Here is a 72,089-nt window from a genome sequence, read left to right on the forward strand (position 1 = left end):
TCTAGGATAATGTGTTTTAAGCTCCAAGTAGTCAAGCAATTATTTTTAAGAGTTTTGTTTGGAGAATGGGAGAAGAAGGGGTTGATATTTACACATTCACACACATGAACACACACATATTCTTCTAGGAGTCTTCCTTTAGGACTTTAGGAACCAAGGGCAGTTGTCTTTTGGAGAGATATTCAGGTTGTCTTGAGGAATGCATGATTTACTGGTAGAATTTCCTGAAAGTCATACAGGTCTCTTATGACCACCGAAAGTTCCAGATCACCATGTTTTGGGGAGGGAAGCAAGTTAATGTCTAGTTCCACAGAGAAAACACAGTCCCTGGAGTGTATATGGTATATACAAAATGGTATTGACAATTGTGCAGGAGTACCAAGCATGGCCTAATATAACCAGGGGAAGTTGACAATGCCTCCAGTGTGGTTCTCCAAACAGATGGTCAACCTCACAACTCCCATTTCAGTTAAAATGTTTGAGTGTAGTCCCTGGTTTTGGAATGACTCCCTGGGGGCTTTCATTCAGCCTTTCTTATTATTTCCATTGAGAGCTAGGATTTATGTCCCTTCCCTTGAAACTGGGTAGGCTTCTGTTTCAACCAACAGAGTGTGATGGAAGGGAGCCAGTGATTTCCAAGGCTAGGTCATAAAAAGCGACTCAACTTCTGCCTTTCTTGCTGGTACACTTTCATTTCTACTACCTTCAGCTGCCATGCTAGCAATCTGATTGCCCGGAGACCACATAGAGAGAGATGACCTGGGGAAGCTCTGAGACCCATGGATCTGGAGAGAGAGAGAGAGAGAGAGAGAGAGAGATCTAGTCCTCAACTATTCCATCTCCACTGGTACAGCTCCAGTCACAGCTGACTGCAGCCAAATGAGGGACTCTGGGCCAGAATCATCAAGCTGAAAATTTCCAGAATTTTTGTCCCAATGAAAGTATAAAAGAAAATAAAATTATTGCTTCAATTTTAAGTTTAAATTTAACTAAATTTTGGGGTGATTCATTTCCAAGAAATGAATTACCAGAATTTTGAGTTTTCACTGTGTGAGGCTAGCCCCACAAGATGGCCAAATATCTACTGTCTTTTTATTTCCTTACAGTTTGTCTACTCAGGTGAATAGAAACAGTTTGTACCAGATCTGGAAAATGGAGGAAAAAAATAACTGGCAATCATTAGCTCATTTCAAAGGACTTTTCTTTCTCTGAAATTTTAACTCATTAAGTCCTTGTTGCTTCAGTCTCCGCTGTCTTTACAAACACATTTTTTTTGCAATTTATTTTCTTTTCCAGTTACTGTAGTAAAATTCTTGGTCTGCCGAGACCAAATCCATCCTACTCATACCCCCGTTTAAAGGTTAATTCTGCCTGTACTTCCCATACTCATTTCCAGCTTAGTTTTTTCATCATCTGTCACTATTCAGAACAAAGCATACTTCACACAGACACACACACACAGACACACACACACACACAAAATATACATTTTTTTCACTTTGTTGTAGTACCTAGAAAATTGATTAATAAAGACTCTAACATATTCTCACTCCAAAATAAAGTTATAAATATTCTGTTTCTTATCTTTTTTTTTTTTTTTTTTGAGACGGAGTCTCACATTTTTGCCCAGGCTGGAGTGCAGTGGCGCCATTTCGGCTCACTGCAAGCTCCGCCTCCCGGGTTCACGCCATTCTCCTGCCTCAGCCTCCCTAGTAGCTGGGACTACAGGCGCCGCCACCACGCCCGGCTGATTTTTTGTATTGTTAGTAGATACGGGGTTTCACCCTGTTAGCCAGGTTGGTCTCAATCTCTTGACCTTGTGATCTGCCCACCTCGGCCTCCGAAAGTGCTGGTATTACAAGCGTGAGCCACCGTGCCTGGCCTCTGTTTCTTATCTTAAATGATGGTTTATTTCCTCAAGTTTTATCTATTTAGAGTGTTATGAAAGTAGATGACAAAAACCTTCATATCCAGAGCAAACAGATAACTTCAAAAAAAAACAAAAACTATTGCAATTCTTAATAGCCACATTGGACCACACACCCTTACGTGACCAACCGCTATAATGCACCCTGGGATCTAGTAATTAGTATAAGCCAAGGCCCACTCCTGGATTTGACAGTAGGGCAGTCACTAAGAATTTGTGGGTTCTAAAAGAATGGGGATGGAAATGTAGCAGTTAGCATTCTTAATACCGAACCGCATAAAACACTTTGCTATTAAGTTGGTGCAAACGTAATTGCAGTTTTTGCCCTTGGCAAAAATGTTTGCACCAACCTAATAATTTCTGCTAAAAATATTATTGGAAAGCTGTTAAAAGTCCTATAGAACTTATTATCTAGGTAAACAGTTATAGAAATGGTGTAAGGCACAAATAAAAGAACCACCATACATCCAAGATCTGTCATTTTTTAAAGATATTTTCGAGATAGTAAAAAATAACACTTTCAAAATATTATTATTTCTATCTTTTATTAATGTACATGTAAGTCTTTTCTTAATGTACATATAAGCCTTAGACATTTCCTAAATTGCACATTTAAAATAATAATAATCCTAAAAATCTAAATGCAGTTGGTATAAAGTAAACATGATTTTTCTTCATATTATGAGTATGGAGGATGACAAATAATTCATATTGATTGTCAACCTTGACTTGGCTTAGGTTTCCTACTTCGCAATCTGTTGAGAAGAATTATATTATTCAATTTCAAGCTCTTAAGTGCTTTAAATTAATATAACTGATATCTAGGTATCAAAATCACACAATTTACATATCTCTCAAAGCACAACAAATGTATCCCATTGTGTATATTTATTTTACATGTCAGTAGCAATGAAATTACCTACTGTATTAAAATCTAAAGACTTTTGACTTATATAGGCTTATCTGACTTCAATAAATATAAAAGTTTTACTTTTGTCTAACACTGTCTACTTTCCACAGACTCAGGAGCATGTTTCCGATTAATAGTAAAGAGAATTTAGTTGACAACTGGCTACAGCTGTTTCAATCAGCTTAGTCTCAACATTTAGGCTAGGGGTAAATGTTCCTTTATTACTAAGAAACAAAATACAAATTAGACCTTTATTCATCTCCTTAAGTTTGGAGACTATTAAGGAGCTTCATACTTGTACTCTTCACCAAAGGAATGTAAGTGCACAGTAGACATTTTATTTAGTCAAGTTCTATCAATATTTTTTGAGTAATTATCAGTGTTGAGTTGACAGTATGATTCAACTCATGTACCAACACATAAGGGATGATAAGTGGAGTATAGTGTTGAAAAGGACTCTAAGGCTTAACCTGGGTTCAGTATCAAGGGTGCTATGTTAACTAGTGACACTGCCTGGTGGTGTGCAAGACTGAGAAAGGGGCTTGAATGCCACATATCTGCCATCACGTAAAGGCAATGAACAAGTAATAGATGAATGTCCATCCCCAATACCAATATTTCTCAATCTTTAGAGTATAAGAATCATCTTGTGAGCTGTGAGAAATTCAAATTGCTGGTGTCCACTTGTAGCTATTATTATTTAGTATATTTAGGCCAGGGTTTATTAACTGGCTTTTGTTTCAAGAACCCATATGAGCTTGGTGACAGTGGAATGATAACCATGCTTTGAAAGCACTGCTCTTTATAGCATACTTTCTGTTCTCACTAAAGCTCTGAAAATGCCAATCAAATAGATATTTTATTGAAATGGTATAAGGTCAAAAGTAGTGAAAATGTGAGGAGTTGGCCTAACACCTAATCCTTTATATGTACTCTTGCTATAAATAAACAAAGTTCATTCCATAAAGATAATTATCTAGATTGCTTACATAACCCCAAACACTCATGATGTCCCAGGGTACCACTGATGATTTTAAGTGTCAAGCTAATGTATCAGTAGCTAAACTCAGTTGTCATTTGAGACAAGTCCAAGTAATACTAATCGCTTTTTCACAAGTGGTCTTCATACATATTTTTTCTTTTCTAAGTAAACCTCTTTCTTTAATAGGTCCCTGCATTTGTAGTTTAAGACCTTTTTCCATCTGAGTTGCTTAGCAGTTTGCTAATAACATTCACAGTGATGTTTGCCCAGGCTTAAACATGGTTTTCCATGTGCTTCTAGTCATATGCAGTTAGTTTGACCCACTTTCCTCATCTAGTCATTTCATACCCATTAATGTCATGATTCAGCAAAGTCCTGAAGAGATTTTGGTATAGTTGAGTGGGTTAATACATAGACTTGGCTTGAAGGAGAAATGGGTTTTACTTTTGGCTTTGTTACTTATATGTCTGAAATTGAGCAAGATTGTTACATATGGATGGATAGTAAATAATTTTTCAGGAAATGTGTTTAATTCGTTTTACTTTTAGAAAACATGCCAAAAATTCATAGCAAATTTATTAATAACTCCTGAATGAAAAATTTGGTTATGTTTTAGTTTCCTCTGGACCTGGACATAAAATTAAAATAAAAAATAAGATGTAAGTATAATTATGATGGGTAAGTTACTAGCTGCACAGGGAATAAAATTACATGACCAGATCCTTATCATCCCAAATTGAACTACTCACATTAGCACAGCAAACATGGTCTTTTCTACAGCTAATATTTCCTCTGCCAAAATGTCCTATTTGCTTGGATTATATCAACAAATTGGCAGACCTGCCCAGCTACTGCCTTCGCCTGTCTATACATATCTTGGCCATCAGAGGCCTTGAACTCCATGCCAAATAAGCTAATCTCCTTTACCCCATTCCACAAACATTTTTCTTTTATCATTTACTCTGATTTACCTAATTATTGTCCTTAATCCTTGTGGCAGAAACTGCCATTTGCCTATATTTTATCCATTCTTGTCTTTTTCCTTAACAACAGAAAGCTGATTTTATTGGAAATGAAACGCACTGGCAAAGAAAACTGCAATTTCTTGCCCCCTAGACAAGTGGGACTAGCCTTGTAACTGGTTATTTCTGGCTAAAGAGCTTTAACAGTAGTTTTAGGTCATGAAACTGGAATCTTAAAGGGAAGTAGGGTGAGGAGTCAACTAGCATATGCCATTTTGTCTTTTTTTTTTTTTTTCTACCTGAAAGGCAAATGGGATGGTAGGCATCCTAGTGGCTATCTCATAACCATGAGGTCACCTCAAGTATGGTAGCCTAAGGATGGCAGAACACATATATGGAAACAAGAGGGAAATCAATGTGATTGAGTGGCTACTTTGGGTCTGGACTTCCCAATGTACATCTCATTATTTAAAACAAGTATGAGTTCCTAACTTATTTTAAGAATTATTGACTGATTTCTGTTACTTATAGACTACCACATTGATTCATTACTCTGATAGAGGCAACTCAGATAAAAATGATTTTTAATGGGTGTAGCACACCAACATGGCACATGTATACATATGTAACAAACCTGCATGTTGTGCACATGTACCCTAAAACTTAAAGTATAATAATAATACAATTTAAAAAATGATTTTGACAATGGCTTTATAGAATCTGGTAATTTTCCAATAAAACCCTTTCCTATATGTAAACTTTGTTTTTCTTTTATTTCAACTAAAACGGGGGCAATTATGGCAGAAGGTATTGCCAGTTATTTGAATTACCAAAAAGTTAGAAGAAATTTAATCTAAATTCATAAGTTTTCTACTTGCTTGTGATACATAGTTTGAGGAACACAGTAAGCCATGATATACGGTAAAATATTGTTTGTACAATTCTTAACTGATGAAATAGTCATATCCCTTAAAATATGTTAGAAAAAAGACCCTTACCAGTATTGAGGTATTACTGGAACTTTAAGTGGAACAATAACTTCGAGTTAGGAGTTGCCCTGTTTCTGGCAAAAGTTTAACATTTCTGGATCCCACCCACCCAACACTGTATTCTATGCATTTATTGTGTGGGTCAAAAATGCCTCCTGGGGAGACACTGCCTCTCTGCCCCTCCTCTTATACTTCTTTCTCTTCTATCAACCCCCATTGAAAAACTGCTGGATCAAGAAGAATCTGAGACAATTCTGCCTTAAGAACATATCCATTTATTCCTCTATTTTATCTGTTCTACATTTAAGTCTCTATCTCTATTGATTTAAAATATTGAAGATATATAACCTCTATTATTCTCTAATAATAAAATTATGTCCATTCGAACCCCTTTTATCTCTCATTTTCATGAAATATGTCAGAAGATGGCAATCAACACAAATTTTTAGAAGTATGTGTAAATGAAATTATTATGAATGTATAATGGGTACAACAGAGATTTTTAGTCTAGAGTCGCCATTAACTTGCTACAAACTTCTTAGAGATTTTATTTATCAATGAAGTGTAGTTAACAAAACCTTCAAATTCTATGACATGGTAATGTTATTACAATAATATAGAATGATGTGTGTGTGATCATTTTACATGAAACGCTGGGATAGTGTTATTTCTTTAAAGTGGGGAAAATTTAATGTGTGCAGATATTCATGTATTCACAAATATATGTCTTGAGGCTTAAAGAATCTGATCACTAGATTCATCAGTTTCTGGCTAGTTATATAAGATGTACAGTGATAAACAAATTATGAATATGACACCATCCCCTTATTTATACTTATATTTAAATTTGTACTTAGTGTGACCGTGAATCACATATATTTGTAACCATTTTCCATTAGTAATGAAGTTTTCTATATTGATACTACTGAAGTATGTTAAAATAGTACCTAATTTCCAGAAAAAAAGCTCTTAAACATGTACACAGTACATAATTAGTACCCAACCCTGTCTACCAGTATTAAGTAATTCCATAAATCTAACCAACAAAAAAACAAAAATACTATTACTACTTCATTTTAAAGACGATGAAACAAAATCACAGAGAGTCTTAAAAAGTGTAAAAACTTACATGGCAATTAAGCACTGGAATCCACATTATAATTCAGGTAATCTGACTAAAAAGTATATATTCTTCACCACTAACAATACAAAGAATGTATATATTTTATGTAAAAATAATTTTGATTTGATAGTCATTTTATTTTAAATTTTAAAAGGCATTTTGAGCTCTAAAAATCAAATATCCTTCAAGTTTGCCACCTGGCAGCTGCTTTGACAAAATTCTATTTTAATTTTCTTCAAAAATTAATATCTGAATTAAGTGTTGAATGGAAGCTGCGATTTGTGAATGTCCAATTTGTTTTTCTCTTGCTAGTCATGTCAACAATCGAATTGGACATTTTTACTTATACATAGTAGGTAGAATTCTGGCAGGAAAGAATATGACAGAGAGGGAAGATGAAAAATATTAATCAACTATAAGGTATCAATCAACACGTTCATGAGGAGAACTTTATAAACTGCTAATCTTTCCCTAATAACACATGACACACAAATGGGGGTGGGACAAGATGATATTAAATTTTAAGAATATTCTGCTAACATTTTAAATTATGCATTATTCCATGTTTTTATACATCCAACATTTAAATAAAATTTATTTGGTATAAAAGCCTGTCTAATAAAGTAACATCACTAATACATTTGATTGTTTCAGTGCTCAAGTACAGATAATGTGTTGCTACCATAGAATACATTTCACACCTTTCTACAACAATTCACTTTCTGAATATATGTCAAGGGCATGTAATTTATCTTTTTCGTCAAAGCTAGCTAAAATATTTACAGTTTTAAGGTGAGCATTTTATGATATACTGCATTATTTTCTTATTATCTGTATGTCATCATAAGTATCTTTTGATTTCTATTATTAAATTTTAAAGTACAATGGAATTTTAACCAGTCTCATTTTGGCAATTTTAAAGTTAAAATTAATACACAAAATAAAAATCTCACCTAGACTTGGATGCTGCTTCTGATTATATCAAGTTTATGAAAATTACTAACAAGCCTCTATCTTTTCCAAACGTTTGTTGTGTTTTTTTTTTTCTCAATACAGTGCTTGACATACACCTGATAACAAGAATGATAAGAAATATTTGGACAATTTTACATGAGGCTATAAAATAAAAAATAATTATTTGATCATGAAACCTAGGTCTCAATTAGTGACTTCAAATCCCTCCCTGGGTCTCAAATAGTGACTTCAAATTCCTCCCTGATGCAAGGGAAGAAATAAGAACATACCAGCAGAAATTATATTACATTAATTCAAACTATTTCTTATTCTCTAAAAAACTGATAAAGAGCCTAAGAGATGTTTATTTATTTCTCATGATGTTAAACATATTGCATAATTATAAATTATTAATGAATATAATGAATTATAAAGGATCTCAATTAGAAAAGGAAACTTTGAAGCCTTTTTCATTGCATTTTAAATAAAATATATAGATTGGGAGCCAAGATGGATGATTCGATGCAGCCAGGAAGAGCATCTCCCACAGAGATCAGATGATCAAGAAGGATGGTATACTCTGGTTCCTGGCCCCCGGGGGCTCTGGGGGAAGAGGTGAATTAAATAGGTGAGGAGTGACCCATTCTCACCACAGACCTCCAGAATCCTAGCTGCAGGAGACCCCATGACCTCCATGGACATTTGAGCTAACAGGGAGAGCTGCTTGGAGAGGTGTTGGGGATAAGATTCCAGCCTATGTAGAGCCAAGAGGGTTTGGCATGGGAACAGCTGCCATGGAACATGACCAAGACATCGATCCCCCAAGGCTTGCTATGCTCCTTTAGGGGGCATTGGCTTTTGTTGACTGTCGAACCTGGACACAGCAGTGTGGTCTTACCTGTGGGAGGGGAAAGTCTAATCTCAGTGCCCCACTGTGTGCTGGCCTCTGACACGGTCATTGCCTGGTCATGCCCACTTGCAGCACAGCCTTGGATGCCTGAGGGGGTGTGGGGCAGTTTCTTGGCAGCTGACATTATAGCTCCTTTGCCAGCAGACCAAGCACAACCATTGAAGAGATTCAAAAGACAAGTCCCTGCTGATGGGCACCCACCCATCCACAGCCTCCTCCCTTCACTTTGACAGCATGCATTTGCTCATGGACTTCTGCACCACTTTGCTGGTGCAAGAGCGTACACAGAACTCACTGCCCCATTGCCACCCACACATGCATGTGCAGATCTCATGGCTGCCACCCTGCCTCCACTAGCATGTTTGCACCCTGCCTCACCACCACTACTGATGCGAATGTGCACACACAGACCTGCCACCCAACTTCTGCTGTTGCCCCACCCCAGCTGACACACATACCCTACTTCACCACCACTGCCACTAACACATGTGCATAAGCACGGACCCCACTGCTGACTCCACTTTGCCACCACTGCCACTAACACATGTGTACAAGCATGGATCCCACTTCATCAGCACCATGATGAAACAGTTTGGCTGGTACTCCCGACCTGAGTGTTACTGTTAACAAATGAGGAACACCTTGCCCCCTCCAGGGCAGGAGGTGCTCAACCTCGAGAGGCCAGAGAACAAAGCCATGGGCCAGGTACCAGCCATCAAGTGTTACAGCATGCAGCCCAGGAGTGCTGGGTTGAGCCTTGGCCCAGTACAATCTTCCAGAAATGAAGCTAGTCAACGGAACCCTCTTTATACCACTCTCAAGGACATCAAATAATATAAAAACAAAACAAAAAAAAACCCATCCGAAAGACAACGACTTCAAAGATTAAAAGAACATCAGTCCACACTGATGAGAAAGAACCAACACAAGAAGTCTGGCAACTCAAAAAGCCAGAGTGTCTTCTTATTGCCAAATGATGTACCAGTTCCCCAACAATAGTTCTCAACCAGGCTGAAATGGCTGCAATGAGACACACAGAATTCAGAATCTGGATTAGGATGATAATCAAGCCTCAGGAGAAAGTTGAAACCCAATCTAAGGAATCCAATAAAATGATATAAGAGCTGAAAAACAAAATAGCCATTTTAAGAGAAAAAACAAAACCAACCCGATAGGGCTGAAAAACTTACTCTAGGAATTCGATGATAAAATTAGAAATATTAGCAGCAGAATAGACCAAACTGAAGAAATAATCTCAGAGATCAAAGACTTGTTCTTCAAATCAGCACAGTCAGACAAAAATAAAGAAAAAATAATTTAAATAATGAACAAAACCTCCAAGAAATGTGGGATTATGTAATGTGTAAATGTGAGATTAGTGCTACACATGAAATCAAACCTAGGATTTATTTGCATCCCTGAAAGAGAGGGAGAGACAAGAACCAACTTGGAAAAAGTATTTGATGATATTGTCGATGAACATTTCCTCTACGTTGTTAGAAACATCAACATTCTACTTCAGAAAAGGCAGAGAACCCCTGTGAGATACTATACAAGATGTCCTTCCCCAAGACACATAATCATCAGATTTCCCAACGTCAATGTGAAATAAGAAAATATTAAAAGCATTTAGAGACAGGCCACTAACAAAGGGAACTCCATCAGGCTAACAGCAAACCTTTCAATAGAAACCCTATAAGCCAGAAGAGATTGAAGACTTATACACAGCATTCTTAAAGAAACACAATTTTAAGCAATAATTTCATATCCAGTCAACTAAGCTTTATAAGCAAAGAAGAAATAAGACCCTTTTCAGACAAGCAAATGCGAAGGGAATTTGTTACCATCAGACCTGCTTACAAGAAATCTTTATGGGAGTGCTATACATGAAAGTAAAAGACTGTTACTAGCCACCACAAAAGCACACTTAAGTACATAGACCATTAACACTAAAAAAGGAGCCACACAATCAAATCTGCATAACAAGGAGCTAAAAACAAGATGACAGAAGCAAATCCACACGTATCAATATTAACGTTGAATGTAAACAGAATAAATGCCCCAATTAAAAGGCACAGAGTGGCAAGTTGGATAAAAAAGCAAGACCCAACTATATGCTATCTTTAAGGGACCAATCTCACATGTAGTAACACCCATTGACTCAAAGTAAAGGAATGGATAAAAATCTACCAAGCAAATAGAATACAAAAAAGAGAAGGTGTTGCTATTCTAATTTGAGACAAAACAGACTTCTTCAAACAAACAGTGATCAAAAAGACAAATAAGGGCATAACATAATGATAAAGGGTTCAATTAAACAAGAAGAATTAACTATCCCAAATATATATGCACTCAACGCTGGGACACCCAGATTCATAAAACAAGTTCATAGGGATCTATGGTGAGATTTAAATGACCATACACTAATAGTGGGAGACTTCAACACCCTGCTGACAGTATTAGACAAATCACTGGGGCTGAAAACTAACAGAGATAACTGGGAGCTAAACTTGGCACTTGACCAAATGAATCTAACACATGTCTACAGAACACTTCACCCAACAACAGAATATACATTATTCTCATCTGCACATGATACATAATCTAAAATCGACCACACAATCAACCATAAAACAAATCAACAAATTCACAAAACCAAAAACATATCAACCACGATCTTGGACCACTGTGCAATAAGCAAAGAAATAAGTACCAAGAAGATCTCTCAAAACCATGCAATAACATGGAAAATAAACAACCTGCTTCTGAATGAGTTTTGGGTAAACAAAGCAGAAATCATGAAATTCTTTGAAACCAATGAAAACAAATAAACAACATACAAGAATCTCTGGGACACAGCTAAAGCAGTGTTATAAGAAAAGTCATAAGAAAAGTTTTAGCACTAAATGCCCATCTCAAAAGTTAGAAAGATCTCAAATTAACAAGCTAACATCACACCTAGAAGAACTAAATAAACAACTCCAACACTAGCAGAAGAAAAGAAATAACCAAAATCAGAGCTGAACTGAATGAAATGGAGACATGAAAACCCATACAAAGGATCAATGAAACCAGAGTTAGTTCTTTGAAAGAATAAATAATATTGATGGACTGGTAGGTAGACTAATAAAAAAAGGAGAAAATACAAATAAACACAATCAGAAATGATAAAGGTGATATAACCACTGACATCACAGAAATACAAAAACAAACAAACAAAAACCTTCAGACAAGACATTATTACAAACATCTCTAGGCACACAAACTAGAAAACCTACAAGAAGTGGATAAATTTCTGAAAACATTCAAACTCCCAAGATTGAACTAAAAATAAACTAAAACGCAGAACAGGCCAATAATGACTTTTGAAATTGAATCAATAATAAAAGCCTGCCAACCAGAAAAAGCCCTATACCAGACAGATTCACAGCTGAATTTTACCGGATGTATAAGGAAGAGGTAGTAACAAACCTGCTGAAACTATTCCAAAAAATTTAGGAGAAGGGATTCCTCCCTAACTCATCCTGATATCAAATCCTGGCAGAAACACAGCAGAAAAAGTTAAAACTTCAGGCCAATTTCCCTGATGAACATAGATACAAAAATCCTCAAGAAAATACTGTATTCAGCAAACTGAATACAGTAGCATATCAAAAAGTGAAGTCACCATAATCAAGTAGGGTTTATCCCTGGGATGTAAAGTTGGTTCAACATACATGAATCAATAAATATGGTTCATCACATAAACAGAACTAAAAGCAAAAAACATATGATTGCCTCAATAGATGCAGAAAAAGCATCTGATAAAATTCAACATCCTTTATATTAAACATCCTCAATAAACTAGGCATTGAAGACACACACTTCAAAATAATATGACAAGAGCCATCTCTGACAAGTTCACAGCCAAAATCATATTGAATGGGCAAAAACTGGAAGCATTCCCTCTGCGAACTGGAAGAAGAGTATTACTCTCACTACTTTTATTCAACATAGTACCGGATGTCCTAGCCAGAGCAATCAGGCAAGAGAAAGAAATAAAAGGCATCCAAATAGGAAGAGATGAAATCAAGCTATCTTTCTTCACATACATAATGATTTTATACCTAAAAAAAAAAACAGGGTTTCTGCCTAAAAGCTTCTAGAGCTGATAAACAATTTCACCAATGCCTCAGGATACAAAATCAATGTGCAAAATTTACTAGCATATCTATTCACCAAAAACATCCAAGCTGGAAGCCAAGTCAAGAACAAAATACCGTTCACAATAGCCACAACAATATTAAAATACCGAGGAATACAGCTAACAAGGGAGGTGAAAAACCTCTAGAATGAGAATTTAAAAACCCTGAATTAAGAAATCAGAAACAACACAAACAAATGGAAAAATATTCCATACTCATGGATAGGAAGAGTCAATATTGTTAAAATGGCTATATGGTCCAAACCAATGTACAGATTTAACACTCTTCTTATCAAACTACCAATGGCATTTTTCACAGAATTAGGAAAATATATTCTAAAATTTATATGGATATAAGGGGTTGCATAGCAATATATTCAAGCTTCTGTACAAGGCATTTGAGGTCAGGGCATAGAAAAACACTGAGGTACTGTGTGTATGTTGTTTGTGCATGAGACTGTAACTCCTTGACCCTGAAAACAGGACAAGCAATTGAGTGTGTGATACGGAATGCTGAAAACAGTCTCCTAAGAATGTAGTTTAACTGCTTTTACAAGGCCATATGTATCTCATGACCCGACGGCAAAATGCCATCTGGTGGATGTCTGTAGTAGCAAGCCCTTTCAATAAATACTTGGTGGATGGATTCTGGGGGGCACTCTCTCAGAAGAGCTGCCCCTCACCCCGCTCAGCTGGAATTGTCTGAGTACTCATTCTTAGCATTCACTGAAAGCTATAAGCTGCAATGGAACCAAAAGAGAACCCAAATAGCCATGATAATCCAAAGCAAAATTACAAAGATGAAGGCATCATACTATCTGACTTCAAACTACACTACAAGGATACAGTAAACAAAACACCACAGTACTGCTTAAAAAGTAGACACACAAACCAATGAAACAGGTTACAGAACCCAGAAATAAAGCCTCACACCTACAATCACCTGATCTTCGACAAAGCCAACAAAAACAAGCCATGAAGAAAGGGAACCCTACTCAATTAATGGCAAAATAAATGACTAGTCATATGCAGAAGATTAAAAACGGACCCTTTCCTTTCACCATATACAAAAATCAACTCAAGATAGACTAAAGACTTAAATGTAAAACCAAAAACAATAGAAAACCTTGAAGAAAACCTAGAAAACACCATTCTAGACATAAGCCCTGGCAAAGACTTCATGTCGAAGATGTCAAATGCAATTACACCAAAAATAAAATTGGCAGAAGGGACCTAATTAAACTAAAGTTTCTGCACAGCAAAATAAACTATCAACAGAGTAAACAGACAACCTACAGAATGGGAGAAAATATTTGCAAACTACGCAACCAACGAAGGCTTAATATCCAGAATTTATAAGGATTTTAACAAATGAACAAGTAAAAAACAAACAACCCCATTATAAATTGAGCAAAAGATATAAACAGACATTTTTCAAAAGAAGTTACACACATGACCAACAAGCATATGAAAAAATGCTCAACATCTCTAATCATTAGAGAAATGTAAATCAAAACCACTGTGAGATACTATCTCACACCAATCAATCAGAATAGCCAACATTAAGAAGTCAAAAAATAAGAGATTCTGGTGAGGTCATGGATAAAAGAAAACATTTATACACTGCTAGTGGGAAGAGAAATTAGTTCAGTCACTGTGGAAAGCAGTTTGGAGATTTCTCAAAGAACTTAAAACAGAACTACCATTCCAACCTACCAATCCCATTATTGGGTATATACCTAAAGGAACACAAATCATCCTACTTTAGAGACACATGCACACATGTGTTCACTGCAGCACTACTCACAATCAAAGATGTGGAATATACCTAAATGCCCATCAAAGGTAAACTGAATAAAGAAAATGTGATACATATACACCATGGAATTCTATACAGCCATAAAAGAGAATGAAATCATGCAGCAACATGGATAGTGCTGTAGGCCATTATGCTAAGTGAATTAATTTAGGAGCAGAAAAGAAAATACCGCATGTTCTCACTTGTGTTTGAGAGATGAACATCAAGTACACACGGACACAAAGAAATGAACAACAGACACCAAGGTCTACTTGAGAGCTGAGGGTGGGAGGAAGATAAAAATAAAAAATCTACCCATCAAGTACTATGCTTATTACGTTAGTGATGAAATACTCTGTGCACCAAACCCCCATGACACACAATTTATGCATGTAAGAAACCTGCATGTGTACCCCCGAACCTAAAATAAAAGTTGAAAATAAAATAAATATATAAATAGAATGAAACAGTTTTTGTAATCACCTTAGCTTACTTTCTTAGAAAATTCTGTTATCAATAGGAATATAATTTATTCATGATGTAATATTTCATATTTTTAATATTTAGAAGCATGTAAATAGCATGCCAATTTTATATATGTGAATTAGTCCATATGTAAATGGGACATAATTATACAATAATGAATTATTTACTAAACTTATAATTCCCAAATTTCCAAACTCATGTTTTATATTTATACACATTTTTTTTTGGATACAGAGTCTCACTCTTTTGCCCAGGCTGGAGTGCAGTGGTAGACTCTCGGCTCACTGCAACTTCCACATCTCAAGTTCAAGTGATTCTCCTGCCTCAGCCTCCCAAATAGAGGTATATGCTTTTTATGTGGTAAGCTTTGGTGATGTCTGAATATTTAATAACTTGCATGGCACAGACACAGAACAGACACTAGCTTTGACAAAAAGAAAAGGACAATCATTAGTGTGCAAATTTAGAAAATATCACCCCTTGTAGGTCACATTACAATTTAGTAATTAATAGAAATCTTTGACCTAATTCTTACTCTTGGGACCATTCTTCCTTTCATATCCAAGTGACTTTCCTCCCTTATCTTCTTTGTCTTTGCACAACTATCACCTTTACAGTGACTACTCCTTGACCATCCTATTTAAAATGGCACATGTACTTTCCATCTTCCTCATTCTGCTTAATATTTCTCTATAGCACTTATTGCGAATAAAATTTTATTGACACATAGCCATACCCATATATTTAGCTATTGTCTGGGGTTGCTTTGTCACCACAGTGCCAGTTTGTAAAAGTATGAGAGATCCCGTGGCTGGCAAAGCCTAAAGAAGTATATAATATCTGGTCTTTGCAGAAAGGTTTGCCAATCCACACCCTGCATAATTCACTTATTTATTATGTTCATTGTCTGTCTCACCTCAGCAGATTATAAATTCCATGGAAACAGAAGTTTTCTCTTTTTTGTTCTTTGCATCACTTTTCTATCCCAATTACCTATTAACAGCACTTGACACATAGTAGGCACTTAATAAATATTGGTAAAAAAAGGAATGGATAAATGGAAAACTAAACAAAATGTTTATCACATTTTCCATATATTTGCTCTCTTCACTAGTTATGTTTTTAAAAGACTTCTGCACAGCAAAAGAAACTACCATCAGAGTGAACAGGCAACCTACAAAATGGGAGAAAATTTTCGCAACCTACTCATCTGACAAAGGGCTAATATCCAGAATCTACAATGAACTCAAACAAATTTACAAGAAAAAAACAAACAACCCCATCAAAAAGTGGGCGAAGGACATGAACAGACACTTCTCAAAAGAAGACATTTATGCAGCCAAAAAACACATGAAAACATGCTCACCATCACTGGCTATCAAAGAAATGCAAATCAAAACCACAATGAGATACCATCTCACACCAGTTAGAATGGCAATCACTAAAAAGTCAGGAAACAACAGGTGCTGGAGAGGATGTGGAGAAATAGGAACACTTTTACACTGTTGGTGGGACTGTAAACTAGTTCAACCATTGTGGAAGTCAGTGTGGCGATTCCTCAGGGATCTAGAACTGGAAATACCATTTGACCCAGCCATCCCATTACTGGGTATATACCCAAAGGACTATAAATCATTCTGCTATAAAGACACATGCACACGTATGTTTATTGCAGCATTATTCACAATAGCAAAGACTTGGAACCAACCCAAATGTCCAAAAATGATAGACTGGATTAAGAAAATGTGGCACATATACACCATGGAATACTATGCAGCCATAAAAAATGATGAGTTCATGTCCTTTGTAGGGACATGGATTAAATTGGAAATCATCATTCTCAGTAAACTATCGCAAGAACAAAAAACCAAACACCGCATATTCTCACTCATAGGTGGGAATTGAACAATGAGATCACATGGACACAGGAAGGGGAATATCACACTCTGGGGACTGTTGTGGGGTGGGGGGAGGGGGGAGGGATAGCATTGGGAGATATATCTAATGCTAGATGATGAGTTAGTGGGTGCAGTGCACCAGCATGGCACATGTATACATATGTAACTAACCTGCACAATGTGCACACATACCCTAAAACTTAAAGTATAATAAAAAAAAAATTTACAGTTTCATTAAAAATAGGTATATGAGAACTTAAAAAATAAAAAGCAGTATGTAAATTTTTTTATGGCAGGCATTATAAATTGTGGCCAATTATTCATAATAAAAATAAAAATAAATTGTTTAACGATTTCATGACTTTTAATATATTATAGAAATATGTAATATATTTAATTTTTGTATTGTCAGACATAATTCACTGGCAGATGGAAAAATAGGAGTACTTTACCCATTTGAAAGTAAAAGTGAAAATGGATATTGCTATTCTTTTTTTAATGTGACAAAAATTTTTTTAAAAAATGGATTTATGATGTGGAAAGAGTATAGAAAAAAAGCTGCTTCATTTTAGTGTTCATAATAGACAAGTAAAGTAATGTAAAGAGTTGTCAGATTTGAACACAAGATATTAAGAAAGTAGATTTCAAAAACATGAAAAAAACAAAATTTCAAAAGACTTTACGTGTGACTACGGCTTAAAACAAATGGAAAAAATGTGGTAAGTAAATTTTGATAAAACAATATGACGCAATGTCAGTGACAAAGAAAAAGTTCTTTCTTAGACAAGACCTAAGAAATATAAGTAGTTTTTCAAGTTAATGGTTATGTTAAAAGCTTATGTACAGAAAATTGTGAAACATTTTCAGTCATTAGCTGAGACCTGACACCTGATAAAGGCTAGGAAATGTATGTTACAATATTACGAGTCAAAAAACAAAAAGAAAAAGAATGTTCCCACTAAAAAGAAAAGATGGTGTACTGTTCTACATTGAAAATAAGAAAAATTAATTCTCCACTTTACCATGGCCAGTTGGGTTCCCAGGTGCTAGAAAACAGATTCTGAGACATACATTAGCCTGAAGAATGTTTGTTGTGGAGTTCTCCTGGGATTATCATCTGTGGAAGGAACAGAAATAAAGAACTGAGCAAACGACGAAGATGAGTTGTAATGCACTCCCAACCAAAAGGGCACCCTTTGGGAGTACTCTGGAGATATGGCCCATCAGAATTGTTTCAAGTTGAAGTGACATAACCAGGACATTTTACCCTTCCTTTGATAAGCCATGGGTGAGGCTACTATTGGAAGGAGTAATAATGTGGATCATGGTAATTTTCTTCAGAGGAACAATTCACAAATAGGGCTTAAATGCAAAAATGTCTTTGGGCAGAATTCACAATTAGTGTGTTGATAACACAGGGAGTTCATGCATGAAAAGACATCTAATCAATGTATCATAATATCAATTATAGTCCACTAACTTCAATGAGGTCTGGGAGTAGTTCCGCTTGGGTCGCGGTGAACCTCTCTTGCTGAGGTACTTAGAAGATTAAGGTTAATGGAATAGGTTCTAGTCCTTGCTTCTGCAGCTATTCTCAGGACCACAACAGAACAATCATCATTTCCATCCTCTGCTGTATATTCTTAATTCCCCTTACCTTCTGGGGGCTTATTTGGTGTTGCAAACCAGGCATCATCCCAGAGGGTTGTGAGAAGTTGGTTAGCATGCCCTATTTGGTGATATGTCTTTTATTTATTCTTGTTGTTCATGTTTTCTATATATTTGCTGATTTTTTTCCTAGTAAATGTATCTATCATTGAGAGTAGAATATTGAAGTCACTCAAAATTTGTCTATTTCTTCTTTTAATTCTTTGTGTTTGCTTACTATATTCCTGGGGTCTGTTTTAACATGCTTATGTATTCACAGTTTTTAATCTCTTGATAATAATAGATACTTTAATTGTGATGATAAGTTGTCTTTAGTAACATTTTTAAAACTTATTGTGATAAAATTAATGTAGTCACTTCATCTCCTTTATGCTTTCTTTTTGCACAGCATGCCTTCTTTAATTCCTTCAGCATTTCAATTTATTTTCATATTGATGGGAATAGAATTGTGGGTTATGTGTTGTCAGGGTAACCCCAACTGTTTGCCAGTTTACTTATATCATTCTATTGTCCTCTGACTTACATAGTCTCAAAGAGAATTCAGTATTTCTCACAGTTTTCTCCTTTATATAATGATCCCCTTCCCCCTACAGCTTTCTTCAAGATTTTCTTCTTTACCTTTTGTTTGTATAAGTTTAAATATGATATGTCTAGGTGATATTTTTGGTGGAGTGCCCTTACTTATCCAGTTTGGTTTTCTATGAGATTCTTGAATCTGTGGTGGCTCTTTATTATAATTTTGGAAAATCCTCATCCATTAGGTATTGAAATATTTTTTCTCCTTTTTTGAGACACAATTATGCGTATATTACAATGTTTAACATTGATTCATAGCTTTTGGTGGTCTTATGGTTTTTATTCTTTCTCCTTTTTTCTCTTTACGTTTCTGTATGGATAATTTTTAATGATTTCATATTGAAATTCATTAATTATTTCCCTAGGTATTTTGGGTCTATTCTGAAGTTTGTGACAGTGGCATTTTTCCAAATACATTTTTCTTACAATTTTTGTAGCATTTTCATTTAATTTTTTAGTTTTCATTTTATGGTATTTTCTATCTGATCTTGCAACTTTTTCATTAGAATCATTAATCTATTTTAATCATAGTTATTTTAAATTCTCCATCAGACAGTTTGAATATTAGTATCATGCCTGTGTGTGCTGAGAAAAACGACTTGACTCCTGAAAATGGCCACAGCTTTTCTTCTACTGGGCCTTTAGTGCAAGGTGTTAAGTAATCTAATTAGGAGTTGGGTTGGGTTAGATGTTAGTTTTGTTTTGTTTTTGGTTGCTATGAGTACCCTCAGTGAACCACAGATTTCAAATTCCTATAGCTACTTCATGGGTTTATGGTATAGATTGAGTTTTTAGAGCAATGTCGGTTGGAGTATAAAATTTAGGTCTTCCCTTTATATTTGCCTCACGACCTTTGCATTCTCTTGATCCTTCTGTCCTTCTTCCAGGAATAATATACTGTTGATTGTTACTCAAAACTTGTTAAATTGGTCATGAGGAGGGCAGTTGGAGGAGTCCATTCTCTGTGGCTCTGGATTAAACTTCTGTCTTAGGTATGACTATGTTCCCAAGTCTCAGGATTGTAGGCTTACTTTTTTCACCCACCAAGGACTGTAGTTGTGGGCAGAGTACCTATCCTGCCCTTCTCCTAAGAACAGCTCCCCCCTCCCCCTTTTTCCTTCCCACAGATGCAATTAGTCCTTACCAATGCCTTAAAAACAACAATGCTTTTTGTCCTTATACCTACCTACTGAGGCTTTTGCTTCACAGTGAAGGTATGCAAGAAAGATCTCGGTACAATTTCTTGCACTTTTATACAGCTCCTGTTACCCAACCCCAGCTTGCATTCCAATCAAACTTTTTAGGGATCTTTCTGATATCATCTGTGAGTAGAGTTAGTGTAAGTATGTCTGCAAAAGGGTATGAACTTCCCCAGTTTCTGTGACTCCCAGGCCACAGGTTTATACTGTTCACCACTTCACATTCAGCTTTTAAAACTTTTCAAATATTCTGTTTGAACTCTTCTTACTGATTTCCAGTGGCTTGTAACCCGGATGAGCAAGTACTCACATCTACTGTTTCCCAAGAAAAGTATTTTATCCTTAGATTTTGGCCAGTTTGTTGTTCTGCATCCTTAGCTATGCAAGGAGTTTAAAAATAAAATCTGAATTTAAAGTTGACCTGATTTTTAAAATTACATAATGAAATGACCTTTTTCTGTTATCTACATTTACAAGCAGAAGTATACTTAATTTTAATTAGTAGTTATTCCCATTTCTCAGAATATTAAGACAGCTTAGCTATAGCCACCCAATTCCATTGTCCTTATAGCCATTATTTCAACTCTACTATTCTTCTCATCTAAACAGAGCAAATATTTCTCCACAAATAAACCATACCACTAGTTCATAAAGCTTACCACCAGTAACTTTTATAAATTACATAGCTATCTTTTTTCAGGAACTGTCTATACTTCACCTACCTGCAATGACAGTTTCTCATTGTTAAGGCAGCAAGTGATTCAACTCCAAAATTTAACTTTAAATTTGCTTGTTTGATCATTTCTGACTTCAACATTCAAGTTGAATTACAAAGGAAATGGAATATGACACGTAGATATGCACACAGGAAATGTATAGGGGCTGCTGGAATCAGTGTTCTTGAAATGGAGGAAAAGGAATGAGGATTACGAATATAGAAAATGTGAGTGCTATTCAGTTGCAACCAATGCTCAGCTGACCCCACAAGGATTTCTGAAACTAGGATACACTTCAGAGTTGTCCTAAATTGAGAAGAGGACTTCCATACTCCTATGTTGTTAGGCCATTGGAGGGGTCTGCCCACAGAAAGAGTCATGACATTGGGAAAAGTAGTTTTCTACAGCTGAGACAATGCTAAAGAGAGCTTACAGCTAAGACTTGTTAATTGGCAAAATTTGAGCAGGTAGCTACAATGACAACTTCACGCGAGAAAAGAGATCTGGGTGGCATATTATAGCCTCCACCATATTTACTTTTTTTTCCTTTTAAGTAAAAGTATCCTTAAAATTAATAGAGTTATCATTATTAAGGATTTACTAATTAAAATACATATTCTGGTTCTACAGAGTCCACTGACTAGTTGGCATGAAGTGGAAGTAGGCAGGCAATAAAAATACTGTAGTGTGAACATTTATATTGTTACTAAGCTGGAACTTTTCTGGAAAGTGCCCCTGCCTCTGTCTGCCTTAAAAACAAAAGCGCCTGTGCCTATATAAATTTAATGTTTACTCCAAGAAATCCTCACCCAAGAAGTTAGGATTATGAACTAATAAATAACTTTACTGTTTGCTTAAAGAAATTATTGCAACAAAAGTATCTGAGAAAACTATTTGTTCACATCTGAGCAAACAACTGTCAGACAACATTTTTCACACCTAAAGAAACAGCTCAGTTATTACAACAGTTCCAACTAGTCTTCAAAATCTTCATCCTTCTTTGTCTAGCAATCCTATTGTGTAAAAACTTTATTCAGTTCCAAAACATTCCCCATCTCTAAAGACCCACTTTAAGCCACTCGAGCTAATACTTTAAAATCCCATAAATACCCTTCGCTAACATCCTGTCTTTGAGACACTATTGAGACTGTGTCCAGGTAGTGTTCTTTGTTGCTGCACAAATTTAATAAACTAAGATTTGCTTAACCAACAGATGTTTTGGTGGTTTGTGGAAGAGACTATAATTATCCATTCTGGAAATCACTTCAAGAACCTTTTAAGATCTTCTTGGCATGGTTGAAGATCCTCAATTCAGAAACAGTACATTATCCTGTCATCTAATAAGTATCCTATATGGGAACCTTTCTGACCACAATAGTAAATTACGCCCCACATTTAGCCTGAGCTATGATTTCTATTGTCTAGATCAGTTATAGCCTACAGACTATAATTGTTCATTTATGTCTATGTCTTTGCTGCCACACCAGCAGTGTCAGATAGGACAAAGACAATATGATCCCCACAACTGAAAATATTTACTATTTACTCCTTTAGAAACAATATTACTGATCTCTTATTTCAAACTGATGGCTGAGTTTATCTCCTGAGAATGGAGGAATCACTCCTCTATAAATCATTTGCTTATGTGCTCATGAATTGAAAACTCTTATCTTTGGTAAAAACACGTCAGTAGCAACACTCTAACTTTTCTCTCTGTTTGTCCTTGTCACTTTTGTTTTGAGTCTTTTTAAGAAGGAGTTTATAGAGTAGAGTGGGCATAGATCCAAGAAGTCTGTCCCTTAAGATGGCCCCAGTGCTCGTAAGATAAAAAAGTCGTATCATGTGTTAATCCTTACTAGGTAAATTTTGTCTTCCTTAATGTTTCAAACTTAATGAAGAGTTTCCTATGTCTTGTAGTTGTTTATTTGTTTTATACTTGTCTAGATCAGGAATTGCCGAATTATGGCCTGTAAGTCACACCTTTCTTTTATGTGTATGGCTATGAATTTACTTGGTTGCCTCTGTTCAGTGCTGGAGGTTTCTCTGCACTACAGTTGGTGATGGTTGGTCTTTGACCAGATTCTGAAGACACTTGATTTTAGAAACACCATTTTTACCTACTGCAGTTCTCTTAAAGTCTTATTAGTCTCTCCGCCAAACAGAGCTTTCTTCATGTTTTAATTCATGTATACATCTCTCTAACTGACACAATTTCACCAAGAACAATTTGGAAATGCACTGCCAAGTTCAGGAATATTTTGATCTGAAGATGATTTTTCAATTTAGAACACAAAAGAGAAAACTTCCATGAGGAAATCCTTTTTATTATCTGTCTATAGAAGTAACATAGAAAACCTCTTTGTCTCCGTATTTCAGAGATTAATAATCTGTTACACTTTAATTTATTTTTTATTTGTTATTTTCTTATATATATTCTTATTTCCTCTTTGATAAATTAAGTTTCTATAATGTGTACTGATACCAATTAACTGTGATATCCACAAGGCTTTTATCAATAGTATTATTCTTGGCTTCCATGGTCACTCCATGGTAAGAGCATAATATTTGGCTAAAATTAACTTATGATTTTCCTAAAATATGCCTGGCTGTGCGCAGTGACCAGACCCCATGCTTGCTCACCCACACACCCCTCCCCTGGTGCTCTGTGCCTGGCTCTCCCTTAGCAGGCGTGGGATCCAGGCCGGTAGCAAGAGAGGAGCGCAGCCTGCTAAGCCTAGCGGGCCGGGCAAAAGGAGCCCAGCGGCGCAAGCAATACTCACACAGAGATGCTGCAGCCCACACAGCTTTCTGGCTGGCACAGTGACACCCCAAGGATCCTGTGATAGTATTTTAAGCCCATCTGATCCTATTAGTCTTCTTGGGCAGTCATAACAAAATACCACAGATTGGATGGCCTAAACAACAAGAAATCAATTTTCTCACAATTGTAGAGGCTAGAAGTCCACGATCAAGGTGCTTGTTTATTCGATTTCTGCCAAGGCCTCGCCTCCTGACTTGTAACTGGCTTCCATTTTATGTAACCTCACATGGCCTTTCCTCAGCGCACTAAGAGAGTGAGCGACCTCTCTGGTGTCTTTTCTTATAAAGACACTAATCTTGTCGAAACAGAGTCCGACCATTATGACCGCATTTCACCATAATTACTTAATTAGAGGCTCCATCTTCAAATATATTTAAGCTGGGAGTTAGAGCTTCAAAACCTTTTTTTTTTTTTTTTTTTTTGAGGAGGGAGGCACACATTTTCCATCCTAATGAGATCTTGTCTAATTTAGGCAGCAAATGAAGCACTGAGCCAACAAAGTTTAAGGTTTCTCCTAGCATTTAACACAAAGTAAAAACCAAACACCAGTATTTTGAGATCCACTTCACAACGAGAGAAAGGTAAAAGCAATTTACCTTACCTCACCCTACAACGAACTTGTTTGTTCCCAACAAGAGGATTAGAAAAAACACAACAGGGCCGGTCTGGGCAGCCGACCGCTCTAGGGGTCCACCCCAGTCCTCTGCGCGCGCCGGCTGCCCTGGCCCAGTCGCTGTGGACCCCACCCAGGCGGCGCGCGCAGAATCAGTTCTGAGCCTCCTCGCCTCCCGGCTCTCCCGCCTGTTGCGGGTGTTTATCCGGCTGCTGGGCGACCTTTCCCGGGAAGGAGGCTGTGCCTTCATTCGGTCACGCCCCGGTCTGGGGAGGCTCCTCCCTGGTGCGCAGAAACCGCAGGGGCGGGGAGGAGCCGGGCTCTGCCTGCGCCCGGGGCAGAGCGGGGCTGGCACCGCGCAAGGGGCCCTGTTTCCGGGGAGACTGATTTCGGCCTCCTGACCTCGGGACCCCTTGACTGTGGAGTGTCAGACGGAGGAGGACTTAGTGATCTTGTCCAACCCCCTCCCCGCTTTTCACAGGTTGGGGAGATGGGCGCCTGGAGAATGGAAATCCAGTTATCAAAATTGACTCCAGAAGAGAGAAACTAACAGAACAATAACAATGGAGGAAATTGAGAACATTATCAAAAAGCTATCATCCTGCCAAACTCCAGGCTCAGATTGTCTTACAGGTTAAAAAAAGTTAGTCCTTCATGAAAATGAAAGACCTTAAGCAACACGATGGATTCAGAAGCTCATGAAAAGAGGCCACCAACACTAACATCTTCAGAACAAGATATATCACCTCGTATTACAAATGTTGGTGAAATGAAGCATTACTTGTGTGGCTGCTGCGCAGCCTTCAACAACATCGCAATCACATATCCCATTCAGACGGTCCTCTTTCGACAACAGCTGTATGGCATCAAAACCCGGGATGCAATATTTTAGTTGAGAAGGGATGGATTTCGAAACTTGTATCCTGGAATCCTTCCCCCATTGATGCAGAAGACAGCTACACTTGCACTTACGTTCGGTCTCTATGAGGATTTATCCTGCCTTCTCCACAAGCATGTCAGTGCTCCAGAGTTTGCAACCTGTTGCATGGCGGCAGTGCTCGCAGGGACAACAGAAGCAATTTTCACTCCACCGGAAATAGTTCAGACGTTGATTCAAGACCACAAGCATCATGACAGATTTACCAACACTTATCAGGCCTTCAAGGCACTGAAATGTCATGGAATTGGAGAGTATTATCGAGGCTTGGTGCCCATTCTTTTCCAGAATGGACTCAGTAATGTCTTGTTTTGCGGGCTTTGAGGTCCCATTAAGGAGCATCTGCCTACAGAAACGACTCACAGTGCTCATTTGGTCAATAATTTTATCTGTGGAGGTCCACTGGGTGCCATGTTGGGATTCTTGTTTTTTTCCAATTAATGTAAAAACTCGCATACAGTCTCAGATTGGTGGGGAATTTCAGTCTTTCCCCAAGGTTTTCCAAAAAATCTGGCTGGAACGGGACAGAAAACTGATAAATCTTTTCAGAGGTGCCCATTTGAATTACCATCAGTCCCTTATCTCTTAGAGCATAATCAATGCAACTTATGAGTAAAGGTTATATGAAAAAAACCAACAGTTTAGTGCCATTTATCAACTGAATAGACCTTCTAAGAAGAATGCAGTTTGGCCTCTTTCTTAGTTGGCCAAATACAAGTTGGTGTCATAACTCCAGGCCACAGTGAGTTATGGGCAAAGCTGTTTTGCTTAAGCCTCAATAAAACAGAATAAAAGATTCCAATAGGAAAATATAAGGGATTTTTTTGTTTTGTTTTCTGTTTTTTTTTTTTTTTGATTTTTTTGTTTTTTTTTTTTATCATTACCTAAGAGCCTTAGGCTAATTGCCTGATAAATAGCTGTCCATCTGATGGCCTTTGACAGGGAACCTAATCCCCAAAACAGGATTATTTTTCTCAAACCAGTCTTGAAATCTTCTGCATTGAAACATAAGTGGCTGTGAACGGCCAGAGAGAAGGTCCTCGGGTGCCAGGGGCTCCTCAGGCTTCCTTTGTTACTCCATTGCTTGCGTCTCTGCCTTCAGGAGCAGCTGCAGAGCATAGTCTTCATTAAGCTCAAGCATATGACAATGGGGCAGAACAAAGAAGAAAAACAGCTTATTAGGTGTAGGCGTTTCATGATAAATTGCTTGTATTCGTTTTGAAACTAAGTACCTATTGTATAGTCATTATACTATTTCTGTTTAGATATGGTAGATCAAGGAGTTATGAAAGTTCCCATTTTGCTTTCTAGTTTTGAAAGTTTTCTGTTTGATTCTGACTGTGACCTTCAATGCTTCCAAAATATCCTTATGTTGATTTCACTTATTTCATTGCCAAAAGATGAAGGGACTTAAATGTTGTTATAGGTGTTCCATCTTGTTAAGAAATTTTCATACTAATTGTGTATAGATCAAATTCTGGTTAGCTTGGTTTCTTTGAATTATTGGGGCCATCTCAGCAAAGGTCTGTGGTTATTTTTCCTGTTGAGCAGGAGTTGGTCATACTCAAGCATCCTGTTCCCTTAAAACTCTCCTTTTAAAAGATAAACACTTCCATAACATTTTGTTTTGGAAGTCTGTTAATGCAATCCCACTTTTTTTTCCCCCTAGTTTCTAAATGTTTCAGAGTGGGAAAAAGGCTCAGGATAGTTTTCACAGTGTTGGCTGTCTTTTATTTCACCTTTGGAAATAGAGACTCCATTAGGGTTTTGACATTTTGGAAACCCAATTTTACCGTTGTGTTAGTAAAACAATAAGATAGTTTGAGAGAATATGCTCTAAATGAAGACATTTGAAGAGTTAGTTTGAATTCTAAAAGTAGGCAATAGCCAAATAGCATTCTCATCCCTTAATAGACGAAAACTTCTTTGTCAAAGGAATTGGAAAATGTGAAAATATTTTTTCCAGATAAAGCAAAATGATTCATATGGCACTTCCAATTGACTAATGAAATATAAGAGACAGACTGAAAAAGTGGATTATGAATCTTAAAACCCTTTCTGTAAAGATTTATTTCCAGCATCTGGCATGGTGGTAGGTTTCTTGTTAACCAGTTTTTCTTCTTTCTGAGTAACTGCATGTGAATATTTGCACATACTGACCAAAATAAAATCAGGGCCTCAACTTGGTAGTTTACTGAAAGTTTCTGGGCAAATAGCCCATAAAAGCTGTTTACATCTAAATGCAGTATGGCTGGTTAAATACAGTGAACATCCTTCTTTCAGCTGTAAAGGATGAAGCATATTAAGCATTAGCCAGGCAGTAATGAAGCTAAGTAACCATACAGCACCTCTGTCTGACGATATTGTGCTGGATATTGCAGTTTACATTCAAGGTGTAGAGGTAAGGATTAAAAAATAATAATTTGGCACCAAATAAAGATGAATAGCATCCTTTGACCTATTAAACAGAGTCAGGATTTGAAGGGAGTTGAATTTGAGAAATAAATGAATAAAGGCACCTTGGTGCCTGACCCACTAATTCATGTGCATGACTCTGAGCACTGACAAGCGTATCCAGCTACTCAGCACAGGGCAGGTGGGTTAGCCTGGGCTAATACCTTGGCCCTGGGAATAGACACCATTGGGCCTTTGGTTTGTTGGGCTTCCTTTTGTCTTTACACTCCATACAGATGGTAAAAATCTGAGTTCTAAAGCAGATTTCACTTTTGTGAAATACAAGCTAAGTGAGAATTCTAAGGAAAACTCTTTGGTTTCTGCTGTCTCAAATAAGTGATGTTTAAAAACAATTATTAATAAATACTTTTAATGGTTTTTAACTTAGTATTTTTTTTTATTTCTGTGTCACTCTTTACAGCTTTTGAAGACCAAACTGCAAATACATTACCAGGGATGGTTTTGTGTTGTCCTATAGACTTTTTAAATTTGACAAAAAAATTCAACAGAACTTGTAACCAACAGCTTTGTCTGAGCTTGAAGTCAAAATGTGTTGTTAGTAAGAGATTCTAACTGTTGTTTTTACCTTCAATGTGAACTAGTGTGGTAATAATTTTGAAAAGGCAGGCCGGCACGGTGGCTCATGCCTGTAATCCCAGCACTTTGGGAGGCCAAGGTGGGTGGATCACTTTAGGTCAGGAGTTCGAGACCAGCCTGGCCAACATGGTGAAACCCCATCTCTACTAAAAATACAAAAAATTAGCCAGGCATGGTGGCCAATGCCTGTGATCCCAGCTACTTGGGAGGCTGAGGCAGGAGAATCGCTCGAACCCGGGAGGCAGAGGTTGCAGTGAGCCAAGATCTCACCACTGCACTGCAGCCTAGGCTACAGAACAATACTCTGTCTCAAAAAAAGAAAAAAAAATTAAAAGGGCAAACATGATTGAATATCTGAATAGCTTTAAAAGTGGCCTTTCTGTTACGTATGTGGCACAAATGGCTCATGAGTGCAGGACATTTATGGTCTTGTGTCCTATACTTCATGTGTGATGCCACCAGAAATGTTATGAATTCTGTATTTAACACACTGAGAGTGATATGAGCCTTCATGACTGCACCACAGAGTAAACACAACCTTTATATGGTGGCGAATATGTGTGTCTTTCTTGTTTCATTTGTGGTTGGGGACAAAATCAATGTTTTTGTCTGCATAGTCGATATTCATCTTAACATGGTTGCCAGTATAATCACCGGCTATATTGTGAACTGTGCAATAAAACAGAATCGTGTGTATATATAATTACCTTTGGATAACTGAAATTCCCAAGCTCTGTTACAATGTAATACTCAGTATAAGGTTGTGCAAACATGTAAGGGGATAATGGTGGTCGATGGGATATATGAAATGGGATCTAGAGGGCTTTGAGTGAAGCCAATCATGCTGAACTAACACTGGTTCAGTGTAGATGAAGTAGAGTGAGGGGTATGCAGTCATAAAATGAAGGGTAGACAGGAGATTATATTTGAAGAAAGGGTAAGCACTCAGACTTGGTTTCTTTTAAATTAAAATATTTCTTTTCTCATGTGCAAATGCATATCAAAGACTTGATCAGGCATTCTCTTGAAATTTGAGGATTTTTAGTTTTTAATGCTGTCTTTGCTTAATATTAAATATATGTTGCCTAATGGCTCCCAAATTGTGTAGGAGTCTCTACATGTTTCCTCTTAAAGGTTCATCATTAAAAGTGGTTAAGTGCACAATGCTATTTTTGTTTGATAGTTTGACTTTTATGACCATATGAGTTTAAATGAAATCTGTTAAATGTTTCTGAATTAACATTTTTTAAAAATAATTAGGAACAAAATTTGTTTTTTAAGCCTCTCCCCTCAAAAGAAAAAAAATACCCAAACTTTTTAAAAGTCACCTGTGAAAAATAAATGTAATTAATTTAACACTGCACACTTATTAATTGCTTCAATCTGATGACAATTACTGAAAGACTGTCAACATTATTGTTTCATCTATGGAAATCATATTCTCCTCTGGTCAACTTTGGATGCACCTAATGATATGGGGAATATATTATCTGAAAAATAGAGCCCACATCTGAACCTACAAATACATGACTTAATTTGAAAATTTTTAAATTTTCCACGGGGGTCACATCAGGAGATTGTAGTAATTTACTATCTCAAGAATCTTATTAAGGCAATTCAAACATTGTTTAGTTACAAATCAAAAATAATGAGAGGACATAATTGAAGAACTTTTATCATTCATCTCACTGTGTCAGAAAGATTTCCCAGAAAAATAAGTGAAGCAGATACAATTTATTTCTCATATTTTTCAACATAAGGGCATGTAAACAACATATGTATTTAGATAATTTCAAATTCAAACAACAATAAGATACTACTACAAACCTGTTAGAATGGCTAAAATCCAAAACACTGACAACACCAAATGCTAGTGAGGATGTGGAGCAACAGGAACTCTCTTATATTGTTGGTGGAAATGCAGAATGTATAGTCACTTTAAAAGAGAGGTTGGCATTTTCTTACAAAACTTAACATGCTCTTACCATGTGATCCAGCAATCACACTCTTGAAACTTCTGTCAACACAAAAACCTGCACACAAATGTTTATAATAGCTTTATTTAGAGTTACCAAAACTTAGAAGCAACCAAGATATCCTTCAGTAGGTAAATGGACAAATAAATTGTAGTACATCCAGACAATGGAATATTATAGCACTAAAAGGAGATAAACTATGATACTGCAAGAAGAAATGAAGGAAACTTAAAAGCCAATCTGAAAAGGCTACCTACTGCATAATTTCAACTACATGACATTCTTAAAAAGGTAAAACCATGAAGGCAGTAAAAAAAAAATCAATGATTTACAGGGATTTGCAGGATAAGGAGGGATGCATAGATGGAGCACAGAGGATTTTCAGGGCAGTGAAACTGTTTTACATGATACTAATGTGGAGCATATATGTCATTATACATTTGTCAAGACCCAAAGAATGTACAACACAAAGAAGGATCCATCAGGTAAACTATGGACTTTTGGGTGATAATGATGTGTCAGGGTTGGTTAATTTTTTGTAACAAATATCCGTACTGGTGCAAGACGTCAAATGGGAAAGCTGTCTCTGTGGGTTGTGGAGCAGGGAAGATAGGAAGGGAGATGTGGAAACTCTGTACTAACTTTCTGTTCACTTTTGATCTGAACTTAAAACTACTCTAAATGTAAACTCAATTAAAAAAAATAAGGTCCGGAAAAGGAACTCTTTTTTTTTGTCTTCAATCACAACTTTTTTAGATGCACACGCCATTCAAGTGTATGCATGACTAAAGGGATCAAAGCAAAACTTCGATAATGAATTATAATTTTCACATATCGTTTGATCAGTTGGCACAACTGTGTGTACTGTGCCTGTCTCTCTTTATTATAATTATACTTTAGGACAGCGGTGCCCAGCCTTTTGGACTGGGACTGATTTCATGGAAGACAGTTTTTCCACGAATGGGAATGAAAGGGATAGTTTTGGAATGAAACTGTTCCGCTTCAGATCATCGGGCATTAGTTAGATTCTCACAAGAAGTGTGCCACCTAGATCCTTCACACGGGCAGTTCACAATAGAGTTTTCATTCCTATTGTGATCGCTGCTGCTGATCTGACAGAAGGTGGAGCTCAGGCAGTAATACTGGCTCACTGGCCACTCATCTTCTGGTATGCATCTGAGTTCCTAACAAGCTAGGGACCAGTACTGGTGGTCCATGGCTCAGGGATTGGGGATGCCTGCTTTAAGAAGTGATGTTAGAGGTTGAATTTTTATCAGAGAAGTGGGAATGCCTTAATCTCCTTTTCCTTTCTCTTTAATTTTTTGTTCCTTTCTTCTTTATTTTCCCCTTTTCAACTCATATTCAAATGATTTAAAGCAGTATGTTTATAATTTTTGTTTTTATTTTACATCAAACTGCTGCATTCTATCTAGTGTTTCAAACTTGCATTAGATCAACACAGAATAATAACTTTGGTCTTCATGGACCTCTTTGAGTCCATGGCCAGGTATTATGGGATTGATTAAACTTTTGTAACTTATATTTTTGTTTAAGTGAATATCTACTTTTTCTAAATAGAGGGTCCATATCTTTCATTAATTTTTCAAAGGGACCTAGGACACAAAATTGATTCAGAAATACATGCTGTTGTTCTTTCCTGTGATTTCATTATATTTGCTTTGATAATTATATTTTTATTCAAAGTTTGATACATTATATATGTTGATATAAGAAACTCTAGTTATAATTTGCCTTTCTCAAGTCAAATTGAATTGCAATAAAGAGTGGTTAAGTTCTAGTTATCTGAAGTGACTCCTAACTCTCACTACTGGTGATCTTATCTTCATGGAGAGTAATAATGTTACAAGCAAGAAATTATCAGGTTGGTTCCTAATACATTAGAAAACGTCATCTTTAATTGGTACAAATTTCTAATCTATGAATTTAATTCTATAGAATTATCAGTATCAGATTATCAACAAATAACCTATATTTTAGGAAATGAATTATATTTTAATTCAAATACCTCTGCTTTTAGTATCCACTCAGTTTTATTGTTATTTTATTATATGTATTTCCCTGTAATATATGCCACCTTGTATCCGAATATTTGGATTGCTTTTTAGAGTGTATTTATATAATTTTTACAACATAGTCATTTCAACAATTTTCTTGACTTTAAAAGATTCTAGGAATGCTCAAAATTTAGGTTCAAAAATTATTAGTGACCTGCCAATGTAAGAAAAATGGTACTTCTTTACTTATAATGTTTGTAGTTTTGAAGGTAAAATGTTTGATAGTTCTGAAACCCATTTAGAAAAAAGCATTTTAATAATTGAAAAATTTATAAATTACTCTCTGTAACAGTGCTATGTCTAGATCTCTTTGTGTTCATTTAACAAAAAAGAATGGTGTGTCATAAAAAGTTTCATTAAATGCCTCTTGTCAGCCAGATTCCTAAATGTACTAAGACAATAATCTCAATAGAAATTACTGACAGGACAGTCTGAATATTAGGGCTGCTTTGTATTCTGCTAATTTCAAAAGATATGTAGCTCAAGTGCAAGCATTCTATTGTATTCCAAATGAAAGTGGCCAGGATCCTACGGGGACATTTAATAAGCTCAAAAAAGCCTATATTATAACTCATTACAACCATAAAAATGGAAAAGAATATTTCTACTACTGTTTGCCTACTGTTTTCATTCTGCAATTCTCCAACTACCCGAGACTATTAAAAATGAAGAAAAAAATTTCTGTGCATTCTGAACCTCTGAAAATTAAAATTATATCTAAGGTTTTACATTCTATTAAGCATCTTACCTTAGTTCTTAATTAATTTATGAGGAGGCCATTTCAGCTATTTTGGTAGAAGCTTGAAAAATTGATTTGTGATACTCCATTTTGTCTATTTCATTTGCTGGTTGTATTGTTATATGCAGATCAGTTGACTGTGCCTGCCTCTAGAATAAAAGTTTCAAGTTGTATTTATGTAGCAAGTTGGCACACTTTATACTATTTCAACAGTGGTGGATAAACTTAATAGTATTTCATAATCATTTTCAAATTATTTACTGAGATAAAATAAAATAAAAATTAAAAATTAGCATGATTGTGTAAAATCATTTTGATATAATGTATTCTACCTCAAAAAAGTTACATTTTTAAAAATAAATACAAGATGTAGAGAATCTGTACAACTTTATTTTCATAATTTCTATTTAAGTACTTTTTACATGATCTATAAATATTTTTAAACTCTGTTGTATTATTGGACAAAAATAAAATCTGAGGAGACAAGTACATTAGTATAATAATATGATGATTAAATCCTTATCTTTAAAATAAAATTCAAGGCCATTGTAGATCATGGAAGACATCCAATAAGTTATAAATAGCTATGAAACAGAGTATTTGCTCTCAGAAACAAAATGTAGTAACATCGAGCATAAATAAAATATTAAAATTAAAAATATTAAAGAGTTAGAAAGATTGCACCATATACAATTAATTAACAAATTAAAATTTCAGGCAATAATTCTCTGAGAATGGCAATAACTCAAGGAACTAAATAGTTCTGGAATGACTTCAGGGAAAGTGGTTGGACTTCAGTTAGGCCTTGAAAGATTTATAGGTTTGGACGATGAAGTTGAATGGTGGTGACAAACAAATGTTATTAAAAGAGAAGTGCAAAGTCAAAATTGTGCACAATATTTTGAAATTTTTTTAAAAAATTGATTAAATCAGAGTTTGAGGCTACAAGTAGTAGAGGCCACAATTTAAAAGATACAGTGAGATAAAATAACAATGCTTTAAATAATTAACTAGTTTACACATGACATTAAAAGCAATAATTTAATTCAAATAATTAAAATTTAATTATTATAAATAATAATTTAATTCAAATAATTAAAATTTTTTGAATAAGTGAGTGGCATGATGAAAAAATATTCTTTCAGACAATTTAAAAAGAATCAGTTTCATAGGAAGAACTGAGCATTGTAACAGTCATATATTATTTATCTGTATTATGTATCCTGTTGATTGTTATTCTCTAGATATGTGGTAAAGCAATTTATTTCAAATATCATTTACTATCCCAGATGTTGGTAGTTTTTGTATACTGTGAGTTTGGCATGAGAATATGCAACGAATAGGCAAAAATTCAGCACAAATATGACAGGGTTACTTAATATCACAATCTTTACTCCATCTTTTTCCAGATATTTTAAAAACAACTGCAAAAGATGAATTTGAATTGAAATTCTCAGGCGGTGTGGGGATGGAGCAAAATTGGCTGGAGGACTGTGGAGGCAATTCAAATGAGATAAACGAATGTGTTCATTGGATCCATGGTAGGATTGAGATGGAGAAGATAGACTTGAAATACATTGTAGAGACAAAGAGAACAGAAGTCTGGATTAAATGGATGTGGCAAAAAGGGAGAGGGATGAGATAGAGTGAACTCAAGTATTCTAGCTTGAATAACAGACTGAATGATCATGCCACCAAATGAAAGGTTAATTATTGAAGTTGAGATTAATTTTAGGAGAAATGATAAGTACTTTTTCAGTATGCTGTGCTTAGAGAAAATTGTGGCGTGAAGAAAACTCTGGGAACCCTCAACAGTTAAGAGATAATTATTGGAAGAAGCTATGAGGAAGACTGAACAGGAGCAATTATAGAAAGTTATGAGGAGAACCAGGAGAGCACAGATCTCATGTGAGTTAAAAGAGGAGTGTTTCACTGAGAAACCAGTGATGAATGATGTTGAATGTGGTAGAGATGCCCCATAATATAATGTCTGCAAAATAATGAAGCATTCTAGTGAAGTATTAATTTAATGAGGCCCTTAGGTACAGTTTATAGGAAATTGGTGAATGTTTTTCTTTGAGGAAAAAAAAAATCCTTGATTTATATTCATTACAATGCACTGCAAGGATAGGATGCTCTATTTATTGTAATAAATTGTCTCTAGTGCACATTGAACTTCCCAGTTAATTAAATAACACCATAATTCATTTCTATTTATGTTTTAGTGTTTTCCCTGGTGGAATCTAAAACATCCTTAATATCTTGGATCAGAATGTATAGTGCATTTTTGGAGCTACATTAACTCTTTCCTCTTCAATCAATGCATCAAAGGCAATAATACACATGGTAAAGCCTACAGATGGAGGCAAATGGGGCTCATCGATCTGTATGATCAAGGACAGTTTTACATTAATTGTAAAAATGACCTCCTAAGATAGTCAGTTCTCTTAATGTGTAAATTACTTCCTGCGAGAATTGAATCATTTTTGAGTCAACAGTAATGTTTGCAGGTCATGATTAGTTATTGACATAGGCCAAGTTTACATGATATCCACAAAAGAAATGTTAAAAAGAGAGAATAGTGGGACTTTAATTCATACAGACATATTAGCATGTATAAATTTACACACACACATGTACACACACACACACACACAGACATAATTAGAATGTAAGATAACAAGGTTCCAAATTTCCTGTTCTCTTCTAAGTTTCTTTGTTCATTACCTGATTGAATAGTAGATAACAAATTGATTTAACAAACATACATTGATTGTGTACTATGATCCTACACTATTCTGTACTCTGGGGATACAGCAGGAAACATAGCTTATATTTCCCCTCATCATAAGGCTTATAATTAGTAGGCATTAAAAATAAATAGAATAAGTAAATAGTAATATTAGTAAGTGGCATGAAGGACCTAAAATAGAGGAATTTAACAGAAAGTAATGGGTTGATAGTGTTTAATGTAAGTTGGATAATATATTTTAATTGCCCATTCATCATCCACCCTGTTACTCCACCTCCACATAACCCCAGTAATTATGTGTCTAACCTCCTGACCTCTTGCAAACACTGGTCACAGGGGAAGATTATTCCTTTTAGAGCTCCAGCACACAGACAGCATGTAGTTGAGTACTAGGTTAATACACCAAGGTGTCTGAATGAAAAGTCTGTACTGTTAACCAGTATTTTGTTTCTAACAGGCCAGACATCTATCAATAACAATAAATGAAAGAACTCCTCCTTAACTTGAATATTTTGAAATGTAAAAAAAAAGAAACTATGTGTTTAAAGCTAATAATAACTTTGAAAACTTATAAAGTGATATTAATTTTCATTAAGGACATATGACACTTATTTTTCTGTATTTTTCATATGGTATGTTGATACATTTTTGTCCCTTTATAGTTCTGTAGTGGAGATCATTTCCTTGTATTAGGCCTGCATTAATATTTTAAAATAATATTATCTCTATATTGCTTTACATATTTTATTAAAATTATCTATAATTTGTGACACATAGAAACAGGCCACAGTTTATTAAAATTTATTCTACTAACAATGCTACGTATTGTTAGAGCTTCTACCCAGTAAAAAGTCTAAAACTAATAATAATTGGTGAACAACCCATTGTTTTTCACTTTTATGATAATATAGCTTTCCACAGATTCTATCTTTTGTTCATGTGTATTCTCTGCAATCCCTGTAGCAGCAGAAGAGTTTATGCTACTTGGTGAAAAAGTAACTTCCAGTTTCAGTTAGTTGAATAGAAATATGAACTCTGTCGCACTTTCTCTGTAATACTGCTCAATATTCCCTCTGATAACAGCAAGGTATGGGTTTGCTGTTTACTCATTTCTAATATGCAGAGTACACTAAGGTCTAGAAGAAAGAAGAGGTTACTGAGAATGAAGGAGTTGTGGACATCTATACACTTTAACAATGAAAGTACCTCTCTTCTTTAAAGGATTTCAAATTTATGCCATTAAACCTGTCTGTAAAACTAGTTTACATATGTGATTTTGTATGTGGTCAAGTTAGCATTAGCTCTATCAAACTCCCCCATTTTCTGTCTTCTGACAACAGGCTCTTGTTTTAAGACCATGGGAGTAAGCATAAATGTCAGTGGAACTATTCACTGTTTCTTGGATTCACTTCCATTACTGGCTGCAATTCTTTACTCCTTCTGGATTCATACTCTTTGCTATGTGATACTTTAGTTCCTTTACAAGAAGGAACTTAAAGAAGTGCAGTATATTTACTATCATTTCAGTTAACTTTGGATTTAGTCATGTGAATTGCTTTGATGAATAAAATGAAGTAGAATAGACAGTGTGCTAGATAGAATCCTAGACCCAAAGAAGCCTTGCATGTTTCTTCTTGCCATCTTGTGACTCTGCCATCACCATGAGAAGATCATGTCTAAGCTAGAAGGAGGATGACAGATGTGTGGAGCAGAGCTGAGCTGACTAGACCAGATGAGCTATCCTTTGGACTTGTGAGCTTAATAAATGCTGGTGTATTGAGATGTTATGGTTGGTTCTTTATGCAGCATTATTTGGTTTACAGTTAAGTGATACACATCCCATATACCTAGTCTCGATTATAAGTTAAATATGAACAATGCAACAGAAGTAGGCTAATCTGAGTCCTTCCCTAGCATTTTATATACCAAAACGTAGAAAAATAATCCTTCATCATCTAGGATCACTATGGTATATGGATCTTGAATATTTTTATGGACCCTGTAATAAAGAGAAAAGAACCCACAGTAGTGGAAAATGATGTTGACCAAAAGGGATAGGCAGAGTTAGAGACAGAAAAAGAGAGATTTCCAACATTTGTGTCCCTGGAGTCTGTTATTCTTAATACCATTTCCATTCTCTTTTTCAGTGGTGAAAAAGCCTGAGCAATATTGCAAGACACACACCACAAAATGTGAAACTTCTTGGGTTAAGGCCCTGAGAGTTGCCAGATCCTGAGCTAGAAAGATAAGTTTCCTCTGTCTTTCCTCTGCAAGAGATTCAAACCAATGACTGCTCGGTGCTTTAATCTTTTCCTCTCTTATTTACACTATGTTAATGATGTTTTATTTTTAAGTCTTTAGAGCATCTAGAATTATATTATTTATATATAATATGGAACTCAAATTTTATTTAGTCCATGTGTGTAGACAATCATCCTAATATAGTTTGTTAAACAGAATGTTCTATATCTTCAAAATGACAAACTTGTAATATATTAAATATCATATATGCTCAGGTTGGTTTTGTTTTTCAATTGTCTGTTTTATCTTTGCCCTGCCTTCAGCTGATACCAATTGTTTTAAGTACTGTATTTTTGTACTTGATAGACATGTTTATACATATTTATACAAATATTTGTTATGATCATTTCTCCACCATTCTTCTTTTTCACTTTTAAAAATATTCTTAATAATTTCTCTTGGCTAAATTTCAGAGTCAGCTTGACAAGTTATTTACAAGGTTTTCTGTGTTGAATTTATAAACTACTATGGTGACAATAGATGCTTTTATAATATTAAATCTCCACATCCAGGAATATATTCTCGCCATTCCTTCAGTTTATATTTTATTTTCTTTTGTAGCCTCATAGATTTATTCATGTCATTCTTACACATCATTTCTTAAAAAGAATTACATTTGGAAAACTTAGTAGAAAAATGGTGATTGAATTTTGTCTGCTACCTTTTGTGAGCGAAGCAATGTACAAGAATACAACAGGCTTCAACTTAACGAGGCCATTTGAAAGCAAAAAAAGAGAGAGGGAATTATATCACTTTTCTAATAAAGGTTATTTTGCCTCTGGTCAATGCTTCTAGATAGCTGACAAGTGGGGAGACTAGAAATAGTGATATTTGGGAAAGCCAGAGGGATATGGGGAAACCTAGTTCTTCCAGACTTATTCTTAAGCTATTCCCTTGTGAATTATTCTTCCAATAAATAAAATCCACTTGGAAGTATCCTGGGGGACATAAAGCCAATTAATACTGTTTTTCCAAGGGAGTATGTTGTTTCATGTTAGTCTATGGTAGAAACCAAGACAGAAACTGTTGATTAGAAAGATGTGTGGTTGATGGGAAAGAAGAAAATCACAAGTTTAGCATCCAGACTCAAGCATTGCTGTCTCAGCGAGAAGTCTAATACTGAATGTTTGGCAGTGGAGCCCTCCAGATTGAAAATGACATATGGTCATTTAAGTGTTAAGGGACAGGTATTGAGAAACCTCAATTCCGGCCAAAATGAGTCCAATATTTCTCAATACATAACACATCACCTTTGTGCTTAAAACTGGTTCATGGGAACATAGATATCTATATGATATTACTTTCAAAATAAGAATCTGTTGTCCAGTTTAGTGTCATATGGACAGTACCTAAAATAACACTCAAGCTAGGAAAACACAGCTAAAAGAAACTTTTCAGCCTATAGCTCTCTCCACCTCCAGGAACATGATTAAAAAATGGATGCACTATCACATCTCTGACTGACAGTGTATGGAATATTTTTTCTGCCTATTATATTGCTTCCTATTTCCCTATTTTTTAATAAAAATTTTATGATGATTATGATTGCATTTTGTTCTGTGGTGGAAATTTTTGTCATTTGTTAAATAGTTTGCCATGTCAAGAGAAGACAAAAATTATGGGTCCAAAGATAGAATGCTGGGGAAAAGTTTTACTGTTAAGTAGAAAACCCAGGTTAGGATATATGAGATGAGGGTAAAGAATGGAAACAGAGTGTGTTCTTTAAAAGCAGAAACAAAAAAACAGTCTCTATCCCATGTTTATAAAACAAAGTCTCAGAGTGATGCTGATTGGCTGATAATATTTGGACAAAATGCTGAACATCTGGATAAGTTCTTGTTTGCAATTTTTCCAAGAAATGGTCTTTACAGTTCACATGAAATGACCAATACTGGTTTATGAAACTTTTGTCATTTTAGAAAAAGTAAAGTTTGATGTAAGAATAGACATTATAGGTAAATGAAATAGAATAGTGAGTTCAAAAATAGACATATACAGTATAGTCATTTGATTTTTGACAATGTTGTCCAAGTAAATTAATGGGAAAAGAGTAGCTTTTCTTTTTTTTTTTTATTATACTTTAAGTTTTAGGGTACATGTGCACAATGTGCAGGTTAGTTACATATGTATACATGTGCCATGTTGGTGTGCTGCACCCCGTAACTCGTCCTTTAACATTAGGCATATCTCCTAATGCTATCCCTCCCCTCTCCCCGCACCTCACAACAAGCCCCGGTGTGTGATGTTCCCCTTCCTGTGACCATGTGTTCTCATTGTTTAATTCCCACTTATGATTGAGAACATGCGGTGTATGGTTTTTTGTCCTTGTGATAGTTTGCTGAGAATGATGGTTTCCAGCTTCATCCATGTCCCTACAAAGGACATGAACTCATCATTTTTTGTGGCTGCATAATATTCCATGGTGTATATGTGCCACATTTTCTTAATCCAGTCTATCATTGTTGGACATTTGGGTTGGTTCCAAGTCTTTGCTATTGATATCATCTTCATTACAGTAACTTTATTATGTTTTGAAATCAGGTAGTGTAAGTAGTCTGTTTTGCCATTCTTATTAAAAATAATCTTGGTTCTCTATTGCTTTTGTATTGTTGCGTAAATTTAAGAATCAAATTGCCTATTGTTACAAAAATTATGTGTCAAGGTTGATTGTAATGTTTTTGGTGTATATTTCACTGTGGGGAGAATAAACATCCTAATAATATTAAAAAAAAGAAAAAATAAAGTTTGTACTTTTATTTGTAGATTAGGCAGCTGTGTTCAGATTAATTAGACGTATCACAAAGTGACACACCTAAGTTTGATTAAACAGGAGGTTCTTTATTCGCAAGTTCTCTACTCATAGCTGTATACAGTAGTTAAGCATGAGCATGTCCCTTGGGAAAGGAAGACTACTATTTGCAGTTTTATGTGGGGGTTTTATGTGGGGCTATTTTATGTGAGATGCCTGGATATATTTTGGAAATATATAAAAACTCTATGGAATTCAATTCCAAAGGGACAACCAGAGAGCTACTATATTATTATTATAATTATTGTTTGTTTGTTTGCTTGCTTATTTCTTATTTGTTTTTATAGGTTTTACCTCTAGGCTTCATCTCCACCTTTCTTGCAGTAATAGCACCTGTCTTCCTGAGCATGGCAGGGGATAGGTAATCTAGACTGGTATAATTATATTTTTCAAATTATCTGAGCAAGATGATTGGGCTGAGAATAGCATGTATGTCAATAACTCTCCGAGATTTTATATAGTGAAATCACTTGTTTATTCACTAAACAGTTTTTAGTACCCACTATGTTACAGATAATGTTCTTGGTACACTAGGAACATAGCAGTCACTAATAAAGATAAAGAAAATTGTTATCCTCAGGGAGTTCATATTTTTGTGAGAAGATGCAGATAAAAATTAAAATATGTATATATATGTTTGTGTGTGCATGCACACACACGTGTATATATATGGAGAGAGAGAAGTGTTATGAAAAAAATAATCAGGAAACAAGGTAGGAGATTCTGAAGAGAAACAGAAAATTTCAAATTTAAAGGAAGTGTGTGCCATACTAAGAATGTGAAATATGAATGAAACCTTGAAGAGAAGGACAAGAAACATTTTGGATATTTGAATCTGGATGAAATAAACCTCTTTAGTATTCAATGCAAATAACTGTGATGTCTGATATTTTACCAAATTTGCAAGCTGACGAGTTGCCTGCCACAGTTTTGTGAATGCTGCTATGATATACAAGACTCCTGGATTAGAGACAAAGGGCCATTTGTTACTCAGAGCAATAGCAGTGGTCACAGAGTCATCATTTTTGCATGTTTTCTCAAAGTCCTAATTCCCCTATGGTGATAGGAAGAATACCAGATTATATCTGTAAACAAGTAGGTGGCATTACAGAACAGGAACTCCAAGTTTAATAATAACAAATATTTTATGATGGTCCTAAGCATGCCTTATCCTTGTTCTAGAGGGAGACACTATCTCCATTTTCCAAGGCTGTTCACTATACAAACATTCTAGAAATAAGTGTTTAGAACCAAGGGTCATCAGTGCTTCACTCTCTAACACATGCATAAAAAGGTTAGATCTATTCCTGACTTTACATTATTTTAAGATACAAAACTACACAATCTTCTTTGCTTAAACTAGCTGAAGCAGTTTGACTTACATTTCAAATGATTTAGCCTTCATCTATCTATCTATCTATCTATCTATCTATCTATCTATCTATACGTCTTTCTATCTATCTATATCTATCTAGCTAGCTAGCTATACATGTTTACATATGTTTGTGAATGCTTAAACTCTTTTTTAAAGTATAGCCTGTGATGACCCATGATTTCTTTATGAAGTATCAATGGACATCTTCCCATCACTCTAAAAATATCCAATTGTGTTATTAAGTGAATCGTCACTAGTGTGTATTAAATATTCGCTGATCCATATTCTTTGCCAACCAGCCTAACATCAGGCTTTTTAGGAAAGTCTTGGTATCTATTCAATGTATGCCTTACTTACTGCTTTTATCATATTTTAGGTGACTCAGTCCTGTAGAACTAGCAATTTCAAATTATAGTCAATTTTCTTTAGACATATAAAATTAAAATTGATCACATAATTTTAGCACATAGTAGCTCTCATGCATTTTCCAAAGGGCAATATTAAAAATATATATTTTAAAAATTATTAACGTATTTTAAATGAGACGTCCGTGAGTAATTAAAATGCCAACTTGGAAGAGTGGAGACAAAGGTTCTTCAAGGCCAGTTATATCCTTGTCTTCATAAAAAAGATTTATGGACATCACTACTTGGGTATATGCTAGTGTCATATGTTACATTATCTAAGTCAAATTCCAGGGTTAAAATCCCAGCTGTACAGCTTACTAGTCTTATAACTTCAGATAGTTGATTTAACTTCTCTGTTCCTCCATTTCCTCATCTATGAAAAAGGAATAATGATATTACCTACCTCCAATGGTTACTATAACAAATACATAAGCTTTTTCCCCCTGTAATTTAGAATGGAGCTTACCACATAGAAATGATGCAATAACTTTGTGTTGTAAATCTTGTATTTTATCTCATTCCTTTGTGACCATATACATACATCTATGAAATGGCCACAATTATATTGCCACTTATGGATGTTGAAGTCTTTTTCTTGAAACAGTTAAGTATCCCGTATGGAAATTGAACACACCATTCACTTTATTTGAATCTGGCTAAACCCAGATTAGCTAAATTGGCCTGGATACCAAGTTGGCTGTAGTGGGCAAGTCATAAAGCAAGGGCATCCATTTGGATACTGCAGTCTCATGAATTACTGACTTCAAAGTAAACACATGAATGCTGCTCTGTGTCATTGTTTTACATCAGGCATTTCTATGTTAAATTATTATTATTCTAGAGAGTTCTTTTCTGTATGGAACAATTTTATTTATGTTGCAAATATAATAGGCCTATAGTGGGCAGGGTAATGTAGAACTGTACCGAGGGCATAATGCTGCGATTCTTGTGGCTTGTTAAGATCAGTGGGTGCACACAGAGACAATAGCACTAAGAAAATGATGAGATGATTATTACGTGTTTTAAACCACAGTTAATTACACAAATTACACCTATTAAGTGAAAGAGAATTAACCATTCGCTTTGTATGCACCTATTTGTAGCAATAGGTAGCTTGGTAAATATAGCAAAACAAGGAATTAAAAAAATACCTATTGTCTCAAAAATATCACAAGAACCAGACAATATGGTTTGGTCCCTATCACTATTAGGTATATTCATATTCACTCCTTTAGTTCATTGTAAGAATGAGAAAACAGTGGGTATCAATAAAATAGCACAAACTAAAAGTTAGTTAATATAGCAAAATGTAAAACACACATAGTCTCTTTCACATTATTCAAAGTTCTGGAACTTAATAATAATATAATCATTTTACCACACTTACAAGTACTGTTAAAACCTGTCTGGAACAGGGTTCTGGATTTTATAACCTGTGTAATAGCTAGGAGTAAGGAGAGACATTGCAAAAATAACCGAAAGATTTGAAGTTTGAGTAAGAATAAATAAGGAGGTAAGTAAGAACAATTTTGACTTTTTTAGCCAGGAGAAGAAAAGAGGGGTTAATAAAATATTTCATTTGTGGGAAACTAATGCAGTATTTCCCATGCATGTTTGCTGTACTTAATAGACCATGACAGCCTTAAGATTGTAGGCTGTCTACTATTTTATGACAATTTTGATGAGTATCTTTTTTTCTCCCCTAGAATGAGTATCTGGAAAACTTAATATATCACATATGTCCAAGGTAAGTGACAGATATTCTGCCATCACCATTAAAATTTCAAATGTTTCCTATGTCGTAGAAATCAGCAAACTTTGTCTCAAAGCTTCCATGAATATAAGGCACTGGGCTCAAGAAAGCTGGGAATTTAAGATAGGTAAATAATGCCATGGAGGCCAAAGCTCAGGATTTTAAAGATGATGGTTATCAACTTGCATTAGCCAATTTGCCCATATTTAAAACCTAAATTTACCTGTATCCTGGATGTGATAACATTTGCTGTTCTCCCAAGTGGCTTAAAACCTTTTCCCCTTTGTGTTGAGCAGGGCTCTGTGCCTTTCCCACAGCTATGTCACTCCCCTCTTTCAAGCTTCCACCATTGAGGAAAGAATCATTTCTTCATAGCTTCAAATAGATATTGTTGTAATTCTACTCAAAATTATCTAAAGTCTTCTTATTTCAGTGAACACAAAGGTAAAAATTTTAAATGGCCTGTAAGGACCTATATAATCAGGCTCCATTCCCTATATGAGCTGCTCATCATTTAGTCACCCCATTGCTCCTGCTGTCTAGCCAGAGGACTTCTCACTATTCATAAAACAGGGTGAACAGTTCCAAGCTCACCTTTGCACATGCATTCTCAATGAGGACAATTCTCATCCCTCTCACGTCGACACAACTCATTACTTTTCTTCTTTCAGCTCCTGCTCAATGTCTCCTAAGAATGAGACCTTCGAAGACCACCCTACAGAAAATAGTAAGCCACCCCCTGCATACGCTATACCCTTACATGCTATACAATTATCTAGCAGACTTATCACCATTTGAGTAACTATATATTTATTTCCTTTCTTTTTACCTCTGCCACACATAAATTGCATGAAGATAATTTTTGTATGTTTTGTTTACCCCTGTATGCCCAGTACTTAAAACTATGCTAGGCTAGGCATAGAGTAATTCTTCAATATTTATTTATTTATATTTGGTTTGTTTCTTTGTTTGAAATAAGACCTTGCTCTGTCATCTGAGCTGGTGTGCGGCAGCACAATCATAGCTCTACTGCAGCTGTGAACTCCTGGATTCAAGTGATCCTCCCACCTCAGCCTCCTGAGTAGCTAGGACTATAGGCATGTGCCACCACACTCGGCTGATTTTTAATTTTTTCTGCATAGATGAGTCTCACTATGTTGCTGAGGCTGGTCTCAAACTATTGACTCAAATGATCTTCCTGCCTCAGCCTCTCAAAGTGTTGGGATTATAGGCGTAAGCCACCACACCCAGCCTTGTCTGTTGAATAAATGAAAAATTGGAATAACAAATGAATGGTATTATCACCACTTACGTATTTGTCCGATTTTCCTTATTAAAATTCAACTCCAAGAGGGCAATTTCTTTTTTAGGTATTTTAACTAAACAAGCAGTGACTAATTTGTGTCTGTTAACTTTTGAATTCTTTTTGGTTTTGTTTTGTTTTGTTTTTTTGAGATGGAGTCTCACTCTGTAACCTAGCTGGAGTGCAGTGGCGTGATCTTGTCTCACTGCAATCTCTGCCACCTGGGTTCAAGCGATTCTCCTGCCTCAGCCTCCCGAGTAGCTGGGATTACAGGCACCTATCACCGTGCCTGGCTAATTTTTGTAGTTTTTAGTAGAGACGGGGTTTCTCTATCTTGGCCAGGCTGGTATTGAACTTCTGACCTCGTGATCCACCCGCCTCGGCCTTCTAAAGTGCTGGAATTACAGGGGTGAGCCACTGCGCCCGGCTGACATTTGAATTCTTGACAATAAAGGGCAAAAATTAAGGAATACAATGAAAATATAAATGGTTTGATTGCATTTCAAGATAGTTCAGATAAGAATAGCTCTAGTCTTAATAAATAGACTCAAGAGCACAATGATAAGAATGTGGAGGGTCAATATATCATAGTATAATCACTCAGTAATTAACAAGTACTTATTGAATGCTATGTTATGATAGACACTGTGACATACTCTAAGGATATAATGGGAAGGAAGACATTATCTGCATTCTCAAAGGGCTTGCAGTAAGCCGAGGATACAGAAAAGTAATCAGGTGGCTGTTATCGTCTGATAAGATGTCCTGTAGGAGGACACCTACTAGTCCAGTCATGGAGATAAAGGGAGTGAACCTGAAGGTCGTCATATAAATTATCATATAACACATTTTATGAATGAATAGTGTGGTTGCAGTTAAGCGTGAAATATTTTGAAATATATATATATATATTTTTTTCACACACTGAACTTTTACTATTGTTAAGTTAAAAATAAAACCATGGGGAGAAAGAATGCAGCAAAAGGAAAATGTGTTGTAAAACTATAAAGATAGAAGTGTAGTACTAGACTAAACAGAAATCAAAAACATAAAATTTAAACTAACAGTTGAGAGAAATTCCAAACGGATTTAAACAATATACTTCAGAAAGGGTCAGAAATTTTCTCTGAGAGTAGTAGTTCAGTTAAGGTAGAAAACAGGTGCCTTAGTTAAATTTCTCTATACAAAACAGTTAGACAACCTGATCCTCTTCCCAGCCTGAAAATTTGGACAATTTTCTCTCTTTCAACCTAATGTAACAGATTAATTTGGGACTCAGAAAATCTAGGTTCAGCAGAAGGAAGCATAGGTACTATATTAAAGATGGATTAAATAAAAGTCTATTTATTAAGTGGCATAATAATATTAATTATTTCTCCAATTAGACTCTAAGAACACTAGAAATTGGGCTTCTGCATCCTATGCAGGAATTTGTCAGGTTACTCTTTGGGAAAACTGACTAGGACCAAAGAAAAAGCTTATAATACTGAAATGACCCAGCCACAATAACCAAAAATAAAGCCATTGACTTCAGAAAGAGTTTCTTAAAAAAAAGAAAAAAAAGTTTTAGTTGTTGGATACTGTCATCCAAAAACTAAAATAAAACAAAGATATTTTAATTTTTGGATATTATCATCTGACAATAGTAAAAATAGCTTCAAAATTCAAATAAAATTATTTCTACATAGAATTATACCCAGATAAACTATTAATCATGGGTGAGATTTGGAGGACATTTCCAGGCATACAAATTATTAGAAACTAATATTCTATTGCATGACTGGAGGCTGTGGCTTGTGTTCCACCAAAACAAGGGAGACATTTGAATACAGAGGAAGATCTGTGATGCATGATATAGTGGATCCATCTCAGAAATTAGACAAAAGAAATTTTCTGGATAATTGAGGCTGACGAAAAGTCCACAGATGAGATCTGTGCCATGGTCTGGTAGATGACATAGCCAGGATTGGAGCAAGAAAACAAAGAGCTGCAGAAGGGACACTTTCAAGAAGAAGATAAAACTGTACATGATCTGATTTATTTGAGTGTATTTCAAGGAGATGCATTATTCATAGGTACATTGAAAAATAACCAAATGAATAAATAAAATGCTTGTTCATTTCGGGCAAAAAAAATCAAGATTTTATTTAAAAAATAAATAAAATAATATACTACATAACTGCTAGTGTTATTTACATAACTTTTTTTTTTTGAGATGGATTCTCGCTTTGTCACCCAGGCTGGAGTGCAATGGCACAATCTTGGCTCACTGAAGCCTCCTCCTCCCAGGTTCAAGCAATTCTCCTTCCTCAGCCTCCAGAGCAGCTGGGATTACAGGCACATGCCATCCCACCTGGCTAGTTTTTGTATTTTTAGTAGAGATGGGGTTTTACCGTGTTGGCCAGGCTGGTCTCGAACTGCTGACCTCAAGTGATCCACCTGCCTTGGCTTCCCAAAGTGCTGGGATTACAGGAGTGAGCCACTGCGCTCGGCCTATATAACTTTAATAATGTTAAGTACTGGATATTTTTAACCCAAAAATTAAATAGAAAGGGAAGGGCAAGTGAGGTGAGGGGAAGAAGAAGTTAGTGAGTGATATCTATAATGTAAAAATCAACAACAGTACACTTTAATTATTTTAAAATGTAATGAAAAAAATTTACACATAGCCAAATGATTTGAAAATAATTGTTGGTAGTGAATAGAAATAGGAGTGAGGAGGAGTGAGGCAGAGATTACTGCTTTCCATTATAAGGCAGGTTGAATTTTTTGTAGACTTATAACTTGTGTAACTATAAAAGCAAAATAAAAATAAATAGAAGCAGTTCATGGAAAAGACAGTGGTCAATGGTTCAATTCATCAACATATTGAGAAAAATCTATAAAGGTAAAAACATCATGAATGAGTTTGTAAGGCATGTTAAAAATGTTTTAAGCTTTATTGTAGATTGTATCAGTAGGTTGCCCATATTCACACAGCATTTTTCTCTACACACTAAATGGGTATACTGCAAAAACCTTTAACTCTTTTCTGAGGGGCGTTTGTTATTCTTTACTGATCTTAGGACAAAGTTATTCCATTGTCCAGGAAAATCTGAGTTCCTAAGGTTAATTTCCTCAGAAACAGCTATCAAATTGGATGAATGGAAATTTGATTAAAAGATAATCCAATCTGTTATCAAATCTGTTTGGTGTGCTACATTGATACCTTGCCCTGCCCTGGCCCCACCGCCAATAATGCAGATCTCCCAGAATACTCACACTTATGAGGTCCTGTCCTTAAATCTAGCCTGGCTTTGAAAATTTCCCTAACCAATAGGGGAAATTATATAAAGCTGAGGAATCATCCAATCGAGTCCAGTTGACTGAAAAATATCACAGAAGAAAATAAAGTTGTTTTAAGTCTCTACTTCTACATTTTTAATGGGTTATTACACAGTCATACATAATTAAAACACTAGGTGTTTTCACTGCTCAGTTGAAAAAACCTCCAAGGCATTTTCTACATTATCTTTCAGTTTCCTAGGAGAATGAAAGCTTCAGTTGCATGCAAAGGCAACAGACTTGTTAACAGATTCTTTTTTAGGTTACCTCCCTTCCTTGCCTTTATTCCCCAGTCTTCTGTATTTGTTTTCTGGGATCACCTCCCAAATGTAAATCCTTGTTTGAGGTTCTGCTTTTGAGATAAAACCAAGTAAGGCAAGAAGCGTTATTGAAATGATACATTATGACAAATTCACAGTTCGGTAATAGAAAATCACTTTCTATTTAGGAAAAAGGTTTGGAAGACATGTGTAGAAAAGGACATCAGGTAGAATGCTATTGTAGTAATCCAGATGAAAAAGGAAGATGTGCTGAGATGAAATAATAAGATGATGCAAGTAGACGATTATGAAAGATACTTCAGAGGTAGAATCCATAGTTATTGACAATAGTTTTGGATGTCAGTGATAAGTAAAAGCTGAGAAGACAAGGGTATCACTCTGCCTTAGGCAACTGAATTGTTGGGGAGAGGATAAAGGAGGAGGGCCAGATTTAGGGGGAAATTTCATATACTCAAAACTGAATGTGTTTAATAAAACTACCTATGGAACACCCAGCAGGCAGTTGATCATATGTGTTATACGGTACTGGGGTGTGATGTAGTGATCTGAATGAACTGAAAATAGTAAATTAAAGATCTCCAGGATTTAAGTGGTAATTGAGTAATAATTTTATATGAGATATCTCAGGGTAATAATAATGATAGGTGTTGTATGATAACTTCTAATTTACACAGTAATTTTACATGTACATTTTGGCTGTAAGGCACTGAATATAGCACTAGAAATGGAATTAGAACTTTTAGATTGTGTAGTAGGACATCAACAGGTATTCCTATTAGTTTATGGTGGCTCCTTACCCTAAGCCTGAATTACAATCTTTCTACTCATGCTTTGATTCAAAGTGTTAATCCTTTTTCAGTATTGCTAATTAAGTAAAGCCTACATTAGTCCATAGAAGAATATCAAAGTAACAAAGAATAAAAGTAGATAACAAAATGGTAATTTCAGATACACTACAGACACACCATAGTTATGAATTTGAAGACTAAACTTTAAATGTTACACTTATAGAAGTTTAGTGCTTTGGCTTAGGAATGCTGTTTCAGCTTGCAGGTAAACTAGAATTACCTAAGGAAATCACCTTCATTTGAAAGAGTGATTAAGGTCCATATTATGTCACTTTAAACTACGAATTGCTCTGAAAGAAGCCTCTACTGAGGATAAAAGTCCCCAGCAGAGGCTTGATTCCTGAACGGCCATCTTCCATTCCCCTGTTTCAAATCACCAAGTCAGACCACTTCTCTAGAGCAGGTCTAGCTGTCTCAAATCAGTACTGACATAGACTGATTCTGTAGATCATGACCTTAATTTTGTATAGGTACTTTACTTTGAAAGGAATAGACTCTGCCTGAATTTGACTGAGCAACTTCTTTTCATTGAATGGCTTTGAAAGCTACTTCTGTGTACAGCACATTTTCCACAATAGAAATTCAAGGATATTTTCTATCTCAATACTGTCAGCCCAAATGACTTCAAGCAGTTTCAATTCTGCCATCTGTAAGAGATGAATTTGTTCAATCAAGTTAAATCACCGTACCAGCTCAGTCGCTGCACCAGAAGGCATTAGAGTTTTACCTAACTGTTCTTATTCCAAGGTTAAATTAGTGTCTGAGGTTTCACATTTTGCCCCGAACCAGCAATTTATATATTTGTAATAATATATTCAGAAAATATTCATTAGCTAATTTAAGATGTCACATGGAGTGATTGTTTGAGCTTCTACTAAAAACATATTTTAAGATTCATTTTTAATAAAAAGAAACAATACTCTATTCATTATAAGTTGAATTTTAATCCATGAACTATGTATGTTAGGTATAGTGTATTCTACCTTCCTTACACATATAGAAGTTCACAGATGCACATATAGGCACATATACAGAAGGCTGAAGTCCGGCTCACCTTTAAAATTTCCTGATATTTTCAATCCTGCTCAACTTAGGTCAAGTCTCCTTTCACATCCAGTTTGCTTTATTTCTACATTTTCTTTCCTGGTCTACAACTACCATTACCTGTCTTGAACCCTCATCTAAATATAGGAGCTCATTTCTCTGTTCTCAGTTTATTTTTCTAAACATTTTCCTACAGGGGCTTCTTATAGTTATTTCTTACAGCACTTTTACTGATAATACAATAGCAGGACATGTTTTAAAATCACAGAATAGGATATTTAATACAGCTATTAGGAAATACTATTTTACACAGTAGATTTTTCAGTGTACAAAAGTAGCCATCTTGTTTAGTTAGAACCACCTCCATGATACATTGTCAAGGTATAGAATGAATATTCATGAGCTAAAATTTGAAAAAGAAAGAAGGGGAGGCATTATAAACAATTTTTCATGTAACCATATAGAATATCTGCAATACAACTACCACAAACCAGTAAGACGAGTTGTCAACTGGAAGAAAACTGTCTGGGAGCCAAGCATGAGAGGGAGAATTTTCATTGTGCAAAATAAAAACTTTGAAGCTATGTAAATGAATTATCTATCAAAAACATTAAAAATAAATAAATGGCTTCTGACCAAACAACTATAGCGATTTCTTTGATTGAATAAAGTGATCATGAAAGTCTGTTCATTAAGTAAAGGGGATACTGAACTTAAATAGGTTTGTAACTCAAGGATAAATATTAATAAAAAACGCAGGTATAGCCGAGCATGGTGCCTCACGCCTGTATTCCCAGCACTTTGGGAGGCTGAGGTAGGCAGATCACCTGAGGTCAGCAGTTCGAGACCAGCCTGGCCAACATGGTGAAACCCCGTCTCCACTAAAAAAACAAAAATTAGCCATGTGTGGTGGCACACTCCTGTAATCCCAGCTACTCAGGAGGCTGAGGCATGACAATGACTTGAACCCAGGAGGCAGAGGTTGCAGTGAGCCCAGATCATGCCATTGCACTCCAGCCTGGGCAATAGAGTGAAACTCCATCTCAGAAAAAGAAAAAAAAGAAAAGAAAAGAAAACGTAGGTATAAAGTCATAGATTGGATGCACAGCTTTCTTTATCTTGATTGCAGTTATACAATACAAAAACAAAATAAAACTTAAAAGTTGTTGCTCATTTATTCTAAATTTTTTTTCTAATTTCTGAATAGACTACAGATATAAGGTGTTCAATGAATTAAATATCGTTCCTGTCCATGTATGGCTTATAACCTAGTGGGGAAAATGATATTTAATTTTAAAAATAGAAAATCAAATTCATAATTATTAATGTTTAGTAAATTTTATATTAAAAATTGAATTTTCAGATAAATATAATAAAAGGGAAAGGTTAGAGAAGATCTCACTGCAAAAAATTACATTTGGTTTCATAGACTTAGGCAGACAAAGAAAGAGGGAAAGAGTGTTCAATAACTAATGAAAGAGACAAGAAACAAGCTTAGAAATGAAGATTAAAAGCAAATGATGCAGAACCTTGGAAAACAGGTTATAGATTTTCTATATTTTCTTAAATGCAAAAGAAATCCCAAACAGATTTTTGGAAGCCAGCTGTATTTGCATTTTACACTATCCTTCTGAGTGACACAAAGAGAAGCCCAGCTTTATTTAAAACATACAGTCATGTGCCACATAACAACATTTCAGTTAATGAGGACCTGCATAAAAGACAGTGGTTCCATAAGATTATGATGGAGACTCCCCTATAAAAGTGGACCATTTTATTTAATCTTTTATACCGTGTTTTTACCATATCTTTTCTATTTTTAGATATGCAAATACTTACATTTGCATTGCATTTGTCAACAGTGTTCAAGACAGTAACAGATTTGTAGCATAGGAGCAATAGGCTATAGTATCTAGCCTATACTGTCTAGCCTAGGTGTGTAGCAGGATATACCATCTAGGTTTGTTACACCCAATCTATGATGTTTGCACAATGATGAAACCACTTCACTACACATTTCTCAGAATACATCTCCATTGTTAAACCATGCATGACTGTTCGGTGATAATCTACAGAAGAGATTTACTAGGGTGCAGAGAGATTAAGAAAGTTAGATTTGAAATATATTGAGAGGTAAATTAATAGAATTTGGTGAAAGTTGATGGGTGTTAAAATTGAGTTAAGTGTCTTCAATAGTGACTCCTGGTTTTGTGGCTTGAGCAGTTGGGTACAAGCAGATGAACTGTTATCTGAACAGAAAAGACTAGAAGAGGAGCAACTTGGGGTACAGGGAGAGCTCACATTACGTGTAAGTTTCTAAATTTTTGCTATCAATTTGAGTGTTGTGATATCAAATAGGCAGCCTATGTTGAACACTAGGAATAAATCCAACAGCCATAAATGTTCCCTCTCTTTTTTTCCCCCGCCCAGAGGAGTAGTAGATCTTTCTTTCATTACTGTTTGGCATGGACCTCTGTCTTCATTCAGAGTTATCTGATATGAAAATGAGCTCAGTGCACAGAAGGAGAGATTCAGACTAGGAAAATTGCCTCCCATATGGCAGGATAGTGAATACTGTTAAGGAAAAAATGAGGAATATTATCACCTTTATCAGAAAATGACACACAAAATGTCTCAAATTCCCAATGTCAATTAACCTGTTTGTTCAATGTCATTAGCAATTATCATTTACTAAGCAATTCTCATTGTTCATTTGGAACATTTCTTTATTTAGCCCTTTAGAAGTCAATTTTGAATTGGCATGTCACTTTGCCCCAGTAGACACCATGGAAACTAGGATAGACTAGTTAAAAGAAGATTATTTTAAAATTACCTCTTTTTATAAAAGAAACTGACACAAAACTGCTGTTTTGCAAATTATTCTTAAAAAGTGGCCTTTTCATTTTAAATGACTTTAATACTTTTAAAAGATCGAATAAGAAACGGAAAATAATGGTTTAACATTAATATTTAGATTGATTTTAGCTTCAGATCAATTTGTTTTTATTTATGGCTAACTTTTTAAATGATAGATTCTTTAACTTGTACTTATTTTTTTCTACTTTATCCTCAGATTATTTGTGCTAAAAACTACTCAAAGAAACAAAAGACAGAAGTTTGTGTCACTGAGTCCTAAGCTAAATGGAAGAACTTTGATGTTACTGTTTTCATCTCTCATACTTCCAGAAGGGTAAAGCTGGCAGATCCACATTCAGAGACAATCCCCATCAACCATTATTACACAGCTATGATTAGGACCCCAACCACTCTCTAAGTAGAGATATGATTTGCTTTTATAAATGCTGGGTTTAGTTGTGAATTTAAACTTGTTATGAATAAATATTGACATAAATTCTACAAGGAAATTGTTCCTCAGGCTTGGCGGATGTACCTCTTAGGAATAATAACAAATATCCTGTTCCAGATCGAAACTATGCCAATCAGTCTGAAAATACTCAATTTGTCCAGTGATTTCCATGTGTCTCTAAGCATATATATTTTACAAATAACAACTTCTTTAATCTTGGACTTGTGTTGTTTGATATGTGTGTCTTCTTTATTAGAGGATGGAAATGGAAGTTATCAAGGCTAGGCATACCTGATCAGTTAGTTAGTTGCATGAGATGCTAGAACAGTGAAACATATTATTAATGAGGCTTTAAGAATCTACCACATTCTCTTTCTCCTAGTTAATATATGGTGATCTTGTGTGTCTCATTTTAGATGCCTCCTGTAATGAGAAGATATCTCTAACCCCACACTGAGTTGGATTATACATTTTCAGGGAGTACGGCTATTACAAAATTTGTTATTATTTATTATATTTACCTTTTTTGTTTTCCTGGTTTTTACTTTGGGTTCCTCATTAAATCTATTATAATTTTAATGCAAGAAGCACATCTTTTTTTCATTCAATCTATGGTACAATGTTGTGGGTGTACCAAAGCTTATTTTCTATTCCTCCTTTCTGGACACATACAAGATTATAGAGCTTATGTGGTAAAGTGTAGCCATGTGACTGTTTCTGGACTATAATATCTAAATGATACTTTTAATTTCTGAGCTGAATCAGCAAATAATCTTGTTTTACCGTGGAACGACCACCATGGGGTACGTGTGTGTGAGATAACAGAATGTTTATTAATCTGGGTTCCTTTGTAAATATGTAGAATGAGGCTACATATTTGTTAATCGCTGATATTTTGGGGTTAAAATTTATTAAGCACGGCTTATTTTTAGCTATTCTAAGTAATATAGTGTTCTAAGACGCTAGTAACATGCTTGGCCTATAAGGTATAAAAATATGAATTGAATGACTGAATACATGGAAATATTTTTCCTCCTCAGCTGAAACTCCAGATGTCATTAACTTTGAAAGTCAATATTCATGTTGAAAACACCTGTAAATCAAAGTACACACTTTTAAAATTCATCTCCTTCATGATTTACTATATAAAATGTTTACCAATGTCAAAAACTTAGGTCTGAGATTTTACCCTGGTTACAGTGTAATGACTTAGGCTGCCACAGTTTCATAAACACTGGCAGAAGATATGAGACTCTCAGGTTGGAGACAAAGGACCTTACTCATCATGACATAGCAGGCAGCATGCATTTTATGTTTGCTTTGGTTCTCCTTATTCCCCATGTCTCAAAGAGTAATGCAGAGCACAGAGTGACTCAGGACTCAGAAAAATGCTGCCCAAGCGGTGAATATCCATCACCGTGAGGAAACCTTAGCTAGCAACACCCTAATCCTTTAAAGTGGCTGCATGCAAACCTTCTTGAATCTTGTCCTGGTGAACAAACAAATTTATCTTCTTCACTGGAGGGAGACATTATCCAATTTCCGAGATTGCATGCTATACAAGCATACTTGAAAACATAGCCCTGAATCTGTATGTCTTTCATGCACAGGTTAAAATGCCTGTGCATGGAAGACATACAGACTCACAAGACATTCACCAAAAATTGTCTCCCAGAAATTAAGAAAACAGATGCTTAGAAATTTCACTTTTTACAGGGATTGGCAGACTATGGCTTTCCACAAAAAATTATTTTACCCTTTCATTTACTCATTCAGCAACTATTTGTTAAGATACTTTTATAGAATAAATATGGGGTTTGACCTTTAATACATATTTACCTACCCAAAGTATGTATTGCTTCCATCAATGAGGTCCATAGGAGAAAGTTTGAAAATTTCAAATATGCAAGATTGAGTATAGACAAATTTAGGTGTGATTGGGAATAATATAAAACAACAACAGAAACAGCAACAATACCTAATATTTTTGAAATCTATTGTGTACTGGATGGCTTTAAATAGATTATGTCATTTGTTAAAAATAGCATAATTAGGAATGCTCTATTATTATCTATATTTTATTTGTAGTGTGTTTAATAGTTTAATTTAGAACGAGCATTATGATGAGATGAGTGAGGCAAGGTTAGGAAGTAAAAGGCTAGATCTTGTTGCTATTTAAAAACTTGGTATCAATGACTTTCTTCACCAAATAGCATGGTGCTGCCATAAAAACAGACACATGGACCAATGAAATAGAATATAGAACCCAGAAGCAAATCCATACATCTACAGTGAACACATTTTCAACAAAGGTCCCCCAACATATACTGCGGAAATGCAGTCTTTTCAATAAACAGTGCTGGGAAAACTGGATATCCATATGCAGAAAAATGAAGTTAGTCCCCTACCTCTCGCCATATACAAAAATCAAATCAAAATGGATTAAAAACTTAAGTATAAGACCTCAAACTATGAAAGTACTACAAGAAAACATTGGGGAAGCTCTTCAGGACATTGGATTGGGCAACAATTTATTGATAATACCCCACAAACACAGACAACCAAAGCAAAATGGACAAATGGGATCACATCAAGTTAAAAAGCTTCTGCACAGCAAAGAAATCATTCAGCAAAGAGAAGAAACAACCCACAAAATGGGAGAAAATATTTGCAAACTATACATTGGACAAGGGATTAATATCCAAAATATATGAGGAGCTCAAACAATTCTATAGGAAAGTATCCAATAATCTGCTTTAAAAATGGGCAAATGATCTGAATAGCCACTTCTCAAAAGAAGACATACAGATGGCAAACAAGTGTATAAGAAAGTGCTCAACATCATTGACTATCATAGAAAAATAACTAGAAACTAATGAGATATCATCTCACTCCTGTTAAAATGGCTTTTATCCAAAATACAGGCAATAACAAATGCTAGAGAGAGTGTGGAGAAAAAGTAACCCTCTTACGCTGTTGGTGGGGATGTCAATTAGTACAACCACTATAGAGAAGAGTTTGGAGATTCCTCAAAAAACTAAAAATAGAACTACCCTATTGTATTAGTTTATTCTTGCTATAAGAAATACCCAAGCCTAGGAAATTTATAAAGAAAAGAGATTTAATTGGTTCACAGTTTTGCAGGCTGTACAGGAAGCATAGCAGCTTCTGTTTCTGGGGAGGCCTCAGAAAGCACCCAATCATGACCGAGGGCAAAGCGGGAGCAAGACAGTTCACATGGCTGTAATAGGAGAAAGAGAGAGAAGGGGGAGGTGCCACATACTTTTAAACTACCAGATCTCACGAGAATTCACTATTGCCACAACTGCACCAAGAGGCTAAATCATAAGAAACTGCCCCCATGATCCAATCACCTCCTACCAGGTCCTATTCCAACATTGAGGATTAAAATTCAACAAGAGATTTGGGTAGGGCACACAGATCAAACCATATCACATATGATCCAGTAATCCTACTGCTAGGGATATACTCAAAACAAAGAAAACTAGTATATTAAAGAGATATCTGAACTCACATGTTTACTGCAGCATTGTTAACAATAGTCAAGATTTGGAAGTAACCTGAGTCCATCAACAGACAAATGGATAAGGAAAATGTGGTACATATACCAATGGAGTACTATTCAGCCATTAAAAAGGATGAGATTCAGTCATTTGCAAAAACATGGATGGAGCTAGAGGTCATTATGTTAAGTAAAATAAGCCAGGCACAGAAAGATGAACTTCACATAGTCTCACTTATTTGTGGGTGCTAAAAATTTGAACAATTGAACTCATGGAGATAGAGAGTAGGATGGTTACCAGAGGCTGAGAAGCGTAGTGGGAGTGGGGGGAAGTGGGGATGGTTAAATGGTTAATGGATACAAAAATATACTTAGATAAAATGAATACGATACAGTATTTGATAGCACAAGAGGGTGACTATAATCAACAGTAATTTGTTGTTGTTGTTGTTGTTGTTTTGTTTTGTATTTTTTTTTTGAGACAGAGTTTCACTCTTGTCATCCAGTCTGGAGTGCAATGACATGATCTGGGCTCACGGCAACCTCTGCCTCCCAGGTTCCAGTGATTCTCCTGCCTCAGCCTCCCAAGTAGCTGGGATTACAGGTGCCCACCACCACACCTGGCTAATTTTATTGTACATTTTTAAATAATTAAGAATATAATTGGATTGTCTTTAACAGAAAGAAAGGATAAATGCTTGAGGTGATAGGTACTCCATTTATCCTGATGTAATTATTACACATTGTATGCATGTATCAAAATATCTCATGTATCTCATATGTATAGACACCTACTATGTACTCATAAAAATAAATAATAAAAATAAAAAATAAAAATTTGATAAAATTCCTGCTCATATTGCATTTTTGTCATTGGCATTATTCTGTCAGATATCAAATAATTCTAAATATATTTTGGTTGTGGCCCATAATTAATTATTTTGATAATGATGGAGAAAATGTTTGATGAACACTCTACTGACATTTATTCATTTTATTCTAAGCTTAGGTTATATATAGCAATCCTTAGAGTCAAGATTTGTGGATGATCCATGAATAAAAATCATGTATATGGGAATGCTTATGGTATTTAAATTTCTAGTAAATAATAAATTTTCAGTGACCCCTCTGTTGACATATACCATTTTTATTTTTGTCTATACAAGATGGGGTGAGGATGCTGTCCTTGCTAAAGAAGGAAGTACTGCAGAAAGATGTAGCCAGGTGGCTTAAAAAGCTACTTGGCAGGCAACAGGATCATGCTGGTGTTCTGGACTTATTGGATATTTTATTCTATTCTTTTCTTTTTTTATACAGAGTGTCACACTATAGCCTGGGTTCGAGTGCAATGGTGTCATCTCAGCTCACTGCAACCTCCGCCTCCCAGGTTCAAGCGATTCTCCTGCCTCAGCCTTCTGAGTAGCTGGGATTACAGGTGTCCGCCACCATGCCCGGCTAATTTTTTGCATTTTTAGTAGAGATGGAGTTTCACTATGTTGGGCAGGCTGGTCTTGAACTCCTGACCTCGTGATCTGCCCACCTTGGCCTCCCAAAGTGCTGGGATTACAGGCATTGAGCCACTGTGACCAGCCTATATTCTTTTATTTCTTTGCAATGTTCCAGAGAACTTTCTTAAGCATTCATTATGTTTAATAACTTCTGCTTCCAAAGTAGACTGAAATAAACCCTTCTCCCCAAGATGTAGAGAGGCACTTCTTTCTACTGATGACTTATTTCTAGATTCAGAAGGCTACTTGTCAGATTTTTGTAACCTCTGATGCTATGAGGAAAGAACATGAAAGAATCTTAGAGAAAAGCCTATATCATCTTAAATATTCTTCCTCTGATGCTGTGAGGAAAGAACATGAAAGAATCTTACAGAAAAGCCTATATGATCTTAAATATTCTTTACTTTTCAAGGTTACTCACTCTCCCAACAAATTTTCTATCCTCGTTCAGTTTCTGTTCAGTGTATTAAAGCTTGCAGGCAGGAGCAGAAAGACATTGTGATGGTTAATTCTATGTGTCTATGTGACTGGACCACGAGGTGCCCAGATATTTGGGGAAATATTCTCAGTGTGTCTATGAGGGTGTTTCTGGATGAGATTAATGTTTAAATTGCAGACTGAATAAAGAAGATTGCTTCCTTCCTATGTGAGTGGGCCCCATTCAATCTGTTAAAGGCCTGATAGAACAAATTGTTGAGTAATAGAGATTTACTCTTTCTGCCTGACCAACTTCCAGTTAAGACCATGGTCTTCTCTTGCCTTCAGACTCAAATGGGAACTTACATTGTCGACACTCCTTCTCTGGCCTCCAGTTTGCCAACTGCAGATCTTGGGACTTCTCAGCCTCTTTGACTTCATGTATATATATATATATATATATATGCACACACATATACATATAATTATATATTTATATATGGAAATATGTAAAAATTATTTATAAAGATTACATATAAAATTATATATAATAATATATAAAATTATATATATGTTCATGTGTACATACATATATGTGTATATATACATATTTCTGTTTCTCTGGAGAATCCCGATAATACAGACATATGGGAGCAGGGGAAAACCTGGCCACTGGAGAGATGGTGTCGCACAAGCAAAGTTAATGCAGAGAAGGTGTAAGAGCAAAGAATAAGAGAGCAGAAACAAGTGTCTTAAAATCCACTCTTCACATATCAACCTGGAGCTTTCCCACATGTAGAACACACAAATCTGAAAATCAACCAAGCTGGGCTAATAAACCTTGCAAAGGCTGTTGCAGAGCAGCTGCAGCTACGGCAAACCAAAAGCTCTAGAAAATATCTCAATAATTCAGTGAATGTTTATTTGGAGAATCATTGATTCAGGAAATTTTCTTTTGTCAAATCTGCTTTGAGTGAATTAGTCGTTTTCTGAATTGTGTTTCAATACATCATAATTTGGTGATTTTTCTGCTAATTGGACAGCACTAAAGCAAAATCAGGGTGCTGTTGAGTCAGGAATTAGCTTTGGTGGCCTCTGGAGGGGATCAAGTTGGTTCTATCAATCAGTGGAGAAAAAATAAAAATGTAAAAGTTAGTCAAATGTATGAGGAAGAAATAAAATTTAAACAAATAATAAAGAGGTCATTCAAACAGCTACTCTATTACTTTCTTTAAAAAGAGTAGCTAGGAATAGGCCTGTGGAGATCAACAGATTGTCTCTCTAGGCAATCCATAAAGAAAAATTCTGTGTGAAAAGTGTATTTTTAGATCTTCAAGAAGATGAAAATAAGAAATGCACAGCTAGAATTATTTAAATTATAGAGCTAAAGCTTTGGTTTGTATACTTACCTGAATGAGAAAGCAGTAAATCATTTTCATATTTATCTCTTATACATCTCTATAATTCTAAGAAGAGTCAAACTAAAATGTATATTGAGGTCATCTAAAATTGAATTGTTATACAAAAGGAATATCTTAGCACCTTATTTGTAATTATTTTACTGTTACTGATATTTTGTGATTTTGCTTATTTTATGCTTATTTCTCTGGAAATAAATTATTTTCTTTTTAGCCTGACTTGGTTTTGTTTCTACATTATTAACATTTCTTTGGACTTTTGAAGACTATGAATTATTATGAGGTTAATAATTTTTTTTAAAAAATGATAAATGAAGAAATCTCATTGAGGTATTATTTGTATTTTTGTTATGTTATGTCTTGTTATTAAATGTCAGATAGAGCATATACATTGATCCATAGTGTTATTAATACAAAAGCTTGGATCATCAAGAGATACATATGAATTAATAACACCGACAAAGAGTCAATTCAGAAAATAATTAAACACATTGTCTCCTGTCCTGTCTTTTGTGACTGAAGTGTTTATTATTATTTTTTTTCTTAGTTTTCAGTGATAGCTTTTCAGTCAAGTTCATCCCTTCCTTGAAATCAACAGTTCTCATCTGATTTTAAGACTTTATATTGACTTCACATTATTATATGTCAGTGAAGTACCTGGGGAATGTAACACTCTTCCAATGATAGTGTCCTGTCAATTTCTTTTCACATTCTTTTCTTTCCAGGGTATAATATTAGGTATAGACTTTATTAAAGAAAGGATTTTATAGGTCTCAAAATCCTAGTAAAGTCATATTTTCTGTGAATATGGTATTTCAAACACTAGTGTCAGAACTTTTATTATTTTCTTCTTCCTCATTATCTGTTCACTTTCTCTAGTATTTTGTTATCTTCATTCCTTTAAAACAAAATGGTATAACCTAGAAGATACGAAAAGCTATGATTCCATGAGTGGGGTTCAAAGGATGAGCTAATGTCTAAAATTGTACATGTTATTGTGTGTGAATATCCGGTTATGAACAGCATTTTTTTTGGAGAAGGAGCCTATAACTTTTATTAGTTTTCAAGGAGTACATGGTCAAAGACAATTTTTAAAACTCTATACATTTAAAATTATTTCAGAAATATTTAAATAATTTACCTCAAAATTTAATAATTTAATAGGGTATTATTTTACCATACTGTCTAAAATGTAATGGAAATTGAACTTCTAATTTTCTCCCATTTTACGGGGTTTCTTTCTTTCTTTAAGTTTTGGAGTACTTAAAAATACCTCAAGCCAAATAAATTACCACTAGTCATGTATACGTTCAAGCAAATATCATCCACAGACAAATATCAATGGGATCCTCTTGAATTTGGTTGTTCTTTCATGTAAACTTTGTTTCACATGTATCTTTTTGAATTTTATATGCATTTGATACAAGCATGTAGTAGATTCTTATAATTTTATGTTGTTTCAGCATTCATTTTGAAAACAGGTTTGTCTTTGTTGTACCTCAAGCAGAGCTCAGTCTCTCTTGACACAGTTTTTAATTCTATGCCTCACTCAAATATCTCAAGCCAGTGGGCAGACTTAAGAACTTACAAGTATCTCTCTGGTCTAGTTGACTGGGCTCCTTGCTTTCCCACAGCTTCCTTTAAGCTGACCATTCAGGCATTTGCCTAGACTCTTCAAGTGACCCACACTCTGTTCCCTTCTCTATACTGCCAATTGCCACATGCTCTACTCTCTCCCTACTGACTCCTCATTCCTGCCTCATATGACCTAGATACCAAGTACTGCCTTTGTGACTCACTGGACCCTCCTTGCCCAGAATCTGAAAGTAAAATCTTTGAACTTGTTTCCTGTTGTGCCGGTGCATCAAATTTGTGGCATCCATCTAAAGAACTAGGGGATGCCCCAGGCTGAGATATCGCCAGGATGCTAGGAGTAACACAGCGTCAGACTCTCAGCTTCAGAGCAATGGTCAGGCAGACATAAGCCGAACATGGGTCAGTCAAGAGCCACAGGGGCATCTGCCAGGATAAACAAGTTTGCCATGTGAGGGGTCCCCGGTCATGGGTTGTATAACTGCATGTTAGGCTGGGTGCCAGATCAAAGCAGTACCCTGTGAAAGGCACACTGTAAGCACTCACATCGAGTCCCTTTTCATTTTCCTTAGGGAAGGGTTGCTAGCTGCTCGGACACCAGAACCCCAATTTAGCTGGGGGCTCACAAAACAAAGTATTACTGGATTATTCATGAAAGCTGTTACAAAAAATTTTCACACAAATGTTGTGGTTATTATTTTAGACAAATTATGCCTGAGAGAGAATCTTATCTGTACATGTTTATATGAGAACTGATTTCTCTAAAATCAAGAGCATTTTACTGTCTTTCCTATAAATAAGAAAATGTACATTTTCCCATAGGACATAGTAATAAAACTGATAAGCTCTAACCACACGCTGGACTAGGGCTTCCTAACTCTGGGGAACAGACAGCCTATCTGTGAGTGCTGGATTCAGAATAAGTATCTTTCATATAGAATGACAACCAAGCCCCCAAAAATCCAAGTCATAGAACTCTAATATAAAAACTCCAAGTCCAAAGTATTTTAAGCTTTAGAAAGCCTTTTCAAGAGATAACCTGTTAGAAGAGACAATATGCATGTTCATTGTCTGTAATTTTGACACTAATTTAAAACATTAAAGGCTGCAATGTTATAAATGATATACACGTTCATTTCAAATTTTCACCGTACTTGATATTATGAAATGAGTAAGATATAATCCTCAGTCAACTGTTCTCCCCAAACTTACCTTAGTTTGTAAACACAAAGACATTATCAAGCTTTCAAGGAAAATAAATATTTGATATTTTCTTTCAGAATGCTATATTCTACTCCTTATAGGTTCCAAATCTTCTTTTCAATTATTAGATATGATATTTTGAAATAATTCTGGAAAAGGAGAAGGAATAGTTATTTATCCATGTATTCACTTTTTGTTTGTCAATCTCTACTACAATATTGGCCATAGACACTGAAGAATTTTAGGAGGAAGTAGGGGAGAGTGTGATGTGGCAGGATGGGGAATGAAAGAATGTGCCATAAATGTTTTGAATTACATGAGCCAGAACTCACTTTTAGCTGCAAGAGTAATAAATGTCACTAGAACATGCTGTATACCATCCTGCATTTCAATATACATTCTCCTTATTTTTGAGTGATTATCTAACTTTTTACCAACTTTCATTTATTTAACAACTAATATTACCTCAGGATTGAATGAATATATTAGACAAAACAGCAAGATAAAATTACAATGCAAAGTAACAAATACCAAAATTTATTCTAGATTTTAAAATTTTCCATTTTATTAGATTTTAAGTGATCAATATCAGGATTATTATATGATAAGATATTCCATTAAAATTCTATTAGCTGAAGTTTTCAAGGGAGAAAGATACCCCAATATTTGAAGATTGATTTTTAAAGAAAATAGTGAGACTGATATTTGATTATTTGATTATGAATGTTTTATATATACTTTTATCATATGTATTAACCATAATGGATATAATAAATAGCAATTACATATTTATAGTTCCTTTGAAAAATTAATTGCAGTTTTCTTTCAGTATTTGTTACTAATTAGATAACAGCAGAAAAAAGCTAATTAAAAGTACATATAAGAAGTATTTTCAGAAATAGTAATGGAATATAACCAATCTTGCTGTCCAAAGAAAGCAAATACAAATAATATAAAAGTGTATAAAATCATGTTCAAAAATGGCATTCATTATAATCCAAGAAATAAAATAAATATCCATGAGTAAATAAATAAGTGGTGGAGAAGGGACAACTCTTCTTTACAGAAAAAAATTCAATACATGAATGTGTAAGTATTGAGAGAAATAGATCAGGATTGTAGAATTACAGCAATAATTGCAATAGGCAAGATCCACTGATGACTTCTAAAATTACTGACTAAAATTCTAAAGAGAAATAAAATATTTGCATAACCTACAGCATACTTTCGGATATAGTCTGTAATTACTATGGCGATTTTAACATACGTGCAAACTTCTCAGATTATTCTCCCTCCAAGAGATGGAGCTGAAGTCCCTTCCTGAGTGTGGGTTGAATATAGAAATTCACCTCTAATGAATTGAGTATGAAAAGGGGAAAGTGGTAAATTTACACTGCAGAACATCGGTAGATACTGCCATAATCAAGTGATCAAGATCAGCATCACCTGTGATAACACATATTGACATCATGTGTCCTCCATATGTGATGAGGATGGCATTTCACCTCTCTGATATCTTTCCTCCAAATCCTTATCTTCTGTGTAATCATGAGAAATTCAAAGAAACTCAATTTAAGCAACAATCTAAAAACCACCTGAACATTATTGAAAAATGTTTCCTCATGAAATGTAAGGTAAGACTGAGTAACTCTTACCTACTGAAGGAAACTAAGGAGCCATGACAACTAAATGCAGTGCAGAATCCTGGCTTGAATCCTGGAAATATCCATTAGTGAAAAACTGGTAAATCTGAATAAACTCTGCAGTTCAGTTGATAGAATTGTACCAATGTTACTTTCTTCATTTTGCTTATTATAGTTATATATATTATTATAGTTATGTAAAATTTTAACATTAAGGAAAGCTGAGTGAAACATATTTGAAACTCTCTTACCATTTCTAGTATTCTGTAACTTTAACATTATTTTAAAATAAAGAAGTTTTAAAAAGAATATTCAGAATCATTGTTTTATTAAACATTCTTAAAAGTTTAAATTCTGTAGTATCACTACAATTCTTGTATCACCTGACAACTAAGATATCCCTGCTATATTTTCCTATATCCTGCCTGGTGTCCTCCATTACATGTTTCTGTGATCATCTGTTATATGTCTTCTGCATGGTGGTATACAGCGTCAGGAACAATTCCTGATTCACAAAGGCCTCATCATTTATATAATAAATTTATGTGAAATCCATTCCCAAATATTTAGAAGGAGTTCATGTTGGGTTTATTGCATTTAATGGTGTACTCAATATTGAATTTATTTGATTCAGAGGAATGAGAAGAAAACTATTTCAAAATCAAAATGACATCATTAGTGTACTAAATTGATTCAAATTAATTCTGTATATAGTATTTCATACACAAAATAATTTGAGAAAGGAGTTTTTGTAATTTAATATAAGGTAAGATCTTTAATTTTTCACAATCTCAAATAATTGTATTGAAATACGTTATAAGCTATACATCACAAACAATATTTTAACAGAAAAATAAATTTTTATACATGTACATTTTTTCCAATTTGAAAAAACTAATTAAAGTCTTCCAATATCAATCTCTAATCCTCTGGGCTCCTCTAACAACCCATTATACTGTAACATAGGAACAATACAGTCATTTTAATTATTTCTAAACCTACTGAGTACTTTTATGATTATTTTAAAATAAGCCACCTGACAGTGTTCCAATTGTCCTGAGAAATGAAGGTTCATTAGTTTGAGTGAATGAATTGTTTAATAGTGTACTGATTCTTGCCTCACAGGGAATCTGAGGAAGTAGATATGGAAATTTCCACATAGATTCCTGTATTATTCATAAAAAATATATGTAGTTTTACCAAAATGTATGAGTTTAAGTTTTTACAAATATTAAATAATAAATTTCAATATTATCTATGCCTTTCAGAAATTTGATTTATATGTTTTTAAGTACAAATAATATCTCAGTAATTTCCTCCAGAGTTTTCTATGTTCTAAGGACTATACTTCCTTCATGTATTACTCTGTTATTTGAATGGATTGTTTCTGATATATATGTTGATATTTGTAATAGAAATAAACATCCATACAATGTAATGAATTGGTTTTTAAAAAGAAAATGCTTCATTTTAATTTGTGTAAAAATAAAGAGAAAAGAATTTGTTAGAAGCAAAGTGATATTAAGATTTCCAGTACTTGTGAAACATAAGATTGTTGATGATGATCATGATGATGCTTTTGAAGAACACGATAGTAACAAAGCTAACCTTTGACTTCTACACTGTGAGCTTTACAATGCATATGAGGAGAAGGATTGCTTCTATCCCTATTTCACGAATGAAGGAGAGAAAAATGCAGTAAAATTTCTGAATTCAGAAGACAAAGATTGAAAGCTATGCTGGGATATGATTCCACAAGTTTGCCTAGTAGGTCTGGGGTAGTTTCAAACGTGTGTATTTTATACCACACCCTGTTTTTGTTTTTTACAGTATTTATCTTAGATAATGCTGATGTACTCTTCTAACATAGAGTACATATTCAATAAATATTTACTGTTGAGCTATTGATATGTTTTGGACATTGATATGTCAAAAAGCCATCTTGACTTTTGGAATTATTCACTTTATGACATTATCGATTACGATAATTGGAGCAAGTGCTACATGGGATTGTTGAAAGGGGATTCTTGATGAGATATACAACTCTCAGTGCTAGGCGTTGTTGTTAAGGCTGCAGAAATGAGTTCAATACATCATCCCATGGCAGAAACACTCATTCAGTAATATTTTCAGGCTGAAAAATATTCTGTATGACAATACTCTAAAGATTATAAAAACAGGGTAGAGTCATGAATTTAAACATTTTCATTGCTAGAATTAATTGCTATTGTACTATGTTGAGGCCTTTACTTTCTTCTTAATGAAAGAAAATGGTAATTAATATATGTTTTATATAAAGAGTTGAGTAAGAACTTTTGCAAATTGTATCCATTTTCAGGGAAAGAGATTTAATTTTTATTGTATTACCCGTGGCCTGGTGAAGTTGTAGCAGTAACACTGTATCCCACCCTGGGTTAGCTGCCCTGGTGTTTTCTAAAGATAACTAGAATTTTTGTACCTTTGAAAACTGGTTCCTGGTCAAATATCTTTGAAAAGTATACCCAGTAAACTTTCTAGATACTATCATCAGCTAATTGAATTTAAATGGCTATTCTCTTATTCCCTTAACAAGCTTTCCCAGTATATTTCCTTCTTGGACTTTCATAGAATGTAGCAACTTACAGGGAAAGAAAAAAGAACTGCATAACTTTAAAGCATAATAATACTAATAAAACAAACTTTAATAAGTATGATGAAGAGTCTTTGTATGGAAAGAAACAAAGTTGTGAGTGTCATAGTAGAGGCTACTTGTTAGAAAGCAAAGATTCAAAAAAAAAAATAGGTAGTAGCAAACTTGTAAGAGCAAGACCATAAATTCTGATCCATCGTTTCTTTATCAAATATTACAATCAGTTTATCTGCCCTAACAGTCTTCCGTAATTCTGCTTGCATCTCTCTCCTCAGAAACAAAGCCTAGGAGAAAGGCAGAGCAGAGTAAGTTCAATTCCCCTAAAAGCCATTACAAAACGATGAGGCAGCATGATTCAGTGGAGAGGGTACAGGTTTCAGAATCAGATATACCACTCTCTGGATCCTAACTGAAGTCATTGCCTTGAATAATACTCTTGACTGTAAGCTTCAGAACAATATTGCAAACCATTCTAATCACCTGAACATACACATATACATTAAGTTGAGGGCAAATTTATGAAAGAACACTGGAGTTTTTCAAAGAAATATAAAATATTGATCAGCAGCAAATCAAGAAGTGAAGAAAAAAGGCAGATGCAATTCTATAACCTTTATTTATCTATCTAACATTGATCTAACTTAGTTTATATTAGTTCTCTGTGTGTCTCACAAATTGTAGAGCAAGAAAATATGATTGGTTACACCTATATTTAAACTTACCTATTCATCTGCAGTTAGGTCAATAAAATTTAAAATTTGTGTCACATTAAATGCATAAATGGCTTCTGGAATTCTTTTAAAAAGAAGTGCATAGTTTTTGCAAACCCTTTAATAGTGGTCCACTGCATTTGATTTATTAGCTGCTCAGCAAACAAGTTTATTCTCATTTATATAAATGTCCAAAGATGACCCAATTTAATATGATCTAACTATTTCAACTATTACATTATTTCAGTAGTGACTACCAATTTGTTCATGCCTCTCTCTATGACCCTTTTTATAGTTCATTCAGGCTGCAATGACAGAACACCACAAACCAAATGGATTACAAACAACAGAAATTTGTTTCTCATAGTAATGGAGTTGAGGAAGTCTCAAGAACAAGATGCTGGCAGATTTGGAGTCTTTGTGGACCATTTTCTGGTATACAGATGGCTGACTTTTCTTTGTGTCCTCACACAAGGAAGGAGTAAATGAGCTTTCTGAGATTACTTTTGTAAAGGGCACTAATCCCATTAATAAAAGCCCTCATGACCCAATCTACTCCCAAAGGCCTCACTCCCCCAGTACCTCATACTGGGAATTAGGTTTCAACATATGCATTTGGGGTGGGACGTGTTTACTCAATAGAGTTTCTATATAATATGACTTTGACTGACTTTCCATTTAAAGAGAAGTCTGATTCTTCATCACCACTGGTCTTCAAAGGCCAATGCCATTCTTCATGTTTACATTGGGCTGTTTATGTTGGCTGTCAGCTGAGAGTTCAGCTGGTGTTGTCTATGGCAGCACCTAGGTATGTCCTCTCCAGCATGGATGTTTCAGAGTCATTCTTCATGGCATTGGCCTTTGTCTTGATTTTGGCAATGAGAGATAGCAAATATGATGCACACAGGGACTTGAAATGTTCCTTTGCACTGGTACTTGGCTTCTGTTGATAATGAAAACTCTTCATTCATCACATGAACAAGACTGGGCTAGAAGAATGAGAGAGGCCCTTAGTCTTCTCAGACATTACAGTTCCTAATCTCCACAGACACTGAGGTACCTTAGACCCTCCAGCTTCAGCTTACCTGGACCAGAACTGAAAAACTGCCAGAACAATATACAGAATCATGAAGAAATAATAAATTTGTATGCTTTAACTTGCTTAAAGTTAGAATATCTTGTTTTGCAGGATAAGTTAACTGATACAGAAATTGGAAGTTGGGTACTACATAACCAAAAATTCTAAAACATAATGGCATATGATTTGACATGGTGGCTGGAACAGGATGAAAAAACAATTTGGGAACTCTAAGAAGACTGAAAAATGATGAGAACTTTGTTAGTAAACGTGAAAAAGTAGTGAGGAAACATCTAAACAGGCTTAAAATATGATGTCTCATATGAAATAGCAAAACAATTCGAAAATTGTACCCTATTGGTAACATGGAAGATGGAAAAAATCTAATGGACATGTAGATATTGTTAAGGCTATTTCTCGGCAAAATATTGAAACATTGTATGGGAAGAAAGACATGAGTGAAAGAAAACAGTCTGCAAGCAGAATTTAGAGGAAATATAGAAGATCCAGAGTTTGTCTACATGGAGATTAAAAACTTTTTCATCTCCATTCTTTCAAAAGCAAATATCCTTAAAGTAAGAAATTATGAGATAAAATTAAATCAAGGGAGTGGCTATAAGTTCTTTAAAAATATTTTTGAAAGATTTAGTGGGGGTTAACTTGCAGACCTTCTAAACTAGGCAAAAGAGCTTCCAGGAATTTTAAAGACTGTTCCATAGTAACCTGATACATGTACCAAACAAGAGAAAGGCATATCTTGAAAATAACTTATCTACATGGTACTTAAAAAACATATAGGCATAAGATTTTGGAAGAAAGAAAAATGAATGGTAGAGAAGACAGTTAATCGACAAATGATAGAGCTATAAAAATTCCAATTTTAAAGGGGAAATGAGTAAAATAGAAGGCAGATGATGAGTACATATTAGGATAATTCTGGAGCATGTTATGGTAAGGCTATGTTCCAGTTACCTTTTGCTAGATTGCAAATTACATTAAAGCTTAGATGTTTAAAACGAGCATCTTATTTTGTTCATCATTTTGTGGGACAAGGATTTAGTGAGATTGACTGGAAGTTCTCATAGTCTCTTACACAATTTAAAGTCAGATGTTAGCTATGGTGAAAATTCAACAGGTTAGGGCATCCAAGATGGCTCTCACACTTGCCTGACTGTTTATATTGGCTGTCAGCTGAGAGTTCAGCTGGTGCTATTTACGGAAGCACCGAGGTATGGCCTCTCCAGTATGGACATTTCAGAGCCATCAGACTTGTTACCTGGAGACTGCATTTCTAAGAAGAGTGCTTCAAGAGAAATAGAGAAAAGATGAATGGCTTTTTCTGGTCTGTACTCAATATAAATTTCTTCAGC

General features: G+C 35.1%; 1 pseudogene across 1 annotated transcript, besides 4 other annotated features; it reads left to right on the top strand.

Moving 5' to 3' along the window:
- Positions 8,315-8,816: an enhancer, noted in NCBI's record as "H3K27ac hESC enhancer chr6:66481227-66481728 (GRCh37/hg19 assembly coordinates)". NCBI's record gives its function as "activates a minimal SCP1, AML or CMV promoter by ChIP-STARR-seq in naive H9 embryonic stem cells {active_cell/tissue: H9 hESC(naive)}" and the evidence as "EXISTENCE:reporter gene assay evidence [ECO:0000049][PMID:30033119]".
- Positions 8,817-9,316: an enhancer, noted in NCBI's record as "H3K27ac hESC enhancer chr6:66481729-66482228 (GRCh37/hg19 assembly coordinates)". NCBI's record gives its function as "activates a minimal SCP1, AML or CMV promoter by ChIP-STARR-seq in naive H9 embryonic stem cells {active_cell/tissue: H9 hESC(naive)}" and the evidence as "EXISTENCE:reporter gene assay evidence [ECO:0000049][PMID:30033119]".
- SLC25A51P1 (SLC25A51 pseudogene 1) lies at positions 24,860-26,464 on the top strand (annotated as a pseudogene). The gene has a single exon (NR_026540.1). The product of NR_026540.1 is annotated as an SLC25A51 pseudogene 1 (transcript).
- Positions 44,700-44,869: an enhancer, noted in NCBI's record as "experimental_93679 CRE fragment used in MPRA reporter constructs". NCBI's record gives its function as "activates a minimal promoter by MPRAs in K562 erythroleukemia cells, with activity observed for the introgressed 6:66517697 variant allele {active_cell/tissue: K562}" and the evidence as "EXISTENCE:reporter gene assay evidence [ECO:0000049][PMID:34662402]".
- Positions 55,110-55,279: an enhancer, noted in NCBI's record as "experimental_93689 CRE fragment used in MPRA reporter constructs". NCBI's record gives its function as "activates a minimal promoter by MPRAs in K562 erythroleukemia cells, with activity observed for both the introgressed and non-introgressed 6:66528107 variant alleles {active_cell/tissue: K562}" and the evidence as "EXISTENCE:reporter gene assay evidence [ECO:0000049][PMID:34662402]".

The sequence above is a fragment of the Homo sapiens genome, chromosome 6 (assembly GCF_000001405.40).
Source record: "Homo sapiens chromosome 6, GRCh38.p14 Primary Assembly".
NCBI lineage: Eukaryota > Metazoa > Chordata > Mammalia > Primates > Hominidae > Homo > Homo sapiens.